Source organism: Sarcophilus harrisii, chromosome X (assembly GCF_902635505.1).
Source record: "Sarcophilus harrisii chromosome X, mSarHar1.11, whole genome shotgun sequence".
NCBI classification, from domain to species: Eukaryota; Metazoa; Chordata; class Mammalia; order Dasyuromorphia; family Dasyuridae; genus Sarcophilus; species Sarcophilus harrisii.
The window spans coordinates 7,688,962-7,761,050 of record NC_045432.1 but is presented as its reverse complement, the minus strand read 5'-3'; the positions used below and the strand labels follow the sequence as shown (position 1 = coordinate 7,761,050).

The 72,089-nt window shown below is 42.1% G+C and overlaps 1 protein-coding gene across 1 annotated transcript; it reads left to right on the top strand.

Annotated features, from left to right (window-relative positions):
* The first annotated feature begins 25,594 nt into the window (after positions 1-25,594).
* SPRY3 (sprouty RTK signaling antagonist 3) lies at positions 25,595-39,078 on the top strand. Its single transcript, XM_031944455.1, has 2 exons — positions 25,595-25,946; positions 35,667-39,078. The coding sequence occupies exon 2, from the start codon at positions 35,774-35,776 to the stop codon at positions 36,635-36,637; it is 864 nt and encodes a 287-aa protein (XP_031800315.1). The 5' UTR covers positions 25,595-25,946; positions 35,667-35,773; the 3' UTR covers positions 36,638-39,078.
* Positions 39,079-72,089: the final 33,011 nt, after the last annotated feature.

Genomic DNA, 72,089 nt, shown 5'->3' with positions numbered 1-72,089 from the left:
AGAAGAAAAAAAAGGAAGAAGAAAAGAAAGAAAATGAAAGCAACTAAGAAGGGAATGTTGAATGGGAAAAAGTCTTTGTATCAGATTTTCTGATAGGGATTTGGTACCCAAGAAAAACAAACAATAAATGTATAAGACTAATAGCAATTCCCCAATATATTAATGGTCAAAGATATGAACAGTTCTCAAATGAAAAAATACAAAGTATTTGCAACTACATGAAAGAATGCTCCAAATCATTAATTATAAGAGAAACACAAATCAGAACAACCCCAAAGTTTCACCTCATCTTCTGCAAAGTGGCCAAAATTTGTTCTAGGAGATGACTTTCTGGGAGGGGCCAGGGGATTTAAGATAACTATAACGCTGTAAGAAACAGAGAATAGCAATAACTTCTTTAAAAAAAAAAAAAAAGAAATGGGAATGGACGAGTTAATTCCCCACACTCTCACAAGGCTGGTGGGGACTATTGCAAATAAAGAAGCTACAGTGTAGACCTGGGGCAATTCACTTTGTTTCCAGGTGAATTGATCTGAATGAAACCCAGCTATGGGTCTTTTGGGCAAAAAGAATATAAAAACGGTTTTGTTTTGTTTTGTTTTTTTAAGCCTTTGCTAGAGAGTTCCTGAAATGCCAAGGAAGTGCCTTGATAGCAGTTAGTTTTTTAGCTTTTACTTTCTTTTTTTTTTTTTTTTCAATTATCAAAACATTTTCTTATCTTGCCTCAATTAAAAAAAAACTTATCAGAAATAGGTATGATCTGCAAATAAATATATATATGTATATATATATATATATATATTTATGGGTTGTTGGATGTTTTGGCTTATATTTATTCTATCCGTTTTTTTCTTGCTTTTTTACTATAGGTGACATTTCTTACACCATATTAAATCAATAGTAGTGGTAATTAACATCCTTGCTTTACTCCTGATCTAACTGAAAAGATCCTTATATTATCCTCATTGCACTTAATGCTGGTTCTTGGTTTTAGATACTACTTCTCATATTAAGAAAAAGTCCATTTAATCTTATGTTTTCGAGTGATGTTAACAGAAGTTGTATTTTATTCAAAGTCCTTTCTGAATTTATTGATATAATCAGATGATCTTGCTCTTATTATTAATATAGTCCATCATTTTTCTATTTTTTCTTATATTGAACGAACTTCGTATTTCTGGCATACATTTCACCTGGGTGTTATCTTACTAATATGCTACTATAGCTTCTTTGCTAATTTTTATTTTAAAATTTTGCATCTACGAGTTCATTAGGGATATCGGTTTATAAATATTTCCTGTTTTGACTCTAATTTAGACATCAAGACCATGTTTGTGTCATCTAAGGAACTTAGTAGGATCTCACATTTTCTTATTTTTGTATTTTTGTAAATTCTTTAATATGGACTCAATTTGTTCTTTGAAGATTTGACGGAATTCACTTGTAAATCCATCTGGCCTGAGGTTCCCCCCCTCCTTTGGGAATACATTTATGGCATGTTAAATTTATTTTTCTGAAATTCAGTTATTTACATTTTCTATTTCTTATCCTGTTAATGTGGATATTTTATATTTTTTGAAACATTTGTATATTTCATTTAAGTTGTCAGTTTTATTGGCATACAGTTGAGGAAAAGAATTTCTTATTTGTTTGGTTTTATTTATTTTTTTTATTTTAAACTTAAAACCAAAAAAGAGAGATCATTTCCATATACACACAAGAATACAAAAGCAGGATTGTATATGAAACTCTGAATCTACATTTTATCCTGCTTGCTCAGTTTAAGTATATAATGAATTCCACACATTACTTTCAAACTGTCCTGCTTGTCTGTGCTTCCTTCTTAACTTCCTTCTGTTTCCTTCTGTGCATTAAAAAAAGTTTCAATGGCCCTCTTTCTTTTTTTTTGCACCAGTATTACTAACCACTCCTTCTGCACCCCAGCCTCCACTCCCAACTTTAAAAAAAAGTAAAGAAAAAAATCCTTGTGACAAATAAGCATAGTCAAAACAAATCCATGCAGTGGTCGTGGACAAAAATGTCTTTCTGCACGGTGAGTCTAGCACCTCTCTGTCAAGAGGTGGATAACGGGCTTGGGTCCTCTGGAGACAAAACTGGTCATTGGTTTGATCAAATTCTTTCCAAATTGCTTTTCCTTACAATGTTGCTGTACTTAAACAAACTCTCCTCCTGGTTCGATTTTCCTCCATTCTCTATAACTTCATGCTACCCAAGAGCCTCTGCCATCAACCCTTTCCTCATTCCTTACACTGCAATAATATTCTATTACTTTGACACACCACAATTTTTTCCAGCCATTTCCTGATTGATGAGTACCCACCGAGATGCTAGTTTTGTGTTTTTCTTTCCTTTTAACGTACACTTCAGAAGCAGGAGGCTTGCTTGGCTATTCCTTTCCCATATTAGCCTTCCTTTTAAATTTCCATCGTAACCATGAAAGTTGGGTGTATTTCTACCCCAGTTTCTCTGTGTGTGTGTGTGTGTGTGTGTATGCGCGTAATGTATATGTGTCTGTGTGCACATGTGTGGTGTATGCGTGTGAGTGCATGTATAGTATGTGTGGTGTGTATGCACTGTGGGGTGTGTGATGTGTGTGAGGGTGTACTATGGTGTGTGTGGTGTGTGTACGTATGAAGTGTGCATGTGTAAAAGATGTGTGGTGTGCACGTAAGGGAATGCGTGTGTATGCGCATGTGTGGTAGATTGTGTGGGTGCACGTATGGTGTGTGTATGCACTGTAGGATGTGTGACATCTGTGTGCATATGGTGTGTGTATGTGTGTATATGGGTGCATGTGTGAGGGATTTGTTGGGGGGGGGTGCATGTGTATGTATGTGGATGGGTATACAACTGTCCTTCCAAAAAATTCTGTCTCATTCTTGCTTCTGCCACCATTTCCTCCATAATCATAGCCTTTTTCTTTCCCACACTAGTTATGAGAAACAGCAAGTTCCCCTCCAAACCTTCTGCTTCTTACTCTTTTCTGCTCTTTCATGCGACTCCATTTACCTTCTCTTCTGTTTTTCAATTCCATAAACATTTATTAATTGCCTACTGCAACTTAGGTAGAAATTGGGCTAAATACTAGGAGATAACAAATAAGAGACAGTCCCTGTCCTCGAGGAGTTTACAATCTAATGGGGATTGTGTAACAGCACACACACAAAAGCTAAAAGTGAGGAGGGCTGATGTTGTGGGGTGATAGGTTAGCTTTGGGTGAATTGAGTAGTTACACAGAGTCATCCAAGTCCGGTGGCAAGACCAAAGTGAGGATAAATGACAATAGCCTGAGTTTCAATAGATGACTTTGGTATCTTCAGTGTCTAGTCAAGGCCTAAGCTTAACTCCACAGAGAGGGCTACAACTCCTCCATGGCCATTGCAACATACTGTTCTCATCTGCCCATTCTGCCAGGGAAAATCATCACATATTTGGGGTAGACACCCCTTTAACTCACTGACAGGTGTGAGCCCTCCAGTTACCCTCAAGCCAGGTTAGGACATCTGTCAAGACAGTGTGTGTGTGTGTGTGTGTGTGTGTGTGTGTGTGTGTGTGAATTAGGGTTAAGTAACTTACCCAGGGTCACATGGCTAGTAAGTGACAACTGTCTAAGACCAGATTTGAACTTAGGTCCCCCTGACCATAGGGCTGCTGCTGCTCTATCCACTATGCCACCTAGCTGCCCCGTCAAGACATTTTTACTGGGATTTAGCTGCCATGCATGCCACACACTTCTTGGAAGCATAGATGAGAGTCTCGTGGCTAGTTGGACATCAAAGGTGGATGAGCAGCCCTGAAAAGGGTTCACCAAACCCTTACATCAGAGACGCTAGTCGTCCCTGGATACCCCTTACACCCGTAATCTGCCAATGGAAGAAAAGTAGAGCAGCTGATAAAAAATGGATTTACCATGAAGATTGAGAACCTTCTATAAAGAAAGACTTTGGAAGGAATTGAGTGTTCTGCCCTCCAATCAGAAGGGAAAGGCAACTCACCAAGAGTCTCTGTTTGCAGAGAAGCTGTTGAGATTTCAGGTGATCAGTCTATGGGTGAGGAGGGGGTGCGATGGAGAAAATGTGTTGATCCCTCCCTTGTGGTTTTTTTATATTTTATATTTGATTTATATTTCATTTTCAAAGATCAGTCTTTTCTGCCTTCCATTTCCCTTTTCCCTACCTTGAGAAAGCGAAAACAAACAAACACCTGATGGGTCATTATGCTGATAAGAATTCAAAGTATTTCATCACGTTCATACACCATAGTTTGTCCATCCATTCCCCAATTTTGGGGAAGCTTGCTGATTATGACTCTTTGCCACTTCAAAAAAAGAGCTATAAATGTTATACATCTTTAGTTAAGAAACTCTTAACTAAGAATTTTACTTAGGTCTAATCCCTCACTCTATCCTCCCCAGAATTTCCCTCCTTCCGTTTCCTTTCCCACCTCTATCGCTATTGTGATGTCATTTGGACTCTCTTCCAGCACGAATAACAACCTATAGGACTGTTGAATCAAATATATTGCTGTACTCAACTCTCTCTGTGTGTATTCTTCCTTCTTTTAAGCAGTTTAGATGAGAGTAAGGTTCAAGTGTTAGTCACTCTTCTCTATCCCTTCCTCCTATAGATATCTACTTGTGCCCCTTGATTATGTGAGATAATTTTCCCCAGTCTTCTTCCTCTCCCCACTCAGTATATTCCTCTTTCCCTCTCTTTCCATTTTTTTAAGGTCATCAAGAAAACAGAAGATTCTAGGAAGATGGTAGGCAGAGAAAATTTTAAGCTCTCTAGATTTCTCCCACAAACCAGACAAAATAACACCTCAGAGCAAATGTAAGAGAGGTAAAAATAAATAAGACTTGGGGCACAACAGAGGTCCTCCTGAGACAACTGGAGAAGACTCAAAGAAAAATACTGGGATGGAGTTTTGGCCCATGTGAAATATAAATATCTCCAGGATAGCTCCCTGGAAACACTAAGTGGGGAGGCCTGAGGCTAGCTGGGTTGGAGGTAGACTCAGCCCCAACCACCAGAACTTTCACCTTCTCTTTGGTGTGGGGAGTCAGAGATCTGAGTCCGGAAAGATTGAGGGAACATCTCCTTATAAGGAATGCCAGGCCCAGCTATGCCGCTAAGATGCTGACCTGGGCGAGAAGAAACCAGAACATGCCTGATGAGTTCAGAAACAATGGTGCTCGGATACTGCTGGCTGCAGACACTTAAAATAGAGTAGGATTCTTGGTTTTGGGTTCCAGGCCAGAGGAAAGAACTGAAGGAAGATCTGAAACTAGTGGTACCATATCCTCCACTCCAGGATTAAAGGGGATTACACTAACAAGCTCTTATTTTTAAAAAATGAGCAGGCAAAGCAGAAAGAACCCAACCATAGAAACTTATTATGGGAATAGGGAAGATCTGAGTTCATCTTCAGAGGAGGATATTGAAGTGAAAAAAAAAAGCCTCTCCTACTCCAGAGTAATGTTAAATGATTACCTGCCCCAAAAGAATTCATAGAAGAGCTCAAAAAAGATTTTTAAAATCAAATGAGAGAGATTGAGAAAAGAACAATGCAATAAATTCAAAAAAGAACAATACAAGCAATTGAAAATAAAAAGAAAATTGTTTTAAAAAAAGAACAATCCAAGAAAACAAGAAGATTATGAAAAGAAAGTCAACCAAGTAGAAAAGGGGATCCAGAATCTTACGAAAATTACTCCTCAAAACTAGGGGAAACTAAGGAGAAGCCAACAAAGTTATGAGACCAAGAAATAATAAAACAAAATATAGAGAAAGAAAAAATAGAAGAGTGTGTGAGACTGTCAGGATTTTGTTGCATAAAGACATGAACTTGATAGAAAATGTATCATATAAGATCCAAGAGAAATAAGAGGAAAATATCAAAGACTAATTACAAGGAATTCAATAAGGACAAAATGTTTATGTTTTATATGTGGAAATGTAAACCATAAGTCTAAGATTGTCATTAGTAATTAGGTAGTTAGAAGGAAAGATTGAGGATAGAGCTGAATATGATGTGATTCTTAAAAAGCAAAAATGTGTAGGAAAAGGTCAAAAGGATAATTATCTTATACAAAAGAACTGATACCAAGGAATTAGATGGGAGAGGAGAGCTAGTAGTCCTGGAACCCTACATTGTTTCCATTTCTTCTCCCTCTATTTGCCAGGAAATATGGGTCTTAAGTTTTGGAGATGGGGGCTTTAATGTTAAGCTCCAAGCCATTTTTAATACTTTTTAACACTTTCCTCTTTCACCCTCATCAGGAGGCTTAATTCTTCTTAATGCCATTCCTTAATGCCATTCCTTAATGCCATCTGGGTGTTATCATCTGCATAGCTGAGATTACAGATATTTCTCTCAGCAATTTCAATTCCAGTTTTTGATTCCTCCAGCTTCGCATTTCAGATGATATACTCTGCTTATGTTAAATAAAGAAGGTGACAATAATACAGCCTAGTCATATTCCTTTTCCAGATTCCAATCTTAAACCAATCAGTTGTTCAATGTTCAATCCTAACCTGTTGCTTCTTTACCCTCATACAAGTTCTTCAGGCGACAAGTAAAATAATCCTGTACTATCATTTTGAGGACTTGCCAAATGGTGTTGTGATACCGTCAAAGGCTTTAGTGTAGTCAATGAAGGAGAAGTAAATGGTTTTTTCTGAAACTCCCTGGCTTTCTCCATAATCCAGAGAATGCTGGAAATTTGGTCTCTGGTTCCTCTGCCTCTTTGAAAACCATACTGTTCTTCTGGGAATTCTCAAATCACATATAGCTGAAGACTAGCTTGCAGAATCTTAAACATAACTGCTGGCATATAAAATGAATACGATTGTTGGGTATTTTTAACATTCCTTGGCATTGCCCTTCTCTAGGATTGGAACATATTTCCAATCCGATGGCCATAGTTGAGTTTTCCAGATTTGCTGACATAATGAATACAGCATTTTAACAGCATCATCTTTTAGGATTTTAAATAGCTCAGCTGGAATTCCATCACCTCCGTTAACCTTATTGTTAGCAATGCTTCCTAAGGCCCAGCTGACATTCTCCAGGATGAATTGTTTTAGATCAATAACCATACCATTGTGGTTATTGGTGATGTTAAGATCTTCCTTGTAAAGTTATTTTGTGTGTTCTTGCCACCTCTTTTTAATCTCTTCTGCTTCTGTTAAATCCCTATCTTTTTTGTCTTTTATCATGCCCATTTTCACATGGAACTTTCCCTTGATATCACCAATCTTCTTGAAGAAATCTCTTATCTTTCCCATTCTATTAGGTTGTTTTTTATTTCTTTGCATTGCTCATTTAAGAAAAACTTTCTTATTTCTCCTTTGCTATTCTCTAGAGTTCTGCATTCAGTTGGGTATATCTTTCACTTTCTCCTTTACTTTTCACTTTCCTTCTTTCCTCAGCTATTTGTAAAGCCTCATCAAACATTTTGCTTTCTTCCTCTTCTTTTTCTTTGGAATGTCTTTTGTTGCTACCTCCTGCACAATATTGTGAACCTCTGTCCATAGTGCCTGACATCTTTTTGGTGTTATTTCTAGAAGATGTTGTAGGTGTTCATAGAACTGATCGATTTGGGCCTCTTCAACATCAATGATTGGAGCATAGACTTATTATGGTGATGTTGAATGGTTTGCCTTGGATTCAAATAGATATCATTCTATCATTGTTGAAATTGTACCTCAGTACTGCTTTTCTTACCTTTCATTGACTATTAGGACTAATTTCTTCTAAGGGATTTATGCTCACAGTCGTATATGTAATGGTCACCTGAATTAAATTCACCTATTCTCAGTCATTTAAGTTCATTGAAGCCCCAAGGTGTTGATGTTTAAACTTTCCATCTCCTATTTGACCACATACAGCTTACTTTGGTTCATAGATCTTACATTCCAGGTTTCTATGCAATATTGATGCTTGGAAGCCCTCTATTTAATTAATAATCTATTCTCTCTCTTTCCCCCCAGCATTATATTCAATTTTACTGGGTAACTTAATTTTGGCTGGAAGCCTATATCCTTTGCCTTCTAGAATATCATATTCCAAGTTCTCTGCTCCTTTAGAGTGGTAGCTGCTAAATCGTGTGTATTCAGACTTTAAGGTGGCTTCTCAGTATTTGAGTTCTCTCTTTCTGCTTATTGTTTATCTTTTCTTTGACCTGAAAGCTCTAGATTTTAGCTGTGATGTCTCTGGCAGTTCTCATTTGGAGGTTTTGTGTGATTCTGACTGTTATTTCTTGAGACTTGAACTTCTTACTTCTGGATGTGTAAATTTTTTTCCCTTTTAATATAGGAATTCTAAATTTTGGCTGTGATTTTTCCTGAGAATTTCTTTGTGGTTTTTTTTTTTTTCCTCAGGAAGTGACTGATTCTTTCTTTTTATCTTCATTTTATCCCCTGGCTCTAAAGTCATCACTGGTCTCATTTATAATTTTCTGCAAACTAATATCCAGCCTTTTTTTTTAAAAAAAAAATCATAATTTTCAGGAGATTCAACAATTCTTAAATTTTTTTCCTGTTTTCCCTGATCTATTTTCCATGTCATTTGTTTTTGGTATCAGGTGTCTTACATTTTCTTTTTTCCCAATAAGCTATGATTTTGCTCTAGTTTTTCATAATATCTCATGGAATTCTTGATTTCTTTTTGGTCTATTCAAAGTTTTCAGGGAGTAAAACTTTTAGTTCATTGATTGTCATTTCATTTCTTCCAAATATTCATGCAATTCTTCTAGACAATTTATTTTCCCCTTGAGTCTCTACTTGTAGTTGTAGCAAAGTTAACAACTCCTTATTTGGGGGAATATTTAGATTAACACTAAGTTTTATGCTGGTTATACATTAAGATTCAGAAGGAATATGTGTTTCTTCTCTATTAAATTAGATCAAACATATATCTGGAGATGGAGTCAACAACACAACTACTGATTGGAAATGTGAGTATAGTACAACCAGAGCATAGATCTTCATTATAAGCTCCCTGTGGACAGGTACTTTCCTTGATTCCTTGCTTATTTCTAACTTAAAGTAGCCTCTATGCTGTTCCTTACACATCACGCTCCACCTTTTGCATCCTCCCACTAACTTGCCCCTATACCTAGAGTGTTGCTCAAAAACAAAAATAAGAACAAACAAACAAACAAACAACAACAACAACAACAACAAAAAACAACTTGGGAGCTCCGGAGTATCCTGGTCTGAACTACGTTTTACTGGTTGATTCTGCTCCCTGGCCTTTTAAGCTTTTCCCACTGTGTGTTTACAACCATCCCAGGAGTTTCTCAAAGGATCCCTCTAGTCGTTCTACCTCTGAACAAGAAGCCCTAAAGACTATGTACTTATCTCTCACCCTTTTCTGGTCAGCTTTCTGGCTGACTTTGGCTCTTTTGACTAAGATGATGCTGACTTTGTATGCAGGCCTGGGGTGGAAGAAGTCACCTGTTATATTTTCTCGTTGAATTTCTTGATTATTACTCAGTCCAATGCAAACTGCAAAATTTTGGCTATAGTAGATGTGGGAGAGCTTGGAAGATTGCCTTTATTCAAATATCTGTCTTAGCCAAAAGTCTGGGCAAAATAATATCTGCTCATTTCCTTTATTTCATTTTCACTTGTTGTGAATGCTCCTTTTTCATTTTTGACACTGGTAATTTGGTTTTCTTCTTTCTTATTAAAAATTAAAATAGGTGCTGGTTTTTCTATCTTAGAAGCTTTTTAAAAACAACTACTAATTTCACTTATTACTTATTAATAACATTTTTGCTTTGGATTTCATTCATTTTTTTGATCTTCAGAATTTTTTAGTGCTTATTTTTGCTTTTAATTTGCTATTTATCTATCGCTCGTTCTTTCAGTTGCATGCTGAATTCATTGATCCCATTCCTTTCTCTTTTAATGATAAAAATGTTTAGAAATAGTCATGTTTCCCTGAGGACTATTAAACTGCATCCTACAAATGTTGGTATATTGTCCCATTGTTGCCATTTATTTTTATAACATTATCTCTAGTTTCTATGATTTGTTCTTTGATTCACCACTTTCTTAGATTCGATTATTTACACTCCTAGGGATAGTCAGTGGAGCTGCTGGAGGAGCAAGCAAAGGGATCTCTTCAGAGGGCGGTGCCTGAGGGGGCCCAAACCAGGGATCCATCATCCAATTTCTCACCATAGATTCAGGTTCTTACTGAGATAGGAGCCAGGAAACTATAAGCAAGCAGGCTTGAGGCAGAGACTAAGGAAGTGCCATTGGTGAGTAGAAAGTTCCAGATTTTTCCTGGCACTGGGGCAACAAGGTAGTGCCGTAGATAGAACGCCAAGCCTGGAATCAAGAAGACTCCTTTCTGAGTTTAAATCTGACCTCAGACATTTACTGACTGTATGACCCTAGACAAGTCACTTCACCCTGTTTGCCTCAGTTTCCTAAGGCAAACCACTCCAATATCTTTGCTAAGAAAACCCCAAATGGGATCATAAAGAGTCTGAATAACCCCTGAACAAGAACAACACCCTATCACCGTTTCCTGGAGGATGGTTCCAGAGGGAACAAGGTGTGGATGGACACTTCCGGCCAAAAAGAGCAAACGGTGACTGCAGGACAAGTTTATGAAAACCAAGAGTAAGTACCTAGAGAATGGCCCCTGTGGGTATGGGTCTAATGAAGCCAACAGGGAATGGTTTTTTACTTTAAATTTCCATAGGGGGAACTCTCTGGGGACCTCTTTTTATAACGCCAGCTAAGAGCCTTCAGAAAAGATAATCTTGTGTCTCCTTTTAGGTGGCTAAGATCCGGGGCCTTCTAAAAATCAGTTCCCCTTACAGCCAGTTCCAAGACAGGGAGGAGATAAAGTAATCAAAGGAAATGAGTTTGACATATTGGATTTATTTAGGCCCCTTCCCAGCCAGTCTTACTCTATGCCCAGTCTTTCTTAGGAGCAATTAGATCTCGCCTTCTGGGGAGGAGTTTCAACGGAATTGCCTCAGACTTTAGCAATGGGTCTCTCCAAACACACAATCATACAGATTTTGCTGATCAACTGGTGAAATTTGAGCAGATATGGGGGCAGCTGTGGCCTGGCAGATACTGCTGTTGGTATATATAGACAGTCTGGGAATGCTAGGTGGGCAGAGAGGATAATACCATCTCCAGGAGAAGGCTGGAGGCCTTTTTGCTGAGGCAATTGGGGTTAAGTGACTTGTCCAGGGTCACACAAAGAATGCCATTTTCAATCAATTAACACTTAATTAAATGTCTACTACGAGCTAGGCACTATGCTAAACTGCAGAGATAAAAAGATGCACAAAAGATCCTACCCTCAAGGAACTTACAATCTAATGGGGAAGGCAACATGCAAACAAGTATAGGCTTGGGTGTGACTCTGGAATTGTGGGGTTGATAAGAAAGTAATAAATAGCCAGCTCTGGGCAGTAGAGGCCTTCAATACCACCCAAGCCCGAGGTGTCCTCCAAAGCCCCTGCCCCGTTTGAATCCTTCAGAAGACTACAAAAGGCAGTTCGTTAAGGCAAGACTCAGTATTTGTTGGAATGGTCTCCAAAACAACAACAACAAAATGAAGGGTTGAGAAAAGGGAGAAGAGTGGGGAAATTTTTTTTTTACATAAAAGATAGACGGTACCTAACAGCTTACAGTGGACTAAAGGGGAAACTGAGCAAAGTCATCATGTCTATCTCTCTAGCTGTCCTGATTTCATCAGTCCTATAGACCAGGTAGCTGAGACCCAGAGTGAGGGATATCGACCTATCGAATTTGCCAATGCTTTTTGTTTCTATTTCTCTGGCTGAAATAGTCAGAAAGAGTTTGCTTTCATCTAAGAAAAAGTCCAATATGCCTTCGATGTCTTTCCTAGGGCTAACTGAGCCTTCCTTCATACATTGTGCTGGACAGAGACTATATTAGTGACATAATCCTGAACAGGGTGGATGAGGCCACTGGAGCAGAGGCCCTAGAGCTGATAGTGGCCCATATGAGGAACGAGGGCTAGGGAGTGTGTGTGTGGGGGGGGAATCAATTCTATGAAAATCCAAGATCTAGCCCACTCAGTCAAGTTTGGGGAAACAAAGTAAATGGGAAAAGCCCAGAGGATTCCAAGAAATTACTGACCCATTTTTCGGACTCTTCAGGTCTTCGAGAACCCAGATTTCTCACTTGGTATCCTGATGGCTCCAATAGATTGTTACCCACAAGCCTGTATCTTTCAAAAGTGTCCCAGAAGAGGTGATAGCCCTGGAAGACATAAAGCAGGATGTTTAGTAATTTCTCCCCTAGGGCCCTTATGGCCTCACAAGGCTCATGTTTCTGGAGTGCTCAATCAATAAACATAAAGACCAGGCAAGGTGACCAGAATAAGCCATTGTGAGTTTTCTGAAACTTTTTTGAAAAGCATTTGTTTGCCTCTTACTGGGTCTAGTTGCTACTGAAAAGATAACATGAGGTTATATATTCACCCTTTGTCCAGAATTACCTATTATGGAGTGGGGAATGCTTGCCTAGATCCCTCTATATTAATGCTCTTTACAAACTGGTGGTGACTCTGCTAGAGACTGAGGCCTGCAATGGAGACCCTGAAACCCCAATCTCCTTGCCTGGCCCCGTGGAAACCAACCTGTAAAGACTCCTGAAGAATGCCATTTTTTTTTTTTGCTGAGGCAATTGGGGTTAAATGACTTGTCCAGGGTCACACAAAGAATGCCATTTTCAATCAATCAACACTTATTAAATGCCTACTATGCGCTAGGCACTATGCTAAACTGCAGAGATAAAAAGATGCACAAAAGATCCTACCCTCAAGGAGCTTACAATCTAATGGGGAAGGCAACATGCAAACAAGTATAGACATAGCAAGCTATAGATAGAAAATAGTAAATAATAGGAAGTAAAACAATGGGAAAGCAGTAGAATTTAGAGGGATTGGGGAAGGTTTCCTGTAGAAGGTGGGATTTTCATTGGGAGTTCAAGGAAGCCAGGGAAGTCAGTAGCTGATTGGAGGAGGGAGAGCATTGTAGGCATGGGATGCTTGGAGCATGCCCAGAGCCAGAATGGATTATCTTATTCATAGAACATAGAACATTCATAGAACGACTAAGAGTCATTGGATCCAAGAATATATGGCAGGGGGATATAAAGTGTAAGGAGATCAGAGAGGTAGAAGGAGATTAGCTAACCCCAAGCAGGGGGTTTTGTATTTTAACCTGGAAATGAGAAGAAGCCACGAGTTTTTTTAAATAGAGTGGGGTATAACAAAGTAGGATCTGTGCTTTAGGAGAGTCAATCTCCATGGGAGCTGAAGGGAGGATGGACTAAAGTGGGGAGCAACCTGAGGCAGCTATTGCAACAGTCCAGGTGTGAGCAGATGACGGTCTGCATCAGTGGGATTGTCAGAAGAGAGAAAGGGTAGAAAGGAGAGATGTTGCAAAGTTAGAACGGACAGGCCTTGGCGACAACTTGGATGGGGTTTTTTGGGTGGTTTTGCAGGCAATTAGCCATTTAGCTGCCCCTAACAGCTTGGATACGGGGGAGTGGGGTGGAAGAGAGTGAGGAGTCTAGGATGACTCCTGGATTCCCCGGTGATTGGGGTTGGACTACTAATCTATTAGAGGGAGGAGTACCATGGGGAATGGGGTCCTGGAAAGTCATGCTAGTGGGTCAGGCTGCACGGCTGGCATGTGAGAGAGCCTTGAGGGATAGGGCAGAGAAGATCTTTATATATATTAGTCCCTGGGCAGTGGCCATGGGGCTGGCCAAGTAGTCTGGGGCCTGGAAAGCACAGATCTTGACATTCAAAGGCGCTGTCCTTTGGGATCAGGACCCAATTTTTGTATGACGCCTTCGTACGGTTGTTTGTGGGGGCACATCCACACTCAGTGGATGCTAAACAACCAGATTGGAGCCATAACATGAGTAGCGGGAGTTAGGGAGCAGGTCCAGTGTCGATCTGAACATTTTCATGCTGCACTAGGCACAGGACCATGTGATCCCCCTCACAAGGACAAGGTCTTCCTTCCTGAGTATTCCTGATACTCAACCTGTCTCCGGTTGGCAAAATGAAATTCAGTATAAGACGTCGTTCCTGCTGTGAACAGCTCCATCATCATCTGGGAATGTTGTATTCAGATGCCCGCATCAGGTGTCCAACCTTTTGGAAGCTATGCCCATGATAAATCCTTGGTAACTGGCAAAACTCCCTTGTCCACTGGCTTCTTGGAATACTTACATAATAGGAACGAAGCAGACGTGGTTCTAGCTGATCCTCTCTGGCTCTTCCAGATTCCACCCCCTGCGGAGCTGCCTTAGCCTCAAGGTCCTTGACCCCTCAAATGGTCCTATACACCCTGGAGGAGCTCAGGTCCCCCTCGCTTGGCAGACTTCCTTTCTTTGGGGTTGGTTGAGTGAACTCCTTTCCAGGAAAGGTTTAGGGGACTACGGGGTGGTATCGTTGGGAGGCTTTTTCCTCTTTACCAGCATGGAGAAGGTGAAATTATTGCTATATATCTGTTGGAAGAAAGGGGATCCCTTAGCTGAGCTGATAGTAATTCTGATGAGGATATAGCCACTGGGGAAGAAGCCATTTCACAGCAGCCTCTATGGGAACGAAGATTTTGTATTTTTCCCCTTATGTGGATCACAGGGAGGGGGAAGTTTGGGTAGGTGGGCCAGGGACTACCAAGTGGATAACGGTGCAAGGAGAGATGGACTATCCACTTAAATCCCAAAGAGGCTTATGAGCTCTTAGTCACTTTATGACAGAGGAGCCCAGGCTCCTTGCCCCAGGGCAAGAAAAGGCATTGTTGACTTTTCCAGAAGCTTCTGTGTTCCTGGAGCTTTTTCAGCAGTGCCCTGAGGTTTCCAGAGTGGTCCTGCTTTTGTCATCACACCAAGAGAAGAAATCAGTGACGACATTGGAGCTCTCGTTATCTGCACTGAGATTCTGGTTCATCGGCACTGTTTGGTTTTAGGAGACTCCCTGTGAAGTGCAAAGAAGTCAGATTACTCTCACATGGAGCATACTGAGACCTGGGGACTTAGTTTTTTGTTTTTTGACAGAAGCAGGAAGACTCCTGGCTCTTGAATTCCTCCACCTTTTTGTTCCGTTTGGGTTCTTATGCTCCCTTTTTTCCCCTTACTACTGCTTATGCTAGGATACCTGATCTGTCATAGCTGAGACTCGGGCTCTTCCAAAGTGGGGAAAGAAGGCCTAGAGTTCCCATTTTTGTCTTTCTTTTCTTTGTTTTTCTTTTTCCCCTTCCCCACCTCTACCTGTCTTGGTACTACCCAAGACAAGAGGCTCATCTAGTTATTTAAATGATCGAAGTTCCTCTAGAACAGAAGTGTCAAGTAGAAATGGGAGGCACTAATCCATACATGAGGATCCCAGAAGACTGCATATGGATGACTTAGACTGCATTGCCATCAATGTTGGTTTTGTTCTATTTGGGGGCGGGTAACGCAAGGCAGTTGGAGTTCAGTGTCTTCTTGCCCAGGGTCACACACATTTGAACTCGGGTCCTGCTGACTTCAGGGCTGGTGCTCTAGCCACTGTGACATCTAGCTGCCCCTATACACTCAACGTTGCATCGAATTTTTACAAATTTTGTTCAGCGTTTCCCAATTTGATGTTAATATGGTTTGGGTTGTATGCAGCCCACAGGTCACACGCTTGCCATCTCTGCTCTAAGTCATCAGAACCTTGCCACCTGGCATTTAATGTGGTCCATTAATATGGTGGTCTGGGGGCGTAAAAGGTCCCAGCCTCTGGAGTTGGCGTTTCTCAGACTTGTGAGTGAATGAGACCCCAGTGACTGACTGATCAGATGCATTCAGCATCTGGCATGAGGGGGAAGGCTCCCTCTTAAACACAATCATTCTCCCATTGACAGTTACTGTGTGGCAGCAAGTCTTGGAACACAACCGCCTGTAAAGAACTGGAGATGAGCATCCCCCAGAGGGCAAAGGAGAGGCTCCTGGTAGGTGTTTGCAGGCTGAAACTCAGTACTAATGAGAAACTCTGTGGGAGTTACTCCGTAGGAGTACATGATGTCATCAAGGAATTGTATGATAAAAAGAGAAGATAGACTTGTCACATAACAAAAGCAAAGAGAATTGTAATAGCCCACATTTATTTTTCACCTTATGGTTTGCAAAGCACTTAACACATGCCATGTCATTTGTTCCTCACAGCAATTTGTGATGAAGATGCTATTATTACCCTCATTGCACAGATGAGGAAGCTGGGGCTGGAGAAGAGAGATGGTTACTTCCTGAAGGTCACACCGCTAAGAAGTAATGCTAGGTGGGCAGCCAGAGTACTCCACTGGCCTACTCCTTTCTCCCCACCCGACTATTTAGTCACAGATGCCTAGAAATAGCAGTTGATCAATCAATCCCAGGGAGCTGAAGACAAGGCTGGTAATAATCGGTAAGAGAGGAGCCTTGAGTCTCTAGTATGAAAGGGTTATCGCTGTGATGAAGAAGATAGAAGAACTTGAACTATGCCTACGAGTCGCCATCATGCTTGCTCTGCCCTCCAGCACGTCCCACATCTCCAAAGCACAGCTGAGATTCAGCATCAGAAGAGGAGGACTCTGTCTCTCTTTATGAGATTTGCAACTTTATGAGTGTCAGTCTCAGCTTTTGTCTCTCACTGATTCCCAATCTCAGCTTTTGTCTCTCACTGATTCCCCTTCCCAAGTCCGTGGCCAAATCTTGTCGTTCTCACCTCGGCAAAATCTCTTCCCGGAGGCGCTGTGCTAAAGTGTAGTTTTGTGGTATCAGGGGTGAGTAGATTTCCTTTTGTAAACTTTGAAATGAACAAACTTCAGTGGACTGCAGGAGTGCCTGCTTTTCATCCCGACAGCAAACATGATGGCTTCAGGCCTGCCCTTCCCACAATGGGAGGGCACAGCGCTGAGATCAGATAGCAGCACCTCTTTTTGGCATTTCAAGATGGCCTCACTCCACTCTGCCAGACCTCTTACCATGATTCACCACCACATGAACTACTGCCCCACAAAACTAACCTTCTTAGCATTCTTCCTCCATGTTTTCCATGCCTTTTCCCTGGCTTTCCCTCATATCTAAAATGTCAATGTGTCATTCCTCATTCTCCTGGATTTCTCCACAGCCTCCAACACTATTGAGCTCTCTGAGCACCCTGATACTCTCTTCTAAGTTTTCAGGGCACCAGTCTCTTGTAACTGTCCCCTTACCTATCTGCTCTTTCTCCATCGCATTTGTTGGATTTTGTTGCCCTCTTGCCCTCTAACCATAAGTTAGAGTACTGGTCTGCCCTTAGATGGACTCCCTCTTCTCTCCTCGCTCTACACTACTTCATTTGGTGATCTCCTCAGCACCCGTGGATTCAATGACCATCTCTATACTGCTGATTCCCAAATCTACCTATGCTGCCCCAGCTTCTTGACTGACCTCCAATGGGTTTCAGGCTGCACTTGGTGATGTTATGGGCCCCTCTGGAGTTTGACCCCTCTGGAGAAACTGATGCTAGAGATGACAGCAGCTTGGAAGCATGGAGGCATTCCTCAGTGAAGGGAAGATATTAAAGGGAGAAGAAAAAATGACTAACAATAAAACCACCTCAAAAGGTGATTGAGAGAATATAACTACTGATTCATATGACTATTTTTTCATCTTTATAAAACCTTGATGAGAAATACACAGTCGTGAAAATCTGAGAAGAGAATGGGAGCCATTTTCCATCAAATATTCTCAACAGTAGAGCCACACAAATAACTGAAAGATGCAGAGAATTCAAGATCCTGCCGCATTTGGTGTTGCTTGATGAAAAAACAACAACGGTAACAATCGTTTGCTCTGGTCTGGTGAAATGCAGCTTGGGAGGCCGTCCTCCCACACTCTCTCATGCACATGGAAAGATCAGGGAAAATTCTCGAATAAATACAACCAGAGAGAAAACTTTGCTCAACCGTTCTCTGATCATTAACCTCACATAAGGCATGAAGCAGAGAGCTCTGGACTTCCCAAAAGGGATTGTCACTGTCGTGGAGGACCTTGGCAAGTTTCAAATGGAAGCAAAATCATTGAAGATTTGGAGAGTAATCTCCTGCCTGGTCTCCTGTTTGCAGATAATGATAATTGTGTCAAACACCTCAAATCACACATCAGTTCAGGTTTTGAAGTATGGTCTTGTATTTCGTGTCACTGCAACTGAGACACTTGGGTTTGCTCACTAGGCTGCTTTGTTCACAATCTTTCAGATTGTGTGGCCAGACAGAATAAATTAAAGAATCTCTGGAACAGTACTTTCAGTGATCTGCCTCCTATTTTCAATACGACTGGGCAAGCACCCTACCATTCATTCCCTTTGGTCATGCCCTTAGTTCTATCCAGAATATGCCTTTCGTTTTTATTATTTTAAGATATATTTTATATAAATGCTCTAAATCACTATTAATTAGAGACATGCAGATGAAAACAATTGAGGTATCACCTCACACTTCTCAGGCTGGCTAAGATGACAACAAAAGATAATGATAAATGTTGGAAGGGATGTGGGAAAACCGGGACACATGCACTGCTGGTAGAGTTGTGCAATGATCCACCCGTTCTGGAAAGCAATCTAGAACTATGCCCAAAGGGCTATCAAACTGTACATACCCTTTGCCCCAGCAGTGCCATTACTGGGTCTGTATCCCAAGGAAATCACAAAGGAGGGAAAAGGACCCATGTGAGCAAAAATGTCTGTAGCAGCTCTTTTTATGGTAACAAAGAACTGGAAAATGAGCAGGTGCCCATCAACTGGGGAATGGCCTAATAGGCTGTGGTATATGAAGGTAATGGAATATTATTGTTCTACAAAATATCATGGACAAGCTGATTTGAGAAAGGCCTGGAAAGAGTTATACGAACTGATGCTGAGCAGAACAAGCAGAACCAAGAATATACTGTACACAATAACAGCAAGAATACATGATGATCAACTGTTGAAAGGCTTGATTCTTCTCAGCGGTTCAGGGATCTGAAGCAATTCCAATAGACTTTGGACAAAAAATTCCATTTGCATTAGGAAAAAAATCTAAGAAGATTGAATGTAAATCAACGCATGCTATGTTCACTTCTTTTTTCTGTTTTTTTTCTCACCCATGGTTTTTCCCTTTCATTCTGATTTTTCTCTCCCAACATGATTCATAAAGCAATGTGTATTAAAATAAATATATTTATTTAAAAAGAAGATATATTTTATATGATGGATTTGATAAAGATTAATAATCATGAACATGTCAATATAAAAAGAATAGATATAATTGCATAGGAAGATATTAATTAATATTACGTACAAATTTTAAGTATTAATTACTTTTTATCAGGAGTAGCACTGTCCTGCTTATCTGTGTCCTTTCTAAAATTCCTTCTTTTTTCTTTTCTCTTAAAACTTTTTTCTTCAAAATATATGCATAGTTTTCAACACAGAATGTGTCTTTCTATATGAACTTGATGGGATTGGAGGGCTTGGATTTTCTGTATACTCTACAAATGTACAAACAAGACAATAAACAGTGTTTCAAATGCCATCATACCTCTAAGGAGCCCTTGCATGGAGAGGCTTAGATATAGCTAGGCTCTTACAGCCTTTGCATCTTCTCAGACACCAGCAGAAGGAGGTATTAGGCTCCTTTCCCATCATGGGTTGGGATTACCCTTTATATCCATCCCTTATCCTGCTCACTTAGACATTAAACTATAACCTTCATTTTCTTGTTCATTGTGAAAGGCAGGAAGAACGCATTGTTTATTACCTTCTTGACTAATGGAAGGGAGGGAATTACCTCTACTGCTTAGTGGACTGGCAGGCTCACGGCCCTGAGGAGAGGAGATGGTAGCCAGTATATAGCATATGGAGTCCACAATCGGCAGAGGACTCCTATCGATTCCACACCATCCAGGAATGCATTCTATAGGCAAGGATGGTATCAAAACCCAATTGCATAGATGAGTCGGGAGGAGACATGTGGGACCCAGTCCATGACCAGGCTGCTATGCTAGTGTGGATTTGGGAAAGGAATATAAGCAGATTCCATAAAAGACTGAAGTTTGAGAGAGCCTCTCTGATCCAGATAATCAGTCCCCTGACATTTCCCGTATCATATCTTCTTACTCAGTCCTGCTTTCCTGAAACTACCTCTGCTTCTGCAGCTGGTTTCCTATTCATTTCACTCACCATTTTTATAACACCAGCTGCCAATAAAAAGCAGGCCAGCTTCACTGAAACAGCAAGGTATCTTGAAGGAAAGACGGGATAAAAGATCCAGAGGAGTCCTCCTCCCCATGATGTTGTGGTGTATCTTGCCTGCTTTTGGAGGACTGAGGACCAGGCCTACATGAAAAAGATGAGACTATAAGGTTTCAGCTAAAGTACTCAACATATTGGCCAGAATAGTGGTTGCCTTCCTCCCCCGACAGAATGTGATTCCTTAAGAGTAGGGATTATCTGAACTTTTGCAGTCAGATTTTGTTTGGTATATAGCAAGCACTTAATAAATATTTTTTCATTCATTCATTCACTCAGTCCCCTTGTATGGACCACACATTGTGCTAAACGCTAGGGACACAGAGACAAAAATGAAAGAATCTCTGCCTTAATGAAACTCACGTTCTATCGGGATAAACAACAAATATATAGATAAGTAACCACAAAATATATGCAAGTGAAAATATGGATTGATTTGAACTGACTGTCCCGACTGCCTTGAAAAGAAACTAAACCTTTACCTCTCTATGGGTAGAGAATACAAGAGATTCCCTATGGCTCACCCTTACCAAGACGACATGATTTTTCATAACAATCGATCAAAAATGATTTCCTAAGTGTCTACTATGTGCAAGGGAATGTACTAAGCAATGCAGATGAAGGCAGTTCTACTATAACCTGTATTTCTTTTTTTAATTGTTCAACTTTGTTTTACTTTCAGTTCCAAATTTTTTCCCTCCTCCTGCCACCTCTCCTGCCCATCGAGAAGGCAAGAAATGCGATACCCATTACAAATTTGAAGTCATGCAAAACAAATTTCCACATTAGCTATGTTCCGTCTTTTCCCTCGACCAAAAAGAGAGCGAGTCAGAGAGACAGAGACTGAGAGACACACAGGGAGAAAGGGAGAGAGAAGAAACAACTATGCTTCAAACCACTTTGAATCCATCAGTTCTTTCTTTGGAGGCGGATAGCATGTTTCTTCATGAGCCTTTTGGAATTGTTGGGCCGTTTTGTTGATCAGAGTTATTAAATCTTTCAGAGTTGTTTATCTGTATAAATAATGCTGTTACTTTGTAAACACTTCCGGTTCTGCTCACTTCACTTTGTATCAATTCATATAAGCCTTCTCTGGTTTTTCTGAAACCATCCCCTTCATCATTTGTTCCAAACTAAGCTCATTATCTTTCCCCTACCCCCTAAATTCTCTCCCTCCCACGCCTAACTTCTCTATTACTATAAAGTATAAAAACATCTCCCTAGTCACCCAGGATCACAAGGTAGGGTTCATCTTCAGTTGCCCACTCTTTCTCACTCTATTCAATCTGTTTGAATGTCCATTTGACCTTCCTAGCATCTCGTGTATATTCTCTCTTTCTCCTCCCATATTGTTCCCACCCTGGTACAGGCCCTTATCACTCACACTTACCTTACTGCAAGAGGCGTTTCCACCCCCTACTAAGCTGCCAAATGGATCCTCCTAAAGTGCACTTCTGACTGTTATCCTACCCTATTCCTAGTCGGTAAACTCCAGTGGCTCCCTATTACTTTGGAGATCAAATATAAAATCTTCTATGGCTTTGAGAGCCTTCATAACTAGGTCCCTTCCTACCTTTCCAATACTCTTATACTTTAAGTCCTTCTACATCATGGAAGCACTCACTATGTGCCAGACTGTTATTTGTCCTTCATTCTCTAAGGGGACCATGACATCAGGGAGGTGACACCATGACATGCAAATGAATTGGATTTAAGTGAGGGAGGATGGTGTAAGGTTACCTGCCTCACTTTCCCCTCCAGAGTTAATTGGGTCCAGTGGCCAGAGAGAGATCAGGACAACTAGAGATGCCCCTGGATGCAGTGAGAGAGCTTGGCTTTTTTAAGCTAAGGTCTTCACCAGGTCTTAGTTTGAGTGAGGTCGCACCCATTTGACACTATGCTAAGTTCGGGGGGGGGGGGTAACAAAAACCACAGTCCTTGATCTCAAAGAGTTTAGAGACTCTAATTCCAAAGAAAACAAGATATATAGAGGACAAATTGAAAATAGTCAACAGAGAGAAGGCATTAGAATTAAGAAGAGTTGGGAACAGGTTCCTATTAGAGATGAGATTTTAGCTGGGACTGGAGGGAAGCCAGAAGGCAGAGATGAGGAGGCAAGGGACACCACAGAGAAAATGCCTGGAATTGGGAGATGGAAAAAAGCAAAGAGACCAGTGTCACTGAATCATAGAATGTGATTGTAAGAATACTGCATTGTGTGTGTGTGTGTCTATATGTATGTGTGCCCCCAAGTCTGGAGCTCTGCATCCTTATCTGATGGTGGTCAAGCTGGGTGGTGATGGTTTGGCACTACAATTAAGAGGAATTGGGAAAGGCTTTTTTGCAGAAGGGGAAACCAAGGAAGCCAGGAGGCAAAGATAAGATGAAGAAGCTCCCTTCTGGACCTTCAGTCTCTCTCGCCTAATTGCCTCTTACTCATCTGCCTACAAACACACAGGTTAAGGTCTGGCCCTGAAGACCTAAGGTTTTTGCCTTGGTCTTTCTATCTTATCAGTTGCCAATTCTTCCTCTGTTACTCTGGTTTCCGAAATTAAATAGTTGCCTAGTTCTTCTTCTAACTCTTCTTTTCTTCTTTCCTTATTCTCTTCCTTCAATGTGGGCGGTTGTGAAGTTCTCCCCTTTTCTCTCCCTCTCCACGCTCATGCTCACATCTCCAACTGCACATCCTATGTCTTGACTCCCACATCTCCTTTGGCTTTCTAAGGTCTTGACCTCTCTTCTGAACACCAGCCCTCCATCTCCAACCACCTTCAGGACATGATGTCCCACCAGCAGCACCTCAAGCTAAACATGTCTAAAACTGCTCTTTAGTTTTCTCACCGAGTCTTCCTCTGATTCTTCTTTATTTGTCTGTGACACTGCTGTTCCTTTGATCACCCATATATTTAATCCTGAGGTTATTTTTTGATTCCTTCCTTTCTCCGACCTTCCCTATCCCATCACTTAACAAAGCTCTTTGAGATCACCTCAATTTCACTCCCATTCACTCTCTCCTGTATCACCAGAAAATTGAGTCCCTAGTGGTGGAGGGTCCAGGTCCTCATCACTCACCTGCCAGCAGCTCCTAAACAATCTTCCTGATCCCTTTTCCCCTTCCCACCCAGCTTCCATGCTGCTCTTGGAGTCAGCTTTCTGATACCCAGATGTGATCATGGGGTTGTTCTACTGGAAAATCTCCAGGAGCTCCCTAAGGCCTTCCAAGTAAAACTCCAAATCCTCTATCTGGCATTCAAGACCCTCCACAATCTGCTGTTAGCCGACTTCTCCAGACAGCTCCTCTCAGTCCCTTCCATATACTCTTCAGAGACTCCATGAGCCTTAAATAAGCACAATGCTCAAATGCCCACTGGCTGACCTCCATGCCTGTAGTACCCTCCCCCTCCCCAGTTTCCCTTTTCCTTTTTATCCCCCTCCTCCAGGAAGTCTTCTCTGATTTCATGGCCAATAACAAATCCCCCCCTCCGTCCTAGACTTCACAGAGCACTTGGTCTAATGGAGTTATCATGTGTATGTATTCTAGCCTTCTGTGATGTGACCCTGAATGATTCAAACGTTGGATTTCCCTCAGCGCCCAAGCATCGGTTGTTGCTATTCTCGCTGGCAAATGTATGGCCTCACATTGTACAGTTTGTTAGTGATGAAGGCCAGTTTCCAAATGCTTGTTATTGCTGCTCCCTCTTAGCTCACTCGCCGAGTTCAGGGAGAAAGTGCTTGGGCTTCTCTGCTCCTTCCGCAAAGGAGCAGCCCTCAGGGTTTCTCCTTAATTCTTACATCTGGGTGGAAAGCCGGGCTCATCACAGGATCCTATATAGAATCGGCAACCGAGAGCTGGGGAAGGAAGGTAGGAAGAGAGGGAGGGAGGGAGGGAGGAAGAATTGGAGGAATGAAGGAAGGGATGAAAGAAGGAAGGAAGGAAGGAAGGAAGGAAGGAAGGAAGGAAGGAAGGAAGGAAGGAAGGAAGGAAGGAAGGAAGGAAGGAAGGAAGGAAGGAAGGAAGGAAGGGAGGGAGGGAGAGAGAAAGGAGGAAGGGAGGGAAAGAAGGAAGGAAAGGAGGGAGGGAGGAGGAAGGAAGGAAGGAAAGAAGGGTTCACAATGTCATAGCAACCTGTGGAGGAGGAGTTCCCTTCGGTGGTGACCTAGCATAAAGGCCTTTGTGCTCAGCGCTCGGGGTCAGGGAGGCTCCCAGGTGAGACCTAGAGGTTCAGGCAGAGGAGAAGCTTTCTCCTTTCCCAATCAGCCTGGAGCACAGAGGCTGTCTGGGAGATGGGGGTGGCTGGAAAGCGCGCTGGCGGCCTGGGGGAGTCGGGGAAGGTTTAAACGGATTCCCCTTAAAATTGTGATGGCCCCTCCCCCAGCCGTTCTCCCAGTGGATTCCGTTGCAGTCATTATTCCCGAGTCGGTACCCCGAGATTCCTAGGGGGGATTCTCAGAGACGATTCCATTTCAATCGGGTGATGCCTCTTGGCCAAACAGTAACAGATTTAGGCTGGGACGCTAAAGGCCAGAGGAAGGAAAGGGGAAGGGGAAGGACGGGGAAGGGAAGGGAAAGAAGGGGAAGGGGAGAGGAAGGGAGAGGAGGGGGGAGGAAGCAGAAGAAAAGGGGAAGGAAGGAGAAGAGAAGGGGAAGGAGAAGGGAGGGGAGAGGGAGAGCCATTCCAAGGAGCAATAAAGCTCTCCCCTCCTCCCCTGGAACTCATTCACAAGAGCTGCGGAAATCATCTATATTCACCCGTTAGCCAACAGAACCGAGTGAACACACTGCACCTCGGACTGCCAGCCGCCCCCCGCCCCGCCCCCCCCATTATACCCAAACATAGCGAGATTCGAGCTCTACACGCAAGCCAGACCTATTGGTCTGTTGAGATACACTGAGGCTACAACTGCATTCCCTTCATCTCTTCATCTGTCAAAGAGGAGGAGGAGGAGGAGGGGAAGAGGAGGAAGAAGAGGAGGAGGAAGAAGAGGAGGAGGAGGAGGGGAGGAGGAGGAGGAGGAGGAGGAGGAGGAGAGAAGGAGGAGGAGGAGAAGAGGAGGAGGGGAAGAAGGAGAAGGAGGAGAAGGAAAAGGAGAAGGAGGAGGAGGAGGGAGAAGGAGGAGGAGAAGGAGGAGGAGGAGGAGAAGAAGGAGGAGGAGGAGAAGAAGGAGGAGGAGGAGGAGGAGGAGGGGAAGGAGGAGGAGCAGCAGCAGCAGCAGCAGCAACAGCAGCAGCAGCAGCAACAGCAGCAGCCCCAGCAGCAGCCCCAGCAGCAGCAGCAACAGCAGCAGCAGCAGCAACAGCAGCAGGAGGAGGAGGGAATTTGCCCTGACTGGCTTTCTTTGGGGAATATGTGCCCCCTTGATTTATATCTGTATGTAAAACCTATACAAAGTATCTGCCAGTAACAGGTCTCGAATTTTTTTTTCCCCTCCCACTCTGCTGTGTCAGAGGAACGCAGACAGAAGTACCTCTGTTTCGGGCTCCACGGCTGGAGGAGGAGTTTTCATTCAGACTTTCTGAAGAGGTGGAGATACTGAGAGACTCACCAGAAAAAGGTCCCCTGAGCCAGCCTGGGGATTCAGCCCTTTCCTGCTCCCGTTCGCCATGGACCTGCCTTCCTCTCCAAGTAAGTAAGCCTCAGCAGCCAAGAACTTGCCCAGCGTGTGCGTGGGGATGGATGTGCGCGTGTGTGTCCGTGTGTGGGGAAGGATGTGTGTGCGTGGGGATGTGTGTGTGCTATGTGGCTGTGGCTGTGCGCGCTGGTGTGCGCCTGTGTGTGTGCGCGCGCGAGTGTGAGTGTGTGTGGTGGGGGGGTGGGGGGGTGGGGAGGGGGTCTGGGCTGCTAGCAGCTTTAAATCCGGCCCCGGGTCTCTCGCTCGCCCGATTTCCCCATTCCCTGCAAGGCATTGATCAGCTGGCCATAAGCTGCCTAGCCCGGGCTCTGTGGCTTACACCCAGCCTGGGAAAACAGTGAAATCCATTGACATGAGTCAGCACTTAGAGAAAACTCCAAATTGGCCACTTGAAACCCAAGAGAATCCTCTCCGTAATCGCCCTCTTCGAAGCCCGAAGTTCCAGCCGTGGCTCCCCCGTTGACCTTTAAATACCTTTGTGTGTGCCTGTGTCCGTGTGTCCGTGTGTCCGTGGGTCTGTCTGTGTCTCTTGGCGCGCGCGCGCGCGCCTGCGCGCGCGCCTGTCTGTCCTACCTCCAGACAGCTCCAGGTCATCGGCGCTAGCTGGCTAGGGGAATAACAGCCAGACAAGCCGCAAAGGAGCGGACCATTGAGGCAGGGACCAGGCCGGGGCCTCCTCTGCGAACGGCTCCCGGCTTGGGTTGCGGCAGCTTTCCGATCTCACCCTACCACCTTGCCCTGGGGGAGGGAAAAAAAGATGGCCCAAATCGGGAGAGTATGACCCCCCCCCCCTTCCTCACAGAGTCCCGGGAGCCGTTTGGAAATCCGGGGGGGGGGGGGGTTCGGTCTTGCCGGGCACTGGTCTGAAAGGGGCAGTGAAGCTGAGATTCCCCCCCCCCCAATTTGGGGAGCCGCACACCATCAGTGTAGCCAGTGGCTGCCCAGGAAGCCCCGGGGCTGGCCGTTCTGAAGTGCATCTTTCTGGGTTCTTGTAAAATACTGAAAACCAGAAATAGAAGTGACTGAAGTCGGGCCGAGAAGCTATTTCCAAGTACAAGTCTCCCGTCAGGTCCAGTAAGAATTACATGGATATCAGAGACCCAGGGACCCCCCCCCCCTATGCTAACCACATACAATGAAAAGCTGGCTTGAGCACAGTAAGCCCCCAGAGTGCCGAACTGAAGCTCGGTCTCATTTCTTGCTCGGGCTTTGGGCTTCCCTGTGGTTATGGGATGTCACCTATAAGCAGTTTTATTGAGAGGGAGCTCTTCAAAATGGAGGGGCTTTAGAATGTGTTGGGGGAGGGGGAAGAACACTGAGGGTTTTTTGTTTTTGTTTTTGTTTTTACCAACCCTGAGAAACTGAGAAATAGAATTAGTGGCTTCTTTCCCCGTGCCCCACCCCCAGCCTCGCCCCCATAGAAGGTCATAGCTTGATGGGACCCTATTTATCTAGCGGGCCAACCCCTCGTGCTTTACTCCCGGGGAAACTAAATCCTTAAGACGTGAGGTCTCAGGGAAGTACACTCCATTACTGGGGGGGGGGGCTGACAGGAGAACCCAGACAGCTTAATTCTCACCAAAGCGACTCACAAAATCCCCGGAGCCCCCAGAAAGCAGAGACTAGTTTCTCCGCATGTTCTGGTTTGTGAAAGACATTTGTGTTCATTTAGTCTGAGCACCTGAAATCTTAGATTAGGGGTGAAGTGCCATGGGCTCCTAGGCTCCGGTAGGGTGGCAGTGAGATGAGATAAGAACTAAGCAGCATATGGACCTGCAGTGAGATGCAGAAATGAGGGTGGAATCGAGATGGGCTTACTTTGGTGAGTTGTGAAAGAATCCTGACATTGAAAAGCCAGAAGGGCTCTTCAGAGCTCTTCCAAAACCAACTGCCTCGTTTTACAGATAAGGAAACTGAGGTGCAGAGCCAGGAGGGGGATTGGCAGAGGTCACGCCCTGGCAGAGCAGAAAAACCTTGGTCTTCCCAGTCCCAACCCCGAGCTCTTCCCAGTGTGCTGTATAGGTTAAAGTAAGGCATGAACATTTATAGAGGGACAGCTTAGTCATGGAGAAAGAGGACAAGCGGGGCTTTGCTGGGGGTGGGGTGGGGTGGGGGTGGGGGTGGGGATGGGGAATAATTTCTCCAATGAGGCATTTTGAGATCGTGAGGGTTAAAAGAAGGAATCAAATAGAATTAAGACCACTGCGAACTCCCACTATTTGCTGGAAGTCATTCTTAGAGTTAGCTCATATGTCACAGAGAAAAGACGAGATATGATTGCCAGATGCTTGAGGGGGAGGGAGAGGGTCAGCCTGTCCTCCGTTGTCCTTCCCCGGTTTCTTCTGAAATCAACATTGACTCCCATTATGTCGACTAAAAATTCGGCTCTGAAATCAGAACTGCCCACAGTTTTCATTCAGCAAAGTGGTGGTGGATGGTAGGTACATTGGCCAACTCCACATTAAAAGCAAGCAGGGCTTAGGTTATTTTGTCGGAAAGAGAAATCTCAGTCCCCTGAATGGACTTTGACCATTTCTGTCCCCTCAAAGCAATCTGGAAAACAAAATTCACGTCAAGCCAGAGAGAGCAAATTCCAGGACCAGAAGAAAACTGTTCAGGAAGTTGTGAGTACCTGAGCAGAGGGATGCCGATGGGAGTGGGCTTACAATGCATCATTCATGACTGCAGAGGCACTATGCATCCGTCTGAAATAACAAGATCTCTCCACCCTGCAGTCAAGAATTTGCAATCTCCTAAACCACCTTTTAAGAGTGTGTGCCTTGTAAAAAAAAAAAAAAAAAAAAAAGAAAAGAAAGTGTCCAGCAGCATTAGTAGGTGCACTGCTGTTGCTTCAGTGTTTTTCTGGATCAGAAGAAACATGTTTGTAGTCATTTCTCCCCGTATCTGTTGCATCAGCCTGTTCATTTTCTGAGCTTCTGTCACCCTTCACCTCCCTCCTGTTAGTTCGATGCGATTCAGCAGTCTGGAATTGCACCCAGTTTGCCGTCATTCATTCGGTCTAGTATTCCGTTGGGCGCCCTGATCTTACCCAGGTCTCCTCGGAGCCCCAGTTTAGTGCCGTTTCTCCATTTGGGAATGGAGAGTTCCTGCTGATTAAAAAGCTCTTGCCAAGCTGAAAGGACCCTGGTGAGTTCACATCAGACATCTTGCAGAATCATACCCAAACCAGAGGACGACATCTGCTCTTACGCTACTTCTTCCTCCCCCCTTCCCGCCCCCAGGAAATTTTAACCTCTCCGGTAGTCGCCCCAGTCCAAGTGCTTCTCCTCTTCGTCACTGAGTCCAAAATCGATCCCCAGATCTACCCTGTGTGATCTTGCCACTTGCCCCCTCTGAGCTACCTCTGTAAGATGAGGATTTTGCACCGAGGCCCCTTCCAGCCTGATCCAGGAGCCTGGGATCCCACATGCCCTACGCTTGGGATCTAAAGAACCCCAGAATCCTTTGTCTACGAGGTTTTCTCCGCCTGGCTTTGCTCCTTTGACATCTGTTGAGGCCACTGGCTTTGAATCCTAGCTATCGTCCCCTGCTTTTCTTCAGGTCCTCAGTTTTCTCTTCCCCGACCTGAGCTGCCCGCCGTACTTCACTGCAAAGCTCAGACTGCTTTGTGGACCTTTCTGTCTGAGGCCACCATTTAATGGGATCTCAGTCCCACTCTTGGCCTTCCTTTCGGGTCCTCTCAATCCTACCCGACCTTTGTAATCCTCGGGCACCGTGTAAGAGATGGATATTAATGCTTCGGAATTCCTCGTTCCACAGGGAAGTCCGTTGGAAACAATAGGGTCATTCTTTGCTCTACCTCTGCAATCTGTAGGACATTAGGCTCATTCGGACAGTGCCTCTTAGTAACTCCTGGTGTCCTTGTTGACGAAGGTGACCGGATGTAAATTGCTTCCACCCAAGGAATGCATTTACACGGTCCTCACTGTATCCGTGGGATCTCCCGTCGCCTCCCATGCAACTGTGGCTTCTGTTTGCTGATTGCTCTTACCCACAGCCTCCCAGAAACAGAATCACAAACCCCCAAAATGTCAGAGTTAAAGGGGAAAGGCCTATGTTTTATACCCGGAAGAGACGGTGAAGCCATCTCATTTTACAGAGGGACTGAGTAATACATAACAGAGCTCAGATTGGAAAATCCATGTTGTTTGCTTCCAAATCCGGATTTTCCCCCCCAGTATATAATAGAAAAATTCTAAGAGTGCACATTTATTTATTGACTATTAAGTGCCAGGCACTGTATTACGCTTTTCACAGATCTTATCTCATTGGATCTTCACAACAATCCCGGGAGGTAGCTGCTGTTATTTGACAGATGGGGAAACTGAGGGGCAGGGTTGGTGCTTGGCCAGGGTGCCCGCTAGGCTGAGGGCCACATTTGGAACGGTCTTCCCTGACTCTGCACTGTGGCGCCCCCTAGTGGCCCACCCTCTCTCCAATTCCTCCATTTCTCTCTTACAATCTGATGTTGTCAATTTTGATTCAATTAGAGGCATTTCCCAGGACATACCCCTTCCTCCAAGAACCCTCTTTGGTCCCCAGCAAAAATGACTGAGGAAAACCAGCAGATACGGGGCCCACAGCTGACAGCTTCTACCACGATCCACACCTACGCTCCTCCACCTGTTGGCCAAGAGGAGGGAACTGTTTCCCGGGCTCTCCTCGGGAGCCAGAATTTATTTCATCCCCCTCATTTGAGGGAGGAAACGGTAGCCCAGAGAGGGAAAGTGATTTTGCCTAAGGCCAAAAACCTGCTGGGATTCGGGACCCGGCTTGAGGCTTTGAGTCTCCGGTGTGGACCATTGTCCGTTGGGTCCCAGACTTCCACGAGGCCGAAATAACCAAGGTGAAAAAATATAACTCGGGTGGCTTTTGGATGCAGTGAGATTCTTTTCTTCCCCTCCCCTCCTCCCTCCACCTCCCCCCCTCCTCCCCCTCCCCTCCCTCCTCCCCCACCTCCCCTCCCCTCCTCCTTCCACCTCCCCTCTCCCTCCTTCTTCCTCCTCCTCCCCCCTTCCACCTCCCCTCCTCTCCTCCCTCCACCTCCCCTCCCCTCCTCCCCCCACCTCCCCTCCCCTCCTCCTTCCACCTCCCCTCTCCCTCCTCCTTCCTCCTCCTTCCCCTTCCACCTCCCTCCTCTCCTCCCTCTTCCTCCCTCCCTGCCTCCAATCCTCCCCCCTTTCTCCCCCTTCTCCTCCTCCCCTCCTCCCCCTCCCAAGTCCTTTCACTGATTAACCCTTGGACAAACATTTCAGCCGGAGTGATTTGTCCGGATCCGTCCCCAGCCACCTGAGCTCTCCCAGCCAGATTTCTTCCGCCCTGAGCGTGGAGGGGCCGGGACCTTTCGCTTTCTCATGCCCCTCCGGCTCTGTCGGAGCTCGGTCATTTCCCTGGCCTAGGCCGGCTTTATTTGTTCCTCCGCTGCCTTCATTGAAGGAAAGCACAGCCTTTCGCACCCATTCACGTCTATTACTCATTCAAGCCATCCACACCATGCACTTCGTATGACTAATTGTTCTATTTTGAGCTGCCTTGAAATCTGATGGCTTTTGTACATGCTTTCCCCCCCCCCCTCCTGTTTTCTGGGGCCTGGGGCCCCCGTTGCATTTGGGGCCAAGCTTGCTTAGCTCCCCTTTTCTCCGGGGTACAGTGCCAGGGCTGGCCCGGGAAGGCTGGCATGTGCTCCTCGCTCCCGCCTGCGCCTCTGGAGGGGGCAACCTTGAAGTTCCCTTGAAGATTCCAACGGGGAGAACAGTGAGTGCTGTCACACCTTAATGGCCATCCATGTCCTCCATGCTGCTGGCCGGTAGGTTTCGCATCCATAGTCCTTTGCTCCTTGGCCATCCCGGAACATCACTGGACAGCCGGGCGAGGATGGTGGCCAATGGAGGGTGGGCACGGGGGATATTGAAAGCGATTCCATTTTCTTCAAGAAACATCTCTTACATCTCCGCTTAGTGCCAGTCATTGCACTTCGTCAATGGCTCCCGTAGCTTAGGGTCAGAGAGAAGGCTCCCTCGCCTTTTTTTCTATCTGGAGGTCATCCTACAGGTCAAACTACTCCTTAAACGCCCATTCATGGTGGATCTAGACCTAATGGGGAGAAATGAGTCATTGCAGCTCAGCACCTGGCTCCAGCTGAATGTCTCTATCATGTCTCTGGGCCTCAGTTTCTCCTTTCTTGTAAATGCGAGTCTCATCCACTGAGTCCTTTCTTTTTCCAGTCTCATATCTCATGATTTCTTTGTCCTGTCTCTGCTCCAAGAAGCTTTAATGTGCTCAGAGATCTTTTTGCTGCCCACCCCAACTTCCAGCTCATTCACAGAGAGCACTCCCATCTTTCCGGCATGCTCTCCTCTCAACAACCCTATGAAGTACCTAATGCAGGAGTTATTTTCCCTATTTCATTTTTCAAAGGAGGGTGCTACAGATCAGAGATGCGGGAGATTTGCCCAGAAATGCAGGCAGAAGATGACCCAAATCTGGCGCAGAGTTCCTTGTCTCTATGCCTCTGTGTCTGGTCGTTTCCCTACCGCTACACTGCCACCGTTTCCCCTCTTAAACAGTCCGTTGCCCTGCATTCTGGGAAGGCAGAACCCTGTTTCCTCCAGCACCCTGAGATGTGGGAACCTGGAGCATAACCAAGTCAAGGCTTTCGTCAGGTGCAAACAACTTTGAGCCTACAAGGCGAAAGAGGTGGGTACGTGTCCCACCGTGTGAGATTCAGTTTCCCCATTTCTAAAATGAAAAGCATCATACCTGTCCTCCCTCCCACAGAGGATTGTTATGGGACTCTAGTGAGAAAGAGCACAAAAAGAGATTCGGAATTCTGAAGGGCTCTCTGTAAGTGTCGATAGGAATTATCATCATCATCATCATCATCATCATTAGAAACTCTTATGAAGCCTCCTAAGGCTAGCGGTCACTCCCATTCCAGATGGAGGCTGTCCTTCTGACAAATGCCCAGAGCATTTCATGCTGCGGCTGCCATGGCTAACAACAAGTAACCGTGGTCGTCCATCTCCATGGAGATTATTCTAAAGTCCCTTTAGCAGGAATCAGGTTATGGGCCCTCTTCTGCTGTCTGCAACTCTCCCCTTGACTAAATAAGCCTTATGCTATGGCCGTTGCTCCTGGGACCCGGAGGCTCTCTTTTGCCCATATTGCCAACAGATTCCCTTCCGATTTTCTATTAGAGTTCTGATACTACAAGTTGCAGGGTCGGAAAAATACAACACGTATTAGCTGACAAGCAGTATCACCCAATTATTGTAAAGCCAGCCAGGCAGAGGAGGGAAAAATAAAAGAACTAGACAAAATACTCTATGATGAGCTCGATTTCATTCCATTCCTGGCAAAATCCTCCAACATTATTTAAGGGGTGATTTGTAAACTAGCCAACATGGCTTTTTCTCCCCCCCCCCTCCAATAATGTTTTAATTTTTCCAGATACATGTAAATATAGTTTTCAACATTCATTTTTGTAAGACTTTGTGTTTCAATTTTTTCTCCCTCCCTCCCTTACCTGTCTCTCCCCAAGACAGCAAACAATTTGATATGTTAAATATGTGCAATTCTTTTATTTTTTAAAAGTTTTTTTTAATTTTCAAAACATATGCATAGTTTCAACATTCACCCTTGCAAATCCTTGTGTTCCAATTTTTTTTCTTCCTCCCTTCCCTGGACAGTAATCCAATATCTGTTAAACATATCGTGCAATTCTTTTAAACATATTTCTATATTTGTCACTTTGTGCAAGAAAAATCAGACTAAAAGGGGAAAAAACTACGCGAAAGAATAACAAACAAACAAGGCAAAACCACAATGCTTCGAGCCACATTCAGTCTCTCTTTGGACAGCATGGCTTTTTCAAAAATTGATCGTACTAGAATAATGAGATTTCTTATTTGAACAGGGCCACTGAGTTAATACATCAAGGAAATATCAGTGACACACCTCGATTTCAGCAAGATGCTGGGTAAAATCTCTGATGTCGTCCTTGGGGACGAGATTGAGAGACATCCGGCTAGATGTTAATACAGTCCATTGGACCTTATAGGAAGAGCCCCAAGGAGTGGTAATGAATGAATGAATGATGATGATGGGGATTTGAGGTCCTTTGTAAAGTGCCCCAGGGGATCCTTCTCTTCTGTGCCTCTTAAATGTTTTTGTTCTAACTTGGTCAAGGCGAAGATGGAGTACTTATCAAATTAAATGGGGATGGGAAGCTGGAAGAGAAAGCAAACCCACTGATTGGATGACAGATTTGGGATTTCAAAAGGTCCCAGTAATTTGTGCCCCACCCCCACCCCTACTCCCATTTACCTCTCAGCAAATTCGAACAAGATGAAATTCAAATGGGATAAATGTAAATTCCCATAATTGGCTTCCAAGAAATGAACTGTACAAAGTACAGAATGAGAAAATTGTGGCTAGACAAGAGTTCCTTTGGAAAAGACCCGGGGTTTTAGGGAGACTATAAACTCAGTATGAGCCAGCAGTGTGACTAAAAGCAGAAAGTCCAGAATAAGAGGCCCACTGTCCTCCTGATGAGACCTCACCTAGAGCATGCTGTTCAGTTCTGGGTACCACACTTCAGGAAGGAGATTGTCAAGTTCTGTGAGGTTGAACAGCATAGTGGGGGGTCCAGAGGCCAAAGCGGATAAAGATTCCTTGAAAAAACTAGGAAGAAGATAAGATTCGGGGAGACCCAAGGATCGGATTCAAGTATTTGAAAGGCAGTTATGAAAAGCAGCACTTGTTCTGTTAGGCCCAAGGGGGCAGAACAGGGGCAATGGGGGACAGTTTGCAAAGGGGCAAATGTAGCCTCAATGTGTGGAGGCATTTTCTAACAATTAAGGGCCTCTACATTGAATTGGAGGGAGGGCTTTCTGTCACTGGCAACAGTGACTATGGGACCACCTGGTGAAACTATTAGACAGGAAGGACTTGTGCCAAATAAGAGGGGCACTAGAAGGTCCTTAAGGCTCCTTCGAAGTTCCTGGGGGCTGTCTTGACTGTTGTAAGAGTCTGCATCTCTACAGCAAGCCAAGCTGCATTTATCTCTGTGGAAAGGAGCATGGAGGGAAAATGGAAAGTGCCAATCCATAAACGCTTGAATGCTGAGAAGTGTTCAGAGCTGGGGGGAGAGGGTAAGAACGCAAGATGACAAGTGGGTTATGAATAAAATTCCCTACCTTTTCTTCTATTGAGTTTTCATTCTGTGGTGTGTAGGGGCAACTGGCCCTGCTCATACCTCATGCTTCTTCTTACTCTCTGGTGATGGTCCTGCCTATGTGGTCTCATTCTCTCCTCTTTCTCTGTCTCTGTGTCTTTCTCTCTGTCTCTATCTCTTTCTGTCTCTTTCTCTGTGCCTTTTTCTCTTTTTTACTTTCTCTCTCTCTCTCTCTCTCTCTCTCTCTCTCTCTCTCTCTCCATCTCTCTGTTGGTATGGCTCTGTCTCTTTCTGTCTCTCTCTCTGTGCCTTTTGCTCTTTCTTTCTCTCTCTCTCTCTCTCTCTCTCTCTCTCTCTCTCTCTCCTCTTTCTCTCTCTCTGTCGGTATGATTCTGCCTCTCTGTTTCTGTATCTCTCTGTCTCTGTGTGTCTGTGTGTCTGTCTCTGTTTCTGTATCTTCTGTCTCTCTCTCACACACTCTCTCTTTCTATCTCTCTCTCCCCCTTTTCTCCCTAAGGCTTTTCAGATGTGCCCTGATGCCTACATAACTGCAAGCCCTCCCTCCTCTTTACCACCAGAGTGCCACTCTCACTCAACTCCAAAGAATTCAAGAGCCAAGACAACATGGATGCCCCAATAACAGACGATTTCCCTCAAACCCTGCCCATTGAGCAACTCTGCTCCATTCATGTCAGCAATGAGTACGTGGAACGGCCTGCCATCTGCCAACAGACCCTCTCCAGCTCTTCCCTTGTCCAGCAGGCTCACAAGTCCGATTGGTCCCTGTCTACCATACCCTCCGATCTGCCTCGAAGCCTCAGCCAATGCCACCAGCTTCAGCTGTTGCCACAGCATCTGAGCCAACCCAGCCTCGCCAGCTCCATATCCCACACCACCATCACCTCCGACCAAAGGCTTCTGACCAGCATCACTCCGTCACCCTCGGATCACTCCCTCATCTGTACCCAGCCTCAAGCAGGGGCTCTGAAAGTAGAAGAGTCTCAGAAAGCCACAGCAGAGAAGCTGTCCCTCCACACCGGCGGGCACCTCTTCATCTGCGAAGAGTGCGGCCGTTGCAAGTGCATCCGCTGCACGGCCACTCGCACCCTGCCCTCCTGCTGGCTCTGCAAGCAGCGCTGCCTCTGCTCCCCAGAGAGCCTTCTCGACTACAGCACGTGCCTCTGCTGCGTCAAGGGCATCTTCTACCACTGTTCCACCGACGACGAAGACAACTGCGCCGACGAGCCCTGCTCCTGCGGGCCCGGCTCCTGCTGTGCCCGTTGGGCAGCCATGAGCCTCCTGTCGCTGGTCATGCCCTGCTTGTGCTTGTACCCTCCAGCCCGAGGATGCCTCAAGTTGTGCCAGCAGGGCTACGACGGCCTGCGGAGGCCAGGCTGCCGATGCAAGAGCCACACCAACACCGTTTGCAGGAAGATCTCCTCTTCCAGTGGAGCCGCCTTCCCCAGGGCCACAGAGAAGCCAGTGTAAATGCCTTGCAGCCTCCCTCCAGCCCCTTCTCTCCCCCTCACCCTTCACTCTGTAGGAAGGAAGGGTGGGGGTCAGAGAAACCGACCAGCCGGAACTCAAGGGCTCGCCCCCATCGATCCCGCCATGCGTGGGGCTGGCCGAGTGCATCTTGAGTCCAAGGCAGCTTAAACTTCCCTCATTGGCTCTCTGCACCCCCCCCCACTCCTCCCTTGGCCTTCCCACCCGTCCCCCACTTACCTCTCAACTTTTTCTGCCCCAAAGCAAAAAATAAATTAAAAATCAGATGATCCAAAGACATGGGACTTGCACATTGAAGACAAATTGAGCCAGCTTCTGGCCATCCACCCATGGCCTCCTCAGCACTGTGTGGCAAATGGGAGGCTCCCTGACCCCACCTTCTTCCACACCAGACTCATTTCCCCAGTGCCTTCGGGGGCTTTCTCCAAAGAGTAACATGGGGCCACACAGCAAGCATCCAGGGAGTACTTAATTTCATTTTTCTTTCTTCCCCCATCTTTGTCCTTGCCTTCCTCATTCCTTCTCTTCATCATCTCCACTCCATTTTCATTCCCAGCTCGCCCCATCATCTTCTCCCTGTTTTCTCATCCTCTCCTTCCTCCCTTCTTCCTCCCTCATCTCCTCCCTACTCTTTCTTTTCCTGCCCTTCCCTCATTCTCTCTCTAGCCCCCCTTATCCCACATCCCCTTTCCCATCTCTCATCTCTGTTCCTTTATTCCTTCCCCTGCCCCCACCTCATTCTTCATTCCTTCCCAATTCCCCCATGCTCTCCCTTACTCCACTTCATCCCTCATCTCTTGCCTTTTCTTTAATCACCTTACTCGCCCTCATTCCCACTCTTATATGTCATCCCTCTCATCCACAGTTCCTTCCCCATCTCTCATCCCCTTTTAGTTTCCTCATCCCTCAGTCTCTCCCTGCTCCCTCATCTCCTCCCTTACCCAACCTGATTCCTCATCCCCTCCCTCTTCCTTTATCCTTTTCCCCTCATTGACTTTTCCCCTTCCTTGTCCCACGTTTCCTTTGCCACCCAGTCCAATGCCCTCCCCCTTCCTCCCCCATCTCCTCATCATCCCCCGTCCCCTTCCCCCCCTCTTCCTCATGGGTCCTTCTTTCCCACCTTTATCTCTAGCACCTTCAGGAGTGGGGTTTCCCAAATGCCTTCCCTCTGCTTTTGTCCCCTTGCTGTGTTATTACCCAGTCTTACAAAAAACAAGAAGAAGAAGAAGAAGGTTTCATGTGATATATTAACCGATAAGCCTGCCTGAAACCCAGATGTGTGAGTGTGTGTGTGTGTCTATGCACCGCACCCACCATACCCACACATCTCAAGGCATATGGGATCAGGATCAAGTAATCCAGGCTCGGTCAGCTGGAGTCTTGTCCTTTTCCCCCCAAACTGGATGGCCTTGGGCAGTAAAGGGCAGAACACAGAGCCCTTCCCTAGATAGCAATAGCCCTAAGACTGCATGATTCCTGTTCTGTGGATGTAATTATAAACCATCGAACTTAGGGCTGGAAAAGAATGGAAAGATCACGCAACCCATTTGACAGATGATTAAACGGATCCCCAGAAAGGGGACACAGCATGCCCAAGGCCACACGGGACAACTGTAATAGAGCTGGGATGAGGCCACGGGTCTCCGTTTTCCCAGATCGGTGCTCTTTCCTGGCACCACATCAGGTATCTTCTCACCTGATCCCCCCACTAGCAGGGGCAAACTACAGCCTCCGCTCATCTACTGTTCAGGAACCAGGAAGAAGTGAGTCTAATGTCTGTTGGATTCTTAGCCACTTACGAAGTGTTAAGTAACACTCACGGGCAGCCCTATTGGCAGGGCCAAGGTTGCAGCTCATTGGTACGGTAGCTTAGGAGGAGCTAGCATCACCGTTTGCCCTTTTCACTGACCAAAGGTGGCCTGTCAGAAGATTGAAAACAAGGACCCCAAAAGGAGACCTCGCCACGTCATCTCTCCTGTGGTTCCCCAAACTGATTTTGCCTCCCACCCTGCCCCACAGCCTCTGCAGAGGCACCGGTCAACGCACGTGGGAGCCCGGAACCAAATTCCGAGGAACAAGAAAAGTTGCAGCTTCAAAAGTCCCAGGTCCCAGGTATGTAACATAAGGTGTACCTCCCTCTTTCCTAAATTGAACTCAGAAGGTCCAGGCTAAACTTCCTTACTGGGGAGAGAGACTGCCTCTATGATTCTCCAATTGGTCAAGCTTACACATTGTGGAAGAACTTCAGGGACGGGCTCCTAGTGAGAGCTACTGGGAGGAGAAATTCTCCAATGCTGTAGCTTTCCCATCTTAATGGACCTGACGTTCACAGATGGATTCTGAGGTGGTCACCTACTCCAAAAAGAGGAGCCCCAGCTTGGTTCGCTGCATACGTGTTCCATCCGTTCTCCAAAGCGGGTATGCGGGGGGGGGGGGGGTTTCAGATGGGGGGCGGCGCATTATGGGAACGGCCAAGAAGAAGAAGAGGGGAAAATTCACCCATCTTGCATGAATGTCAAACACGGGAGATGACCCAAGAGCACTAACGTTATCTGAACTGTAGGTCTTCTTGGGTCAGTCTTGAATCTTCTGGACCCAACAGGCATGTACTGCCCAGCAGTCCTGCCCAACTCACTTGCTCCTCTCTGTGGAGAATTGCTTTGATCTATTTTTGTATATAGAAACATACTGGTATGATGGTTAGAATGATTGCTTTATTAATATTAATGATATTACTGTGAATGGTGCCATATGCAAAGGTTTGCCTTCGTACAGATATGAACCCAAACAAGTATCTATAGCCTTCTCTGTTGCTTTTGAATTCCTCCTTTGGAAGCCACTTGTTATTCTCCCGAGCGGGCTTCAGATTGACCTTCCATTAAAGGCTATGTGACCAGCTTTCTGGAACACAGGGTGGAGAGAGGAAAAGCTCCTCCATCTCCACTTTAAGTGAGCCTAGAGCTGAACTATATCAAGATTTGCAGATACTTGTGCATTGTGCCTAAAGCTAAAGCTATTCTATGGGTGTTTGCTTATTACTCCCAGATCCTGTGCTGACAATAGCCTTTTTCCTTAACTCCCTTTGACATCCACGAATCCTCATCCTATAATCTTCATTAAGGCCAATTGTCCTCCCCTCCCCAGTCACCAGCAATGGGTCCCCCAACTCTGTCATATAACAGAGAGTCCTTTCTCTTGGTGGACTTCAGAATGGTCTAACACCAGCCTCCAGGAAGCTGAGAGGTTCCCAGAATTCACTCTGCTGCTAAAGCAGGGCTTACGGTTGGCTCCAGATTGACTGGATTTGAGCAGCATCAGGTTCACCATAGATAGGTTGGGTGGGGATTCTTGTGTGTGTGTATATATCCTTCCCATTATGTACAGACATGTATCCATATCCATATATATGTAGATATATGTGTGTATGTGTATATACACACATGTATATTTAAAAAACAAAATTCTAAATCCTTCAGAAAAGCTTGGTTTTCATGATGTTTCTACTTTGTGTCATGTATAGTCTAAACAGCCACCTTTAATGAGTATTTCTTGATTCTATCTATGTATATATCTATCTATGTATATATCTATCTATATATTCTGTGTGTATATATATACACATATATGCAATTAGGCCATTTTTTGACCTCTTACTCTCCTTGCTTTCTCCACGTTGGTCCCTCAATATGGTTCACGTCATTTGTGCTAAGGGTTTTTCTTCAGGTTTTCCACACTAGCATAGCTTTAGGAGTCTGGAAGAAGCCCTGGTACAGTGACAAAGCCATATGAATGACTCTCCCTTCTGCCAACTCAAATCTCCCTTTGCCCCAGACCACCAGGGAAAAGAGGACATACTCCATTTATTTGGGCATAGATATACTCTATCATCTGGAATTGAGCCCCAAGTCTCAGTCGATCTTTCACGATTCTCTGAGACCTAGAAAACTAGGATGTTAGCAGTACCAGCTCGTGCTCCCCCTGCTTCCTCCCAAAGCATGCCTGCCATTATTAGCAGCATGATTTCAGAGTCTTATGGCAGAGGAAAACCTTACCGATGTCACGGATGGTTCCTATATTCTTTGTGCTGACTGTGTGGCGATTAAATCCGATCACTGAATCACTGGGATAGAAAAGTAGCATCTCTGTTAAACAGGAAACAGAAAAGGCCAGAACGCCCTGTTCCTATTCCAATGATGCAGGATGCCCTAAACCACTGGAAAAGGAGGGCTAATAGTGCAGACAGGGAAGGAAAGGAAAGAGTCTGGTCTGCCTCTGGCGACAAAGTTCCGGAGGGCCTGATGATGACTGATCCAGGTGTTAGTTAACCTGGCCAGCACTCTTAAGCTGGCTGCTGCTGGGGTTTAGCTAGTGTGATTCCCATGGAAGTGCCTGGCACCCTCTTGTTTTTGTTTAGTGTCTAACCTTTTACATTCTTCCCTCTTAGATCTGGCAGGCTAGCCCTCTGTGGGATCCCTCTGTGGATATCCCCAAAAAGGTCTTAGATGACGATTGAAGTTCTGACTGATGGAATACAGCTGCTCATGGTAGGATTGAAATGGTAACTTCATCACCTGGGCCTAGACCGAGGTCAAAGCCTGAACAGGGAGAGAAAAAGCCTGCAGAGCTTGGGAGAAGGCTTTGAGAGCATTGCAGAGCCGGGATGAGTTATCACTTCAATCCTTCAGAAAGCTATCTTGTAGCTTGTCGATGAAGTTAGCCGAGGGCAGCTTGGAGACTTGCAAGTGTTCCCAGCATCTTAAGCCTGTGTGATTCCAAGCTTTCTTTTACTCCATGCCCTTCATCATAGAGCAGAATGGCCAACAGGTGTGTGGAGCACAGACACCCACTGAGGGCCTCTGAAGATTAGAACTGAAGATCATTTAGACCAGGTCCCTCCTTTTAGAGGTTGGGAAGCGAAGGCCCTGGGTGGTTGGAGGACTTGGCTAGTTTCCCATGATTTCAACCAACAAGGACTTCTTGAGACCCCTTATGTGCCCAGCACTATATAATACCTATCAATCTAGACTGTGCTATCACTGTACTACCCTTTCCTGCTTTCTGCAGGAAAGAATTTGGTGACTCTGATTAACTGGTGCTAAACATACAAATGAAAATGAATTTGTTCTTGCAATCCAAGGACTAACCAAGTCTGAAAAGACCATTCTTCAGAGGAAACAAAAACAGTTATTACTTTGGCTAGTTTTTAGAAAAGTGTGTCTGCATGCACACACACACACACACACACACATTTATTAACTCATGCTTTTAGGCTACGTCCACATGCAATCAAAACAATTGGTCAATGGAGTCAAGCCAACGATTAAATAGTCAAAGCGATTTGGGTATTGTGAGGACCCAACAACTTGTTGATTACCTTGAGTTTTCCCATTTCGAGCCGTTGTTGTGGCATATCTCCATTCCCACTTCATCGAATAAGAACCTGGTACATTCGTAATTTAGCTTTGAAGAGGCACATTGATTTTGTGTCTGCATTAAGTTAAAGCATCTTGACAAAACCTCCAAATGCCAATGGCCTGCATGGGTTGTCCATCTAATGTCAAATTTAAATAATTGGCAGAATTATTTCATTCTTTGTCCAGAGAGGTCAACATGTGAAAGCAGGACCATCGAGGCTCTGGGAAAATTTTAAACCAAGGTTCCAATTTCTGTTGGTCTTTGTAGGAAGAGAACAAAGAGGAATCCTAAAATCTATTCCACTTGAAGAATGAAGCCCAAAATAAATTATCCTCATTGAATCTCCATGGGTCAAGCAGTCCATGTAGACTTTTCTACTTTTCCAATTTCTTTTGGGGTTAACTTCTAATATTGTATAGACTTCCCCACGGAGACACTTATTCCTTCTAGAGTGATCAGAAAAAAATATCCCATGTTGATGTTGGGATTGCTGTGTTGTGACTTCTTTTGTGATAAAAATAGTATTGGACTGGGAGTCATAAGACTCAAGTTCCAGGCCCAGCTCTGCTCCCAACTGGCTATGTGAACATCATTTAACACCTCTAAATGATCTCATCTGCTCTGAAAACTTTGGATACTAATGCTTGCCCTTCCTCATGGGGTTGTTATGAGGATGAACTGAGAGAGTGGTTGGGAAAGTGCTTTGAAAACTGTAGTGTCATAGAAATAGGATTCTTCTGGTGTTTTGATGTTAATTCATGCAAGGTCAAAGGATGACTAAATTGGGGTCAGCTCATTCATCCTCTGGCATGTTACAGATACAGATACAGACACAGATACAGATAAAGAAACTGAGATCCATGGAGGTCAAATGACTTCCCGGGAAGTAAATGATCAAGATAAGATTCAAATCCAGCTCCTGAGTTTCCAAATCCAGTTCTTGCTCATTTCACTAAGGCCCAGATGACCCCCAAATGTCTGATTGAAAAATAAAAATCAGTCATTTCCCAGGATGTTATTGAACATTTTAAAGATCAACGTGACCCCCAACCATCCAGACTGATTGAGCTTTGGAGTGGCTTTGCTTTAGTGATACATGGAGTTTGGAACTTGAAAGAGGGTTTTGGACTTCACGAGTCCTGAACCAAGTGCATTCATTGCCCTGAGGAATGACTCTAGCCATGGAGCCTAAAATTTGTGTGCACATATGGACCCCAATCTCCACTCACTGACTAGAAAGAAAATAATATTTGCAATTCGTGCAGTAGCTAGCATTGTCCACCACCTCAAGTTGTTCCTAAATGCTAAAGAACTGGGAAATGTTTGGAAACCCTCATTCCTGGCCAGTGTATTCTGCAATTTCATTCTTATTCTTTTGGGACTTCTGGATTTCCTTGAATGGCCCACTCCCTTTCTCCCCCTCCCCAAGCATTCAGAGGGTTGCCATTGTTTCCTTGGTATAAATGGCGTTCCAAAAAGTGTATACAATGGTCTTTAATTCTTGGTCTTGTTTTAAGGTATGATATGTATTTGTAGTCTATCACTCGTTTTGTCAATGCTCTTTACCATTCATATCCATTTATTTTCAAAGTTCATTGTAAAGGAAAAAAATCTTTATTTTCAAAAGCACCATTTTGTGCAATCTCTTTGCAATGCTTAAAAAAATGTCTGAACTAAATAATCCTATAGGTGGTGTGACACAACACTAACAACAGCTATTCAATAAAGTTTTATATATATATATATATGCATACTATACATATGCATAATATATATGTATACATATACCACCACAATGTCTACTCTTCTCATTTATGGCAGGGCAATCGGCGGTTGGTGTCTTTGGGTGAATTCTAATTGGCTAGAGTCAGTTGCTTCCAACAAGGCGTTTCCTTCCAGGTGCCAGGCTAAGAGGTCACAGCGTCCCCAGGCTACCATTTGGGAATCTCCACTCTCCTTGAAAAAGATGCTGAAGAAGCTCTCCAGTAATAGTTCAGGTGCTGAGGTAGAAGAATATGGAATGAAAGGTGCTCCTCCCATGGACCGAATTAGGCCTCATGAGTAGAAAAGCCAAGAATATGGGTGAAGACTGAAGAAGCACAAGAACTTTTACTACCAATCAGGTAGAACAGGCTGCCTTCTGAGGTGCCGAGCTCTCTTTCACTGAAAATGTCCAGACATAATTGAGGGATGTTGTCCATGAGTTTCTTTTATGTAGAAGGTTAAATTAGATGACCTTTAAGGTCCTTCTCATCTAAAAGAACTTGCAATCGTATTCCATGCTACCTAGCAACAAGGATCCCATAGCATATGACCCAGGGAGAATGAAAATTGACTCTCTTTCTTACTATGAGACTTTCTTACTATGACCCAATTCCAGTGACTTCCATGAAGACATGCATCCTTTGAGACATGCACTTATCTGGGGGCACCCTGTGGATATTTGCCCTGGGGAAAGGAGTGTCAGAACTTGGACAAGATTTGGAACAGCAAGGGGCAGATGGGAGGGGGAAGAACCAATCAGAAAACATGGACTATGAAATGCCTCTTGAAAATGGAAATGAAAAATAGAAAGGCTCTAGTTTAATAGTAATGAAATAAAGAGGGGAATGGGGTAGGAGGAAAAGAGGGGCATTTGGGGAAAGAAATCTGAAAAATAAAATCCAGCCCAATGCTTTCTTTCTGAGCTTGCCACCATTCTGAGAAGCATTCTGATACCCTCATTACATGTGCTCCCGACAGTCAAGAAAACATTTGCTTTCTCCAGGGGAGCTGGAAATGAAGTAGATGACTTTGGAGAGTTGGATTAGTAGGGTTTTTTGTTTACTTTTTCCCACTTCAAATTAGTCTAGAAGGGAAGTGTCAAACACACTACCTGATAGTCACCTATAGTCCTCAATACTCCTGAAGATGCCCTGAATGAGATTCAAATGGAATTTGGAAATAGATTTTAAAATAAATAAAAATAGGAGCATCTGGGTGGCAAAATGAATAGAGCACCAGCCCCGGAGCAGGAGCATCTGAGTTCAAATCCGGCCTCAGACACTTAACACTTAATAGCTGTGGGACCCTGGGTGAGCCTCAAACACACAGGCACACACAGAGAGAAAAAAGAAAGTGTTGAAAAATAAATAAATAAAAATACAATAAAAGATGATATTCCATTTTAAAACTAAGTCAATATGTGGTGGCAGGAATTCTTATGCATGGATTGGTGACTGCTGCTGTCTGAGTTTGGCCCCACTGGTCTGGATTTCCCACATTCTCTAATCCTGCAGGATGCCACAGAGAATAGCCAGCATACGACAACAAATATCAGAGGAGAGGTTCGGTCATTCAGAGGAGATACTATTCAAGAGGAGTAAATACACCAGAGAGAGGTAATACATAAAATGAACTAGCCAGGGATATAAAGGCAACCTTACAGACATCACTTAGACTTGCTATGTGGTTAACAGTTGATGTAGAAATGAACAGAACCTTGAAGGGAAGTGACTATAGATATTCAGAGAATCTTTGGTAGAGAAGGAAGGAGGGAAATAAGCATTTATTAAGTGTAATGGGCTGAAGTTTGAGTTGATGCACTGAGGTCCCAAGTACATGAGGCTAAATAGTCATTGGGCTATACTCTATTAATATACATGATTGGATAAAGAATGGTCCCTGCCCACTCTCTGTGCAAGTCCTGATGTGTTGTACAGGAAATGACGATTTTGGTGGGTGGAGGCAGAGAGAGGAACAGGAAGAGAAGCTGGGAGAGATTGGGCCTGGAGTCCATTCTCCTGGCGGCTGGTCCTGTGGCTGGTGATTTAGCTAGCTTCTTGACTCAGCTGCACACATTGCTCTCGCCGATTCTCTTCCACCTCCGATCCTTCTTCACTGAGAATAAAGACTGACGATTTTCCCCTAACCTGAACTCCGGACTCCTGCTGATTTTAAAAAATACACGGTCTTCACAATTAAGCATGACAAATGTTTGGTTTGGGTATCTAGGTGGCAAAGTAGGGAGCCCCAGGATGAAGTCTCCAGGTCTAGTGCTCTAACCATTGTGGGGGATTACCAGGGAAAAGCAAGCATAGGCTAGATATGGGAAGAGTCAGTTTCAAGGAATTGAATAAGTAAGATACCACAACCAGAAACACTAGGAACTCAGTCCAAAAAGTCTAGGTGCTCTAAAAAAACAAAATTTGAACATCTTTATAAACATTATACACAGTTTCTTTTATTATTATTATTATTATTATTATTATTATAGCTTTTTATTTACAAAACATATGCATGAATAGTTTTTCAACACTGACCCTTGTAAAACCTTGCGTTCCAACTTTCCCCTTCCTTCCCCCCACCCCCTCCCCTAGCTGGCAGATAGTCCAATACATGTTAAATATGTTAAAGTATATGTTAAATAGAATATATGTATACATATTTACACAGTTATCTTGCTGCTCAAGAAAGATTGGATCTAAAAAGAAAGTAAAAAAAACTGAGAAAGAAAACAAAAATGCAAACAAACAACAGAAAGAGTGAGAATGCTATGTTGTGGGCCACACTCATTTCCCATAGTTCACTCTCTGGGTATAGGTGATTCTCTTCATTACCGAACAATTGGAACTGATTTGGATCCTCTCATTGCTGAAGAGAACCACGTCCATCAGAATTGATCATCATATAGTATTGTCGTTGAAGTGTATAATGATCTCCTGGTTCTGCTCATTTCACTTCACATCAGTTCACGTAAGTCTCCCCAGGCCTCTCTGAAATCATCCTGCTGGCCATTTCTTATAGAACAATAATATTCGATAATATTCACATAGCACAATTTACCCAACCATTCGCCAATTAATGGGCATCCATTTAATTTCCAGTTTCTGGCCACTACGAAAAGAGCTGCCACAAACATTCTTGCACATACAGGTCCCTTTCCCTTCTTTAAAATCTCTTTGGGATATCAGCCCAGTAGAAACACTGCTGGATCAAAGGGTATGCACAGTTTGATAACTTTTTGAGCATAGTTCCAAATTGCTCTCCAGAATGGTTAGATCACTTTACAACTCCACCAACAATGTAGCCCACCAGTTTTCCCACATCCCCTCCAACATTTGTCATTATCTTTTCCTGTCATCTGAACCAATCTGACACGTGTGTAGTGGTATCTCAGAGTTGTCCTAATTTGCATTTCTCTGATCAATAATGATTTGGAATACCTTTTCATACGACATAGTTTCAATTTCTTCATCCGAAAATTGTCTGTTCGTATCCTTTCACCACTTATTAATTGGGGAATGGCTTGATCTTATAAATTTGAGTCAGTTCTTTATATATTTTGGAAATGAGGCCTTTATCAGAACCTCTGACTGTAAAAATGTTTTCCCAGTTTATTGCTTCCCTTCTAATCCTGTCTGCATTAGTTTTGTTTGTACAAAAACTTTTTAACTTAATATAATCAAAATTTTCTATTTTGTGATCAATAATGTTCTTCTTTGATCACAAATTTCTTCCTCCTCCACAGGTCTGAGAAGCAAACTATCCTGTGTTCCTCTAATTTATTTATAATCTCATTCTTTATGCCTAAATCATGGACTCATTTTGATCTCATCTTGGTGTACAGTGTTAAGTGTGGGTCCATGCCTAATTTCTGCCATACTAATTTCCAGTTATCCCAGCAGTTTTTGTCAAATAATGAATTCTTATCCCAAAAGTGAGGATCTTTGGGTTTATCAAACACTAGATTGCTATAGTTGACTATTGTGTCCTGTGAACCTAACCGGTTCCACTGATCAACTAGTCTATTTCTTAGCCAGTACAAAATGGTTTTGATGACCGCTGCTTTATAATATATAGTTTTAGATCAGGTACAGCTAGGCCACCTTCATTTGAAAAAAATCCCTTGAAATTCTTGACCTTTTGTTCTTCCAGATGAATTTTGTTGTTATTTTTTTCTAGGTCAAGTAAAATAGTTTCTTGGGAGTTTGATTGGTATAGCACGAAATACATAGATTAGGTTACATAGTATTGTCACCTTTATTATATTCGCTCAACCTATCCAAGAGCACTTAATTTTTTCCAATTGTTTAGATCTGACTTTATTTGTGTGTAAAGTGTTTTGTAGTTTTGCTCATATTGTTCCTGACTTTCCCTTGGCAGATAGACTCCCAAACATTTTATATTATCAGAATTATTTTAAATGGAATTTCTCTTTGTATCTCTTGATGTTGGATTTTGTTAGTGATGTATAAAATATCATAAACAGTTTGAATGAGAATAAAGTTGAGATGGTGATGAAAATGAAAAACAGAAAAACTGTTTCAAACGACCACGATTCAATGGGAACTTCCCTCACCAAAGTTCCCAAAGATCTTTCGATGGCCAGATCTCAAGTCCCTTATTCCATGTGCATTCTTTCTTATTTCTCTAGAGCCTTGACACACTGGTGACCACTTTGTCTTCTTGAATAATCTTTCTGACAACTAGCTAACTGTTTGACATTTCCTCAGTTCTACTTGGCTGGAGCTTCATCCAAGTCACACCAAAACACTGCAGGTGTTTCCTAAGGTTCAGTCCTGACTCCTCTTCTTTCCTCTTTGTGCACTCCCTTTCTGCTTTTCATCAGCTCCCAGAGATTCGATATCATTACCATGCTGCTGAGTCCCAGGTCTATGCCTCTAGCCCTAACCTCTCTCCTGAACTCCAGTCCCACATCATTCTGATGTCATCCTCATTTCCTCATTTTTATTCACCTGCGCATCTACCTCATCAGTTGTCAAATCTGGTCACTTCTTTCTCTCAAATGTCTCCACTTTGCCATTCACACAGCCATCACATTAGTTCACTTCCTCATAACTTTCTACATGGGCTAGTCTCCCTACATCAAATGTTTTCTCATTCTAGTCCATCCTTTGCACAGTTGCCAAAATAATTTTCTAAAAGCCTAAAATAACCATATCACTCCTTTCTTCAATAAACTCCAGTGGCTCCCTATTACTTCCAGGATCAATACAATTCTCTCTGGACATTTAAAGTTCTTTACAAACTGCCCCAACTACCTTTCCAGTCTTCTTACCTTTTTTGCCTCTCTACACATGTCACAATCCAGCCATATTTTATCCCAGAAGGTGCTCTGTATTCCCATCACTGCACCTTTATACTGGTTGTGCCCTATGCCTGAGATGAGCTCCTTTAATTTCTGCTTCTTAAGTTTCTCTGACTTCTTGGAGACTCAGCTCAAATGACACTTCCTACAAAAGGCCTTTCACTATTCCTGTCAGTTTCCATTGCCATCTTCTCTAAGGCTCCCCTTCATCTAGTCCATATTTATCTTCCATACAGCAGTGTCATCCCTGTTCCTTCCCATATTCGAATGGAAGTTCTCAAAGTGCTGGAACTGATTTTGCCTTTATTTGTATCCCAGTGATTAACACATAGGTAAGCTTTAATAAGTGCTGTTGACTGATTAACAAGTTCATGTCAACTTGGAAAGAGATTTCTAGGAGAGTGTCCCAAAGATCTGTCCTTGATCCTATGTTATTCATCATTTTTGTTCTACTATTTGAATAAGGACATGATGTGATTTTTTTGAAACTGGGTCTTCCTATCCTAACCAGGCTAGAAGTACAACAGTCACTCATTGGTCCAATTTCACTGCTTATTGGAAAAGAGATTCCATTTCCAACCTTTGTTTCTCTTTGGGCGGCCTGATGGCCTCCACTTTAAGAAGACCATCATATTGAGGCTGGGCTTAGTGAGGACCTCTGAATAATCTTAGATCTATTGTAGCTCAGAACTCCTATAGTCAAGCAATCCACCAGCTTCAGCCTCCCTGTAGTAGGGATTACAATTATATGTCACCAGTCCTGGCTATGGTGCCATTTTTGTCACATTTATGACAAATACACTATCGGAATAGAGCAGGGGTCCTCAAAATCCGCCCGTGGGCCAGATGCGGCAGCTGAGGACGTTTATCCCCCTCCCCCAGGGCTAGGCAGTTTCTTTATTGAAAGGCCCACAAAACAAAGGTTTTGTTTTTACTCTAGTCCGGCCCTCCAACAGTCTGAGGGACAGTGAACTGGCCCCCTAGTTAAAAAGTTTGAGGACCCCTGGAATGGATAATTAATACACTGGATGATAAAATAAAGAGCCAGGTGTTTAAAAAAGAAGATACTGTGAGGCTAGAATAATGAATGAATGTAATAAGTTTAGATCTAACAAGGAGAAATATAAGGTGCAACACTTTAAGAAATTAATTCAGGCTATTCACTGGAAGGTCAAATACTGAAGCTAAAGTTTAAATACTCTGGCCATATAAAGAGATGATGGGACTCACTGGAAAAAACCACGATGTTGGGAAAGACTGAAGGCAAAAGGAGAAGGGGATGGCAGAGGATGGGATGAATAGTATCATGGAAACAATGAACATGAGCTTGGACAGACTGATAATGGAGGATAGAAGAGCCTGGCATGCTGTGGTCCTGGGGTAAAAAGAGTCACACACAATTGAACAACTGAATAATAGCAACAACAAAATGAGGGGATTGGACTTAATGACCTCTAAGGTCAAAATCTAAATGTTCAAATTCTTGGAATTAGTGGAAGGTAAAGTCCATAGGTAACCTGGAAGGGTGCTAGTCACTGAGAATGATGTGTCCAAACTTTGGCAAGTAAGCCAAGATCAGACTTATTTTAGAAGTACTGAAATGATGAGGGTGGGCCCAATGAAGGTCTTAGCCAGGGGGCTAAAACTTTAGGGATTTTGACATCTCTATTGAGAATAATCTGGAATACAAATGCCCCTGGTTTTCTTTTTTGAATGCCTTTGAACAAAGCATTCCAGATCAAAACGATGATTTTCCTCTGCAAATCTCCTTCGGAAGTGGTTTGTTGTACTCTTAGGAATGATTTTTATCATATGAGGCCCCAGTGAACAAGTCTTTTTATAATGGAAGTCAATTGGAAAATAAGATTCACTAAACAGACACTTGCTTTAACCACAAATGGATGAGCCAGCCTAATCTATTAAGAAAAAGAAACATGTTAATACTTCACTGCCAATTTTGCATCCCACTGGGCTAAGTTTGCTACTTATACAAGACATTTTACTGGAAGTCAACAGTGAAAAATCCAAGTCCAAATATTAATATAGCATAATAACTAGCTAGAGATAAGATTTCAGACCCTGACAAAAACAGTACTTCAGTTTCTTTGCCAGCAGTGTTTCTTGGGGAGGCAGTATGGCCCAGTGGATAGAAATCTGCCCCTGGACTGGGAAGGTCCAGAAGCTGACTTCCCCTGGCAAGCCACCCTAGGCAAGTTACCTAACTCCTCAGGATTCTGGGTAATCCTCTAAGACTGTATTAATTGCCAAGAAGGTGCTGACCCAAGTTGGTGAAGAGAATTTCCTCATCTGGGAACTCCTTATACCAAAGAAGTCACAAATTCAGTTCTTGATACTCCCGGAAATTAAGGTGTGTGGGAGAGTGAACCCAAATTAAAATCAGAGACTCTTAAAGTAAGAAAAGCTAAAAAGGGTTTATTTATGATCGTGTGAGAAAAGGCAACTCCCAATAGACAAGGTGTTGTCTGTAAAGGAGTGCAAAGCACAAATTTCAAAATACAAGATGAAATAGACCCTGAACGTAGAAGTCCCCACCTCCTCAGCCTTTTCTCCCACTGTCTGGGGCAGTCTGAACTTACATTCTAAACTGTGAAGTCTATCCCAGAAACAAAAGAATATTACTAAATAAGAACTCTTAAATTTTCCCAGAGAACTGCTATACAAGCAGATATTCTTGGATAAGAGAATTCTGTTACCTGAATCCCCAAAGCCATCATTGCCTTTAAAAGAAATACTTAGATGCCAACTAAGGGGTGGTGGGAAACAGGGGAGGAAATGTTCATCTAGGACAATCAAACATCTGCAGCTTTTTAGCTATAGCTCAACTTGTTATTGCAAAGTCTCAACTCATAATTAGGCATAGGTGGAAACCATATCCTTATGAGAGGTCTTCATTTAGTTTATCCTATACAAAGAGAAATATGGTTCCACGACCAGGACTCTGTAGTCACATGCATGGAATGGTTTAAGCTGCTTAAAAATGTGTTCTCTTCCTGGCCCTCAAGTTCCCATTACACACACACACACACACACACACACACACACACACATACACACACACACACACGGGCATTTTCTCCTGAAGGAAGTCATTTAAATGCACAGTTATGACATGGGAGGGGCGGGGAAGGGAAAAAGAAAAAGGAGGACCCTTTTCATGTGCATATAACTCAAAAATTAAGGCTGTTTGATTTCCTCAGCAGGGGTGGATAGTGGGGAGCCCTCTACTGAGCTCCAGCCTCTCTATTTTCTGAGTAGATTTTGGAGTTGCTGTGGCACATTATAATGGAGTAATTTAGCTAATTGTCATCTTGGAAGACACTGAGAGCTTAGCTCTGTATTTATAATGCAGATAAGTTTCAAGCATGGGAATGGAGAAGGAGGAGTGGGCAGAGCATGATGATGAGATGCTCTAATCAATCTAATCAATTGAGGAATCAACATGAGGACATTGTGCCACATCCAGCAAGAGGGGCTGATTCAGAGGGGATTGAAGAAGGGAGGGTAGCAAAAAGAAGGGGGAGAGCCTGCAATAATAAATATGCTCTCCAGCTCTTGGGAAGTTCTGGCTGATGGTTCTTGGCCTTCATTGCTGGTTGTCTGATGACCTTGGAGGACAGGGGAAAAGAGGGATTGGTTTATTAAGTAATATTAGGTTTCTGATAGCAAAAGTAACAAACAGATTCACCTTCAAATCCCGCAAACATTTATTTAATCTCCATACATACACATATTTATATACCTAAATAGGCATTCTTATTGTCATCATGGTCTCGATTTATAAAAGGTCCTGGTGTAGAAATTCACGCCACTAATTCTACCAATACAGATGTGCGCTTTCTAATCTCAGGGTTACTGGCAGCACTGAGAGGTTAAATCAATCAATCGGCAAGGAATTCAAATAGTACCCAAGGGTACGTGTCAGGGCAAAATTTGAGCCATTTTCCTAACTTCAAACCTTACGTATATAAAACATATACACTATATTATATATACTCTATACTTATATACATAGTATTAGTATATAAGTATACTTACATATATAAGTATATATATATATAAGAATATTTATATATTAAGTATATATATATATATATATATATATCCTTAATGTTACAAAAGCATACACAAAATAGTACCTTTACACGAGTCATAAAATGTACTAAAATGCAGACATATTAAATACTGCACTGTGATAATAAACAGAATTATAAAACAAAAGCTAATGTTAATGATGAAGCAACACAGTACTGTATGGTAAAGTTAACATAGAAGCCCAGTATGTTGCCCCTCCCCACCCATTATGTTTAGCTATATTAGTGGGGCTTGGTTGTCACCTTCTCTCTCCCTTCCCCCTCCCTAAAATGGTAAACAAGTTGCTCTCGGTTATATAGGTCATTATATATTTTTGCAGTTGATTTTTTAACCAAAGTATCTGTTTTCAACTTAGTCCTATTAAATCTCAATTTCTTTGCTTCCTCCTAGTATTCTAGTTTGACAACTATCATGTAGCGCAGCGGTTTTCCCTCCATGTTTGTTGTCACTGGACACGAGCTGGCTCTCTCTCTGTCTAAATCTAAGGACGCACAGAATTCAAATCCATGTCCATTGACTGGAAGTCCAGTGTTCTGCCAATGCTCGGGATAGGAGAACCCCCCTGCACCAACTATAACTTGAGCCTCATCTCAGGACAAGTTATATAATACCTTGATGGAGGGGCCTGATCTTCGGACTCCGATTGCAGCAAGATCTTGAGACAGAAAGTGATTTCCTATTTTAGCAATTGGTGGATGTTGATCAGTTTGCCAACTGGGTATCTTGAAATTAGTAAGAGATCGCAAACTGGCCTGCTCCGTGGACTTAATTAAGTGTTGGCCAGATATAGTCAGAGACTGACTACTTAATAAATTGGCATACAAATTGAACAAATGGAATCTAACACTCTGAACGGTTTACTGGAAAGGATCTGGGCATTCTACCAAGAGATTCCAGGGCACCTCTGCTAAGGAGGGGTTACCCTGACTCACTGTTACTATCCCCTCTCCAATGAGGCAGTTTTTTTGGTGGGCAACAATGATGACTATGCTGGGATCCGGGACGGGGGGGGAGGAGGGTGATACGGCAAGTCCAGGCATCATTATGCTACAAAGTGTGGGAGGGGGTGGGCAAAGCAAGGAGCCAGGCTAAGTGTTCAAGGAGAGGTTGAAAGGGAGAGGATGGTTAGGGATCAGGATAGGCTTCCAAATCCAGAGAGCTACTTAAGGCACAGAGAAATGGGCATTAGTGGTGGTATCATTGCTACTGGAAGCCGTTGTATCCTGAGCAATTTAGCACAGCCCAGGAGCTGTTTTACTTGGTCTTTGTGTTCTGATGCTTGCCACAGTGCCCAGCACCTAGGAAACATTTAACGAATAATTGTTTGATTGAGCTGGGAAATAATTCACTGAAAGTCTTCTTATTGAATTTGCATTTCAAGGGTTGAAAGCTCAAGGTCTGTTTCTGCCCAGGGAAAAGTCTAGAAAAGGAAAACTATTGTCTGCCATTATCATCTTTAGACTAAAGAAACAAGACCTGAAGATGAGAGTGATGATGACGTGTTTGCTTAGAGATTAATCAAATAACTCCTAACCCCTTAAAAATGTCATTTCACCAAGCCTTACAAAGGCCTTGAGAAAGCTGCTGATTCACTGTGAGACCAGGAGAGAGGAGGAGGAAAATAAGTGAGTTTAAGGAACACAGTATAAGCCTGCCACAGAGGAGTGAGATAATAGTGATGGGAGATTTCAGTCACCCAGACTTTAAGAAATTAATCAACATTTACTAAGCTCCTTCTATATGCCAAGGACTAGACCAGGTGCTGTAATTCTCCCTATGCCACCATTTGAAGCATGAAATTGCCATGTACAGGGAAACAAAGCAACAAGGGAAAATTGCATATTGGATCTGATTCTCATTAATGGGGGAGAAAATCTGGTTACCACAGTGAAAATAATATAACTGGAGATAAGTGGCCAGCTCCTCCTAGAGTTTTTGATGAAGCAGAGGAAAATCATAAGTCCAATATTACAATCCCTTCCCGAGGCCAGCAGCATCTAAATCCAAGGTAAACCTTCCCAGAAGCCTGTGCCTACAGCAGCCCAACCAAAGAGAGAAAGTTCAGGGTGTTCCACGTAGGTCCAGTGAGCTAACCAAGGCCTATACCCAGACCTTTCCCCAAAGAGCATAGCCAACCAGAAAGAGCAGCCTGGGGGCTTTCAGTGTAAGTGGATCCAATGAGACACCAGTGGTCCAAGAATAGTTGGGAAAGACTGGGAAAAATCCAGTCTGAGCAATTTGGGAAGCCTGTGGTCTTCAGGGAAACCAGCATAGGAGCAGCCCTGGGCATAGCAGCAGTTGAAAAGGAGCTCAGGAAAAGCTTATAGCAGAGAGATGTACCAGAGCTATGTTGTAAAGGGCAGGATGATTGATTTAAACAAGGTGTTAAATCAGTGGGATTGATGAGATCATGGTTATCTAGTTTCGCTGTGAGTTCTCTAGTTCAGTACATGTCCTTAGTACTTAATCTAGTTCTACAAGATTCATACCTATGATGATGTAATTGTAATAGAGTATATAAAAGCCAGCAAGGACTGGGCGAGAGACATTCATTCCATCTCCCACCTTTGTGGTGGCTGGCCTGTCCTCCTTCATTTCTCCACTGAGACCAAGGCCTGTCTGAAGGGCCTCCAGAAAGCTAGCTGGGCTCCAGGCGAAGGAGATAATAAACAATTTGGACTTTTTCACAAATAGCTATTCTCATGGGGATTACTCAGCTGAAACAAAAGCTGGTCCAAACACCTCCAGAAAACCAACCAGAACACTACATTATGTGATAAGAGTCACAACTCAGCCTTGGATCAGCCCCAGAGCCATGGAAGCCATGTGACTCGCCACAGTGCATACATCCTTCAGTTGTGGGGCTTGATAAAAACACAAGCCCTCCAATCTAAACACTGAGGTACAGAAAAGGATCAAACCAAGGAAAACTCCATATTCCACATCTTGATTTGAGAGACCCCAGAAGGTAAGCCATGAAATGGATACTGATCCCAAAATAAATTCATGAAAAACCAGCCTTAGGGAAAAAATGTTATGGTAAAAGGGATTATAGGAGTATCTGGAAGAAATGAAACAAGAGATACAGAATTGAAAAGCTAAGGCGAAAAGAATGGAAAGAAAATTGGCATCTTGGACAGTAGAAAATATTCAGTAGAACTAAATGCCCTGAAAATTAGAATGGGACAAACATAAAAAACAATGATTCAATGAGACAATGAGAACTATTAAAACAAAACCCAAAGATTGAAAAAGCAGAGGAAAATCTAAAAAATATGAAAAGCAACTGACCTGAAAAACAGCTCAGGGAAAATCAACAGACTCTGAAAACCATGATCAGTAAAAAAAAAAAAAAAAAAAAAAAATCTGGCTACCATACATGGTGGAATTAAATTTGAAGTTGACTTTATGCTGTCATTACTCATCAATCTCTGGTGCTCCGTGAAGAGTCAGTAAGTAACAGGAATCCAGAGATTAAACGAAGAGGTCTTTATTTGTCTAGCCAGGCAAATATTCATATGAAGCATCTACTCTGAGCATAGGGTAAAATTTTTATACACTGGTTTTAGGCAGCATTCTACAACAATAGCAAGAAAACGCTAAACCAATCACAGTGAAGAGCAATTGTGATATTAACTGGATATCAAGAAGGGTTACACTCAGTTTATCTCAAAGAAATGTTTCTGATGGAAAGGGAGTAGGCATTTTTGAACTTAAGGAATTATAGAAATTATAGAATAATAAGAGTCATCTGTACATCTGCAGGCTGCAATCTTGTATTTTTCCACACGTATTTAAAGAAAATCGAAATTAAAGCTTCCCAGAATTCTTAGAATCAGGACACAAAGTATAAAAACAAAGAATCCGCTATTTACATCCAGAAAAACAACAACAAAATGAAAACTCCCAGGAGTGTTGGCAAAAATCCAGAGATTTTATGTAAAAGAAAAAATATAACTCAAGCTGCTAACAAGGTGTTCAAGTACCAAGGAGCCACAATAAGATTCCACAATAAGCTTTAGTAGCTACATCACAAAGAACAAAAGAGCTTGAAATCTGACATTGCATGGCAAGAGATAAAGGTTTACAAGCAAGGATAATCTTAACTAGCAAAATGAAGCATAATTGCACAGGAGGAAAATGGATTTTTCATAGGGAAGAATAGTCCCAGGAATGCTGAGGTAAGGGTCAGAAATGAGTTGACATTTTGAAATGGAAACATAGGTGCAAAGAGAAAATAGAAAAAGGTATACATATTTGCTTACTTGAAAGGAAGATAAATTGTTTTCATATCAATAGCGGGACAGGAAACAAAATATCCACTCAGAACTCGGATATCTTTAAGGGTCATAAAGGTTAAAATGAAATTCTATTAGCGGCGTAATGTTTTAATTGTTTTAGTGGTTTTAGGAGAAGATAAAAATGAAAGGGACAAAGGACTATAATGGAGACAAAAGGAGGAAGAATGGGAGGGAAATCAATATTACAAAATAGTAGTGGATAAAATGCAGTGTATATAGTCATGGAAGAAGGAGTGGGGAGGCATCCTACAAACCTCATTTTTAGATAGTGATGTGCTGGTAAATATTTAACAACTGGCTCTCATGGGGGTGGGGCATGAACACATGCACACTTTTAAATTTTATCTGAATTATTATCATGTTTTCCATTACTTTATTAAGCTTACACAAACAACAAAATAATAAATCAAACCCTATTTGTAGCATTTTCTTATTTCCAAGGTATAAATGCTCATGCTGAAAATTTAACAACAGGGTCTCATCAGCCAGTATGAGTTGGCTCCAGAATATCCCTATTTCCACCTGAATCAGATAAAGGAAGATTGAACATGAATTTAACACATACAAACACACACACACACACAAACACTCACATACACCCAGATTTCGGCACAGAAACATTAAACTCATGAAGAAAACAGGAGGAGACAAAGACAAAGGAAGATAGAGAAGGGTCTAAGACAGAAGACAGAATACAGAACGGGATAATCATAAGCAAAATAAACTAAGATGTTGGAGGGAAGAATGTAAAAGAAAGATTAAAATGAGTAGAAGAAAGAGTAAAAGCCTGGATCAGGAATAGGATAAAGGCGGGAGAAAAGCTACAGAGAGGAAGCAGATAATTTCATTTCTAAGATCACTAGTCTAAGACAAACTCCTTCTTTTCTGAGACCTTATTTATAAAGCTGGAGGTGAGAAAAAAAAGAAAAAGTACAAGAGGAGAAAGAATGGAGGAAAATACACAATTAACAACCATAACTGTGAATGAAAATATGATGAATTCACCTATAAAACAGAGGATAGCAGAATTTAGAAAGCAATATCCTCTAATATGTTGATTAAAAGGAACAATTATGGAGCAAAGTCTATTGTACTTCATATCAACCAAACAATAAACAAGAAAGAAGCTTAGAATCTGAATAGAACTTGGGAAAAATTTTTAAATGACAGGTTTCTGGTGACTACTGAATAGGATTATGTGTGTGTGTGTGTGTGTGTGTGTGTGTGTGTCACATAGACATATACACATTAACACACATACCTACACATATGTATTTCTCAGCTGTATGCAGCACCTTAACAAAAGTTGACCATATATTGGGGCATTCAGACCCTCACAAAAATATAGAAAAGTAGAAATGTTAAACACATCATTTACTGATCACAATGCAATGAAATTATATTCCTTCAAGGAGCCATAATAACAATAATAATATCTATTAAAGACTAAATAGCATAATTCTAAAGGACTCAAGTCAAAGAACAAATTCTAGAAACAATAGAATATATCAAAGAAAATATCAATAATTAGACATAATAAAGCCATCCTGTGGGAAAAATTTAAATCTCTAAACAGAGAAAGTGAAAGAAAAAGAACAAATCTGTCAATTGGGTATGCAAATTTTAAAAAATTTGTTGTAAATTACAAATCAAAAATCCCCCCCAACTAAATAACAAAGTAGAAATTCTGAAAATCAAAGAAAAAATTCATAAAAATAAGCAAAACCTATTATTAAACTGACAAAAAAACCTAGAGCTATTTATTATTATTATTATTATCACATTGTGCACATTTTGTGATTATTATCACATTATTATCACAATATTGGGGTTAAGTGACTTGCCCAGGGTCACACAGCTAGAAAGTGTTATGTGTCTGAGACCATGTGAACTCAGGTCATCCTGACTTCAGGGCTGGTGCTCTATCCACTGCACAATCTAGCTGCCCTGTCTAGAGCTATTTTTGAAAAACAACCAACCAAATAGTTATGTTATTTAAAGAGAAAAAGAGAGGAAAACTAAATTGCTCATATCAAAAAAAAGGAAAAACAATTCACAGCAATTAAAAGATAATACAAAGGGGAAGATAACATGAAGGAAATTATCAGACATTATTCTTCCCAATTATATAGTAATAAAACAGATAACAGAGAAAAGACACAAAACCAAAAAAACCTAAAATATCAAGATTAAGTAAAAGAATGTTGTTAATAAAAATAATGTATTTAAACTATTTATGTCATCCAGTATTAGAAAGAGAAATTTTACAAGATATAACGGAAGTCCCAAAACCAAAACCTCTGGAACTAGATAAATTTACAAGTTAATTTTCTTAAAATATTCCAAGAACAAGTCATTCCAAAATCCTTTAAAATATTTGCAATGATAAGAAAAGAAGGCACCTTTTTAATCTTTTTACCCTACAAGTATGGTTTTAGTACTTAAACCTGGGAGAAACAAAACAGAGACAGAAAATTTCAGACTAATATCTCTAATGAACATTAATGCAAACATTTTAAATAAATATTTTTAAGTAGGCTGCGAGGAATAGAGAATACGGTATAAGAAAGAATGAAATACAATTAATAATACAAATTATACAAAATGTGATTGTATCAATAGATGCTTAAAATTCTTTAAAAATCCAACATGTATTTCCATTACAACTATAGAAATCATAGGAAAAATGAAACTTTCTTTTATATAGTAAATAATACCTATCTAAATCCAGGAGCAAACATTATGAGGGAAGCATTTCCAATAAGATAAAGCAAACATGTCTATTATCATCTCTACTGTTGTGTCCTGCTTTCTAGCGCCCCCAAGTTGGGGTGACAAAATGTACCATGCTTTTTAGAGCCCCCACGCTGGAGTGATTAAACTATACCTTCCTAGTGGAGAAGTGTTGAGGCGGAGCTCCTGAGGATGATGGAAAAATGGAGTCCATTTATTTCAAGGACTTTCCCCTTTTTATACCCTCATACCTTTATGTAACAAAAACACTGGGCATGTGCCCAGTATATACTGTGCACAAGTGACCACGTGAACAGCTTGTTATTGTATGAATTTGCTACCTGGTATCACTCTGTCACCTGCTGTCACTCTGCTTCAATCACAACACAGATTGTCACCACCCCCTGACTTCTCAGGAAGGCCGAGAGCCCTTAGAGGAGATGGGGAGCCGAACCAGACATTGTTAGCAGCTTCCCTCTGGGCTGAAGGGTCTTATACCTCACCTAGACTTTCCCCACTGTGTCCTACACTCTACTATTTAGCATAATATTAGAAATATTAGCTTATAACATTAGACAAGAAACAGAAATTGAGGCAACTAAAACTAGAATTATACAAAGTCAACTAAAAATTCATTGAATGAATGGCTTTAGCAAAGTTTCAGTATATAAAATAAATCTTTACAAATCATCAGCATTCCTATATGTTACCAACAAAATTCAACAGAAAGAGATGGAAAGAGAAATTCCATTCTGAATAACAATACAAGCTATATAAAAGATCTGGGAATGTTATCTATCAAGATTCCCCCAGAGATTGCATGTATTCAACTAGAAAACACTTCACAGAAATAAAGACAAATCTAGATAATTGGGAAAACATTAATTGCATATGGGTAAGTTAAGCCAATATAATAAAAACTTAAACTAATTTATTGGTTTAGCGCTATACCAATCAAACTCCCAAAAGAATGTTTTATGGAATTAGAAAAATAATAATGAAATTCATTTGGAGGAACAAAAAGTCAAGAATCTCAAACACAGCAATGAAAAAAAAAAGTAAAAATAAAGGGGAGATCTATCACTGTCAGAACTGCATCTGTACAACAAAACAGTAATCGTTAAAATGATTTGGTACTGGTTATGAAAAAATAGAGATTAATCATTAGAATTGATTGATACATAAAATGAAGAAGCAAAAAACATAGTAGTATATTGTTTGCTAAATTCTGTTAGTAAAAGAAGGACTCATTTGACAAAAATGGCAGGAAAAACTGCAAAGAAGTCTGGCAGAAATAATAGATAAATCAGCACCTCATACCACTTACCATGATAAACCCCAAATCATCTAGACCATTACTATAATAAACAAATTAGAGGAATAAGAAAGAAATTGCCTTTTGCAAATAAATGAGAGAGAGGATCACACAAAATAAAATGGACTGTTTTGATTTTGGACAAATATTATGGACAAATATAGTTAAATTTAGAGGGGAAATAGGTTACTGGGGGGAAATCTTGGCAGCAAGTTTCTTAATAAAGGTTTTATATCTAAGATTTTTAAGAAACCGATAAAAACTTAGAACTAAAAACCATTCCCCAGTATACATTATAAATAGCCAAAAGATATAAACAGGCAGTTTTTAAAAGAAAAAAAAAAATCCAAGTTACTAACAATCCTATTAAAAATGTTTCAAATCATTAATGATTAGAGAAAAGAAAACTAAAGCAGTTTTGAGACTCCATCTCATACCAAGCAGACAAGCACAAATGATAAAAGAAGAAAACGCCAAATTTTGGAGAAACCATGGGATTCAGAAAAACAATTTGAAAAGATGCTTCATAAAGTTACGAAACTGTATATATATACTTTGATCCAGGTGTACCACTACTATGCCTAAACCTCAGATAAATCAAGGAGGAAAATAGTCTATTGTTGTTGTTGTTCTGTCATTCAGTTGTGTCCAAATCTTTGTGACCCCATGAACCATAGCATGCCAGGCCCTTCTATCCTTCACTCTCTTGAAGACTGTCTACATTCATATTCATTGTTTCCTTGACACTATTTGTCCATCTCATCCTCCTCTGGCCCCTTTTCATTTTGCCTTCAATCTTTCTCAACCTTGAGATCTTTTCCTAATGAGTTCTACTTTCTCATTATGTGGTGAACAAGGTGTTTAAGCTTCGGCTTCGGTATTAGCCCTTCCAATGAATAGCCTGAGTCAATTTCTTTAAGCAATGACTGATTTGACCTCCTTGCTGTCCAAGGGACTCTCAAAAGTCTTCTCCAGCACCACAATTTGAAATTGTTGATTCTTCAACACTCAGCTTTCCTCGTAGTCCAACTCGCAGTCATATATTGTTATTGAAACAACCATATCTTTTGACTACATGGACTTTTGTCATCAAGGCGATGTCTCTGCTTTTTAGGATGCTGTCCAGATTTGTCAGAGCTTTCCTTCCAAGGAGCAAGCATCTTTTTGTTTCATGGCTGCAGTTGCTGCCTGCAATGATTTTTGAGCCAAGAATACAAAATCTGACACTGCTTCTTCTCCTCTGTGTGCCAGGAAGGAATGGGAACAGTTGCCAAGATCTTCATTTTTTTGATGTTAAGCTCCAAGCCAGCTTTTACACTCCCCTTTTTCACCTTCATCAGGAGGCTTCATAATTCTTCATCACTACCTGCCATCAGAGTGGTATCATCTGCATCATCTAAGATTGTTGATATTTCTCCCGGTAACCTTAATTCCAGCTTTGATTCCTCCAGTCTGCCATTTCACATAATGTACTCTGCATATAAGTTAAATAAATAAGGTGACAATTTACCAGCCTCATCATACTCCTTTTTCGATCTTAAACCAAAAGTTGTTCCATGTTCGGTTCTTTTGCTTCTTGACCTCATACAGATTCCTCAGGAGACAAGTCAAATCGTCTGGTACTCCCATCTCCTTGAGCATTTGCCACATTTTGTTATGATCCATACAGTCAAAGGTTTTAGTATAGTCAATGAAGCAGAAGTTGATGCTTCTGACAGAAACTGATCTTTTCCAATTCAGTGACCACTGTTGAGTTTTCCAAATTTTCTGGCATAATGAGCATAACATTTTAATAGCATCATCTTTTAAGATTTTAAGTAGCTCACTGGAATTCTATCATCTCTACTAGCCTTATTGTTAGCAAGGCATCCTAAGGCCCACCAGCTATTCTCCACAATGAATGGTTCTAGATCAGTAACTATCCCACTGTGATTGCTGGTGATGTTAAAAATCTTTCTTGTAAAGTTATTTTGCATATTCTTGCCACCTCTTTTTAGTTTCTCCTGCTTCTGTTAAATCTTTACCTTTTTTGCCTTTTATCATGAATGAAACGTTTCCTTGATATCATCACCCTCCTTGAAGAGATCTCTTTTCTTTCCCATTCTATTGTTTTCTTCTCTTTCTTTGCATTGTTCATTTAGGAAAACCTTATCTCTCCCTGTTATTTTCTGGAATTCTGCATTCAGTTGGGTACACCTTTCGCTGTCTCCTTTCCTTTTCCATTTCCTTGGCTATTTGGAAAGCTTCATCAGACAAATATTTTGCTTTCTTCCTCTCTTTTTTCCCTTTGCAATGTTTTGGGGGTTTTTTGCTGCCTCCTACACAATATTGTGAACTTTTATCCATAGTTCTTCAGGCACTTATCTACCAGGTTTAATCCCTTAAATCTATTCATCCTCTCCACTTCATATTCACAAGGGATATTATTTAGGTGATATGATCCGATGATTTTTCCTCCTTTCTTCATTTTGTCTGAATTTTGCAATAAGAAGCTCATGTCAGCTCCAGGTCTTATTTTAACTGACTCTAATAGAGTTTCTCTACCTTTGGCTGCAAAGTATCTAATTAATCTGTTTCCAATATTGACCATCTGCCGATGCCCATGTATAGAGTTGTCCCAGTAACCTTGTTGAAAATATTATAACCAGTGAATGCCTTGACAAAACTCTATTAGTTTTTGCCCTGCTTCATTTTGTACTTCACGACCTACAATTACTTGCCCATCATTCTAATTGTCTTTCGATTTCCTACTTTATTATTCCAGTCTCCCATGGTGAATGTGACATCTGTGTGTGTGTGTGTGTGTGTGTGTGTGTGTGTGTGTGTTATTTCTAGAAGATGTTGTAGGTCTTCATAGAACTGATCAGTTTTGACCTCTGACATCAATGGTTGGAGCATAGGCTTGTATTACTGTGATCTTGATCATTTTGCCGTGGATTCAAACAGACATCATTCTTTCATTCTTGAGATTTTATCCCAGTATTCTTTTATGGACTCTGAGTCAATAATAGTCAATGAGTATTGACTAATTTCTTCCAAGGGATTCTTCCCCATATTAGTACATGTAGTGATCATTTCAATTAAACTCACCTATTCCCATGCATTTAAATTTGCTGACACCCAAGATATCAATTCTAATATTTCCACCTCTCATTTGACTACCTCCAGATTACCTTGGTTCATAAGGTCTTATGTAATATTGATGTTTACAACCCTGGGCTTTCCTTTCATCTCCAGTTGCATCCACAACTGATTTCTTTTCAGCTTTGGCCCAGCTAATTCATTAGTTCTAGAGCTACTTGTAGTTGTCCTCTGCTTTTTCCCAGTAGCATATTAGAAACCTTCCAAACTGAGAGACACATCTTTCAGTGTCATCTCTTTTATCATTTTAGTATTGCTCAAAGGATGGTATTAGAGTGATTTGCTATTTTCTTCTTCAGTGGATCATGTTTTGTCAGAAATCTCCGCTATGTCCTGTCTCTCTTGGGTAACCCTGCACAGATTTATAGTAGCCTTTTTCATAGGAGACAAAAATGGAGATTAAGGGGGTGTCTTTCTACTGGGGGATGGCTAAATAAATTATGGCATATTAATGTAGTGGGATATTACTTGATATAAGAAATGATGAAACCATTCCAGAAGAAACTAGGAAGATTCCTATGAACTGATATAGATTAAAGTGAGCAGAACAAAAGAACTATTTATATGATGATGACAACATTGCAGAGAAAAATAACTTGGAGAGTTTTTAGAACTCTGATCAACACAATGAGTCCAAAAGAATAAAATTGAAATATTCCATTCCCCTCCTGACAGAGAGGTGATGAGTTTAACATGCAGAAATAGACATATTTAAGATGGTGCTAATGTCTTCCTAGACAGCAAAGCTATTTATTGAAGGCTTTATTTTTCCAAGTTTCATTTACTCAATGTGGAATGGAGAGGGATAAGAGATTATTTGAGACTTGTATAGATCAATTTAAAAAATTTGATGTGAAATACTATATTTATTTCAATAGAATTCATTGTTTTGTGATATTATTCTGAATTAAAACTGAGGCACTGAAATAGTGTGTTAAGGGACAGGCCAGTTCTCTGAGAGCTTCCACAGATGTGAATCATAACATTTAAAGGAGTTGCAGGGCAGCCTTTGCTGACACAGGTGTTGAGAACTGGGAATGAGACAAATTGGAGGCAGAGGGAAGAGGAGAGAGGTCAGACAATGCCACGGCCTCTCAGTCAGAGAGCTCAGAGAACAGCAACAGCCTCTCAGTCTCCTTGTATCATCCTCTCACAAGAGGAGATCCATTCTGCAGGTCTGGGTTGGATCTCCAGGTGGCTCCCGTGTATTCCAACAGCTCTCGTGACACAATAGTGCATTATTTTGTTACTAAAGAAAGTATTTCAACTCACCTCTTTGGGCAGGATTGCTATTGTTAGGTTATTGATAATAAATGAGTAATATTTATTGAAAAATAATGTAACTATACAGGATTTTAAGTGGACATATTTGTATTTTTAAATCAGTGTATTGCTAAGGCATATGTTGCATAATAAAATTTTTAAAAGAAACAAAAACTGTAAAGGAGAGGAAAGCCAGACTTAGTCTAACATGCACCCTAGATTTGGGGAAAATTTCTGTTAAGGAAGGCCAAAATTTACAGAGTGTAAATTATGACATCAAGGATGGGAAACAGAATGAAAGTTTGCAGGTACAAAAGGTAACAATTTTACTAAAAAAGGAAAAAGAGGGATGGGAGAAAATATGGCTGTATAGAGAACGCATCAAATGGTTATTTTTAAAAATGTATATAGACTATGACAGCAAAGCCAGGTACTAAAGAATGAACAAAAAAAAGCATGACATGGTTGTGAAAAATGGTATCAGGTGAGTTAAGGCTGTTGAGGAAAGTTAGTCAACCAAAGAATGTTGTTTGCTAAATATAGTAAAAAAAGAAAATCAAAGAAGAGAGGAAAACTGGGTAGTTTGGATAGGTCAATAACAACAACAGAGAGAAGTCAGGGCTGTTTTCTCTGGCAAGGAAGCTGGCCTTTTCCCTGGAAATGATAACACAAGTTTAACTAACAGCTGTCCTTCTCAATATCAGCAATCTTTCTGTGTTTTTTTACTATTTTTTTTACCAAATAAAAATTTATTTTGCTTCCCTCCCTCCTCTACACATCATTAAAAAGGAGAAAAACAAAACCCTTGTAAAACTATGCATAGTCAAGCAAAACAAATTCACACCTTGGCTAGATATAGTGATGTGTTTGTCTCTTTCCACACTCTAAGTCCATCAGAAAGTAAGTAGCATATTTCATGATCCATGGATCATTTGGAACTGTGGTTGGTCATTGTGCTGATCAGTTCCTAATTATCTCAAGTAGTTAGTCTTTCCAATGTTGTTGTTATCATATAAATTATTCTCCTGGTTCTTCTCACTTTATTTTGCACCAGTTCATACAAGTCTTCCTATGTTTCTCTAAAGCCATTCCCTTCATTGTTTTTAGTACAATAAAATTCCATTCTATTTATATACTATAATTTATTCTTTTCATTCCTCAATTGATGGAAATCCCCTTAGTTTCCAGTTATTTTCCAGCCCTCTGAAGACCTGTTATAAAAGGGTCCTTTTCCTTTTTACTAGATCTCTTTTGGGTTTGAGCCTAGTACTTGGTCAGGCATATAAACAATTTAATGATTATTTGGGCGTAATTCCAAATTACTTTCTGAATTAGCTAAACCAATCCATAGCTTCACCAAAAGTGTGCTAAACAGTTTGTTTTTTCAAAGTTCCTCCAATATTTATAGTGATTTTTGTCAGTCTGATGGGAGTGAGGTGGAACCTTAGAAATCCTTTAATTGCATTTCTCCAATTATATGTGATGTAGAGCATTTTCAATACAGTTATTGAAGCTTGGGTTTCTTCCTTAGAAAACTGACTTTACATTTCCTTTGACCATTTCTCTATTGTAAAAAGGATTTTGGCTTATAAAACTGAATCAGTTGCATAGATAAAAAGAGATATGTGGTGGGGGGAGGTATATGTAAACAATTATGTAGAAACAAGCAAAAGACAGGATATATAGGTAATAATAACTAAAGGGAAGGGAAGAATTAAGAGAGGTTATAGAAGGTTTCCTGAAGAAGACACAATTTAGTTGGGACTTAAGGAAAGCCAGGGAGGTTAGTAGAGTGAAGGAGAGAGCATTCCAGGTATGGAGAACAGCCAGAGAAAATGCCCACAGCTGAGAGATGGAGAGTCTTGTTCATAAAATGGCTATTGGATTGAAGAGTTTGTGTCAAATAGTTAGATGTAAAAAGACTGGAACAGGAGGATGGGGGTAGGTTATAAAGGAGTTTGGATGCTATTTTTATTTGATCCTGGAGGCAATAGAAAGCCACTGGAGTTTACTGAATGAGGAGGGGGGACATTATCAAGCCTAATACTTTAAGCTAAATGGAGGATCGATTGAAGTGAGGAGATGCTTGAAGTAGGCAGACTTCCCAGCAGGCTATTGCAATAATTCAGGCATGAGATAATGAGGGCCTGTACCAGCCTGATGACAGTGTCACAGGAGAGAAAGGGGGAATATTCAAGAGACGAATGTGAAATTTATAAGCTTTCGATTTGGAGGTTGGATATAGTTATGGGGGTGAGATGTTGTTAAGAATCCAGGAAGCTTCATAGGTTGCCAGCCAGAGAGGCTGGGAGGATAGTATTGCCCTCTGATAGTAATAGAGAAGGAGGAAGGAGGAAGAAACTAAGGGGGAGATAAGGAGTTCTATTTTGGGTACATTGAGTTTAGGATATTTACTGGGCATCCATTTTTAGATGTCTGAGATGCATTTGGAAGTATGATGTCAAAGGTCCACAGAGAAATTGCGTCAGGATAGATAAATATGAGAATCATCAGCATAGAGACAGCCAATGAATCCATGGAATTTGATGAGATCCCTAAGTGAAGTAGAACAGAGGGAGAAGAGAAGAGGGCCCAAGCAGAGCTCTGTGCAACTCCCAGTTAGAAGGAATGATCTGGATGAAAATCCAGCAAAGGACACTGTGAAGGAGTGGTCTGATAGGTAGGAGAAAAACCAGGAAAGAGCAGTGCCCTGAAAAGCTAGAGAGAAAAGAGTATCAAAGGAAAGAGGGTGATTGATAGTATCAAAAGCTGCAGAGAGATCAAGAAGAATAAAATTAAGAAAAATCCATTGGATTTAGCAATTGATTTCAGTTTTGGTGATGAAGTCAGAAGCCCGTTGTATAGAGTTAAGAAGAGAACGAGATGAAAAGAAGTAAAGACACCTATTGTAGACAGTTTTCCCGAGGATTTTAAACTACAAAATGTGGAAGAAATATGAGATAAAAATGAACAGAGATGGGGTAGATCAAGTGAGGGTTTTTTGAGAATGGGGAAGATCTGGGCAAGTTTGTAGACAGTTCAGTTTGATCCAGTAGACAGGGAGAGATTGAATATAAGTGAGAATGTAGACGATAGAGGGGGCAATCTGTTGGAGAAAACTACTACTGGGATTATATCCCAAAGAGATTATAAAGAAGGGAAAGGGACCTGTATGTGCACGAATGTTTGTGGCAGCCCTTTTTGTAGTGGCTAAAAACTGGAAACTGAATGGACGTCCATCAGTTGGAGAATGGTTGGGTAAATTGTGGTATATGAATATTATGGAATATTACTGTTCTGTAAGAAATGACCAACAGGATAATTTCAGAAAGGCCTGGAGAGACTTACACGAACTGATGCTGAGTGAAATGAGCAGGACCAGGAGATCATTATATACTTCAACAACAATACTAGATGATGACCAGTTCTGATGGACCAGGCCATCCTCAGCAACGAGATCAACCAAATCATTTCCAATGGAGCAGTAATGAACTGAACCAGCTATGCCCAGAAAAAGAACTCTGGGAGATGACTAAAAACCATTAACATTGAATTCCCAATCCCTATATTTATGCACACCTGCATTTTTGATTTCCTTCACAAGCTAATTGTACAATATTTCAGAGTCTGATTCTTTTTGTACAGCAAAATAACGTTTTGGTCATGTATACTTATTGTGTATCTAATTTATATTTTAATATATTTAACATCTACTGGTCATCCTGCCATCTAGGGGAGGGGGTGGGGGGAAGAGGTGAAAAATTGGAACAAGAGGTTTGGCAATTGTTAATGCTGTAAAGTTACCCATGCATATATCCTGTAAATAAAAGGCTGTTAAATAAAAAAAGAGAGAGAGAGAGAAAACAGGGTGGAATTTGTGCAGATTAAAGGGGTTTTCCTGCCAAGGAGAAGGGATACAAAGTTCTTTGTATGAGATGGGGTGAAGAAGGAGATAGTGGAAGAAGGCATCTGAATAATATGAGATGAGGAAAAAGAGAAGAGAGAGTTTGTGGCAAGGTCCTTGGTTTCTTCAGTAAAACATGAAGTAATGTTCTCAACTGTGATAGTGGTGGGGAGGGAGAGCTTTGGAAGGCTTGAGGAGGGTGTAAAGCTATGGAATTGCTGCTCTGGTAAGTGGGATGGTGAGTTGATTTGGGAATGGCAAAATGGATTGCAGCAATGAGAGCCCAGTTGATAATATATAACATAAATTTGTAATGGAGGTAGACAGAATGAATGCATAATTTTCTCCACCTTCAGTAGCACCTGTGTAGGAACAAGGCAACAAATGGCAGGAGTGCTCCAAAGCTGAGGCTTGGCATATCTGTGATTGTTAAGGTGGCTATATTCAAGAGAAGAAAACAGTGTAGAATTTAACTAGTTCACCAAAGAATCAAGATAGAAAAAGGAAGAAAATGTGGCTAGTGGGGGTGGGGGGGGAGGCATGGCCTGAGAGAGAGGTTGAGGAATTGGAAATCATGGTATGAATAAAGAGTTTGGTATGAGAAGGCAGAGGGAGAGGTAGAAAGCCAATAGATGAGATTAGAGAAGGATAGTTCAGAGTTCTCGATCATGGAGGTAGGGCATTTGTGGGTGATGCAAGACCAAAGATATGATCATCTTTATATGTGACTGGAGTGGGGTGGAGGAGTAGGTCGTGGAAAATGAGCATGTTGAAGAACTGTGAGATTATCATGTTTGAGGGTGTATCAACAATATGTATGTTGAAATATAAAGGCAGGAATTGAGGAGGAAAGAAAGACTTTGATCTAGGTATGAAATTCCTTTAGGAAGGAAGGAAAGTATCCTGGAAGTTGGTGGACAACAGCTATCAGGATTTTAATTGTTAGATGTGATTTGTATGAGGCTCAGAGGTGGAGAGAGTAATTGGTGAGGGTTTTAGAGGAAAAACCCAGAAGTGGCAAAGGGGAGCAAGCAGTAGTCCATCTTCCCCACCATTATGACTGAGTCAAAGGAAATGAGTAAAAATATAGCCAGTGCTAGAAAGTATTATGATGGAGATTGCATTATCAGGAGGGAAGCAAGTCTCAGTGATAGCTAGAAGATTAAAGTAATGGGAAATACAAAGATTTAAGATGACACAAGTTTATTGCCTATGGAGCAGGCATTCCAGGGGGCACAGTAGAAGAAGTGGATAGCATATGGTTTGGGACTTTGGAGTGACAGCTATGAGGAAAATAAGGAATCAGATAGTGGGGAGTGGGGAAAGGCATTTAAATGATGAACTACAGAAGTTCAGAATCAATGGGATATGAAGAGTATAACCAGGAAGGAGTTTGTCAATCATCAAGTGAAAAAATTAGGGAGATTTTCAAAGTCAATAGTATTATGACTTTAGGGTGGGATCCTTTCAAGTCCATGGACAGTTCAGATGATGGCGCAAGAACTTGGAACAGATGGAATTGATACTCTCTTTCCAAAAGGCAGGAAACTAGGTTGAAAACTTGATAGAATGGCACCCTCTAACATGCCTCAGCAGTAGGAGCGTGATAAGATGGCATACCACTAGGGAAATATTCATTGCTCCTGGGTAAGCTAAACCAATATAATAAAATTGACAATACTACCTAAATTAATTCAGTTATCCAGTGCCATGTCAAACTGTTATGAGCCAGAACTTGAAACAAGGTGATAACTCAATGGAATTGATGGAAGCAATGCTTGTGTGCTTGGGTTTGTACCTTTGAGAGTTCACATGTTAACTCACACACATTAGTTCACAAGTTTGGAAGATTCACGCGTGTTCACAAGTATGGGAGATACACAAAGTTAGCTTTGTACCTTTGTGAATTCACACCTCCCATAATCCCACTCTCTGAGGAGGAGTCAACCTTTGAGAGAACATAAAACCAGTTGAGCTCAGTCAGCAGGGTCAGTTGAAAAGATTGAGAGGGGAGCGTCAGTTGGAGATTGAGAATCCACAAGTCGGAGTTGAGCTAGAGGCACAAGCTGCAAGAGCTCTTAGAACCAAGGAGAGAGATAGGTCTCTATTAAAGCTAACCAGGCCCAAGGAAAGAGACAAGACTTGGAAGGAGAAAATAA

Bases quoted from the DNA above. Each gene is read 5' to 3' on its own strand.
- SPRY3 (XM_031944455.1), top strand. From the start codon at position 35,774: ATGGATGCCCCAATAACAGACGATTTCCCTCAAACCCTGCCCATTGAG.